The sequence below is a fragment of the Mobula birostris genome, chromosome 23 (genome assembly GCF_030028105.1).
Source record: "Mobula birostris isolate sMobBir1 chromosome 23, sMobBir1.hap1, whole genome shotgun sequence".
NCBI classification, from domain to species: domain Eukaryota; kingdom Metazoa; phylum Chordata; class Chondrichthyes; order Myliobatiformes; family Myliobatidae; genus Mobula; species Mobula birostris.
Window position 1 is genome coordinate 46,544,781 of NC_092392.1, and position 72,089 is coordinate 46,616,869.

The 72,089-nt window shown below is 41.5% G+C and overlaps 1 protein-coding gene across 1 annotated transcript; it reads left to right on the forward strand.

Moving 5' to 3' along the window:
- The first annotated feature begins 16,969 nt into the window (after positions 1 to 16,969).
- On the forward strand, positions 16,970 to 54,266 carry LOC140186694 (neurotrophin-3-like). The gene is made up of 2 exons (XM_072241174.1): positions 16,970 to 17,153; positions 53,454 to 54,266. Exons 1-2 carry the CDS (start codon positions 17,136 to 17,138, stop codon positions 54,246 to 54,248), a joined length of 813 nt encoding a protein of 270 aa, XP_072097275.1. The 5' UTR covers positions 16,970 to 17,135; the 3' UTR covers positions 54,249 to 54,266.
- Positions 54,267 to 72,089: the final 17,823 nt, after the last annotated feature.

Genomic DNA, 72,089 nt, shown 5'->3' on the forward strand with positions numbered 1-72,089 from the left:
CAAAGCTGAGGATTTGGGGCCTTCCCCTCTGGAGATTCCTGATCGCACAGCAGCAGCAGCGAAGCAGGCATTTCAGATGTTCCTCCATGCTTCTCACGTCTGTCTCCATCAAATCAGGATTGTGCACGATACCTACTTAATAAATACCGATATCATTTCAGAGCGGCCGTGCACGCTGCATCGTGCCACCATCTTCTCCTCCCCTCATTTGGGCCACTACTATCACTTAAGTATTTTTGTGAGTTTCCCTATCCACATATTAAATATCTGATAGCACCAAAGCAATGTGCTGCTCACTTTGGGTAGCAGGAGGTCACTGTTCTCTATAAACTTTGGGTTTAGACTGGTGTTGCTGTATCAAGATAGCTAGTTGGATGCTCTAGGAAAATGAGTGGCTCTTGTCTAGTTATGAAGGATGGGGTTAATAGGTTTAGATAAGACTACCACTGTTTGCTGCCGCCCTACTGATTCAACCTTGGTTTTATTGTTCCGCATTTCTTTTTATACAAAGTAACTCTTCTCCTTATTCTGCAGTTAACCCAGAAGGGGATAAAGATGCATCTATACAGATGGCTCTGTGGTATGTGGACTTTTGATGAAATCTACTTCCTCTTTAATGCCATGCCTAGGATGTGTGTGCTTGCACTGAGGAGCGGATTAAAGTGAGATTTGAAGGTATAAATATATATTTATATCTGGACTAGCAATCATTTTGTTCTCCTTTCACTCATGCACTGAAGAATGACCATAAACAATCGTGAGCACAAATCTTAATGTCCATCTCCAAAAGCAGTTACTTACTTACAATGACACAGCAGAGGGAGCTGCTGCCTCATAGCTCCAGGGACTAGAATTCAATCCTGACTTCCAGCACAGTCTGTGTGGAGTTTGCACGTTCTTTCTCTGTGACCAAGTTTCTTCCAGGTTCTCCAGTTTCCTTCCACACCACGAAGACGTGCTGGCTGCCAAGAATATTTGGCAGGAATAAAACTGGGTTGCAGCAAAATAGGCAGGGCAGTGGGATTGATGGAACTGCTTTGAGACTTGATGGGCAGAATGGAATCCTATAAGAAAGGACAAATAACTTATACACTTTAATTAGATCCTGTCCTATCCAGTTCTGTCTTTTCCCCAACTTTGCTCTTCTTTGTTTCTTGCTGCCCTTCTATGTTTGCACCCTCACGTCTCTCTCACTCTAATCTGAAATGAGCCAAGGTTAGTTTGAGAAATCCCCAACAATTTCCAATCACAGCACAAGCAGCTTGGAGATCAAATATTAATTGACTCTAAGTTGTCTTTCTGACTTAGAAAGGTCACAGGGTAATCCGAGGTCAAGCAGTACTTTTGAATATGCTTTTCCCTTTGCATATACTTTTGAGGCTGGAATAATGAACAAAACAAATATATTATTCTTTAAAAAATGTTAAACATAGTGCAAGCAGTATTTTCTAAATGTAAATGACAAAGCTAACTCTACTTATAATTATTCCCAAACTTTTGGGGATTGGAGTTAATTTCAATGAAAAATGTAAAATTCACAAGGACTTCTCAGGGATTGCTCCCTACGTGACTCCCTTGCCCACTCGTCCCTGCCCACTGATTTCTCTCCTGGTACTTATCCTTGTGAGCAGAACAAGTACCACACCTGCTCCTACACCTCCTCCCTCATTACCGTCCAGGGCCCCAAACAATCCTTCTAGGTGAGACGACACTTAACCTGTGAGTCTGTCGGGGTCATATACTGCAACCACAAAGGATCCCGGTGTGGCCTCCTGTATATTGGTGAGAACCAACATAGATTGGGAGACTGCTTCACTGAGCACCTTCGCTCTGTCCGCTATAAGAAGTGGGATTTCCCAGTGGCCACCCATTTCAGTACCATTTCCCATTCCCTTTCTGACATGCCTGTCCGTGGCCTCCTCTACCGTCACGATGAGACCACTCTCAGGTTGGAGAAGTAACACCTTATATTTTGTTTGGATAGCCTCCAACCTGATGGCGTGAACACTGATTTCCTGAACTTCCAGTAATTTCCCCACCTCCTCTCCTTCACCATTCCCCATTCTTGTTCCTCTCTCCCACCTTATCTCCTTCCCTGCCCATCACTCCTTCTGGTGCTCCTCCCACTTCCCTTTCTTTCATGTCTTCTACTCCCTCCTATCAGATTGCCCCTTCTCCAGCCCTTTATCTCTTTCACCAGTTAACTTCCCAGCTCTTTACTTCACCCCTCCCCCTCTCCCGGTTTCACCTATCACCTGCCACCTTGTACTTCTTCCTTCCCTCCCCCCATCTTATTACACTGACTTCTCCTCTTCCTTTCCAGTCCTGAAGTAAGGTCTCAGCCTGAAACCTCAACTGTTTACTCTTTTCCAGAGATGCTGGCTGGCCTGCTGAGGTCCCCAGCATTTTTTATTTGTCTAAAGCTAAGGACCATCTCTTCAGGAGAAAGCGTGGTTCATTTAGGACTGATTTGAGGACTTTTTTACTTAACACTCCAAGGATGCTCAGAACCGGAGCATCATCAAGATTATAATGGATAAGTACCAAAGGAAAGAAAGGATATGGAGATTCAGCTGGAATGTATAGTTGGGGCAGAAATTCAGCCAGGGTCTTAGCCAAGGTTTGAATAGCCTTAATGTCCATAGTTAGCATCTGTTTTTAATTCTTTGGTCCTTAGTGATGGCAAAAGTCCAGTGGTAAGGAAAATGGTTTTAAAATCCTGGATAAACTTTCAAGGGTTCTGCTGCTGTCAATGGAGAACAAAAAATGAAAGGTGGGTTGCAGATCACGATTGAAAAGGTATGAAGTATATTTATGCTGGGAGAAAGTAACAGTCATAGACCATAAGACCACAAGGCAAAGGAACAGAATTAAGCCACTTGACCCATGTTGCACCATTTCATCATGGCTGATTTATTACTGCACTCAATCCCTTTCGTCTGCCTTCGCCCCTGAACCTTTGACATACTTACCAATCAATACCTATCAACCTCCACTTTAAATAAACCTAATAACCTGGCCTCCACAGCTGTCCGTGGCAATGAATTCCACATATTCACCACTTCCTGGTTAAAGAAATTCCTCCTCATCTCTGTTCAAAAGGAATATCCTTCTATTCTGAGGCTGTGAGCTCTGATCCTAAACTTTCCAACTATTGGAAACATCCTCTCCATATCCGCTCTGCCTGTACCTTTCAATATTCAATAGGTTTCATTAAGATTCTCCCTCATTCTTATAAACTCTAGTGAATACCGGCCTAGAGCCATCGAATGCTCCTCATTTCATCCCTGGAATCATTCTCGTGAACCTCTGGTGGCCCTCTCCAATTCCAGTGCACCCTTTGTTAGATATGAGCCCAAACCTGTTCACAAGACTCCAAATTCAGTCTGACTAATGCCTTATAATGCCTCAACATTACATCCTTGCTTTTCTATTCTAGTCTTCGCACAATGAGTGCTAACATTGCTTTCCTTACCACTGGCTCAACCTGCAAGTTAACGTTTAGGAGATCCTGCACCCAAGTTCCCTTGCACCTTTGATTTCTGAATTTGCTCTCTGTTTAGAAAATAGTCTATGTCTTTTTTTCCTTCTACTAAAATGCATGACTGTGCACTTCCCTACACTGTATTCCCTCTGTCACTTCTTTGCCCATTCTCCTAATTTGTCTAAGTCCTTCTGTAGGCTCCCTGCTTCCTCAACACTGCGCGCCCCTCCACCCACCTTTGTATCATCAGCAAACTTGGCCACAATGCCATCAATTCCATCGTCCAGATCACTGACATTGAACTTGAAAAGAAGTGGTTCCAACACCAACCCCTGCGAAGTGAGAAGTGAAAAGGTGACATTTGAGACGATGTTTTGGCACGAATTGGGTGATAATGATACAATGAATTTTAGGAAAAGCAAGATCATTACTGCTAATTCAAAAGAAGCAGATAATTTTTAGGAAGATCATGGAACTGAAAGCTGTGGGGAGCTGATACAGAAGAAAAGAACTGTGGGGAATTGGAACAGGTAAATTGGATAACAGGACAGGTTTGAGGGGTTGAGTAGCATACCACTGTTTCTATTTTCTAGTATTTACATGAATCCCATGGCTGCTGATGGTAAATAGTAGATTTGTTTATTATTGTTTACATGCTCTGAGATACAGTGAAAAGATTGTCTTGCATATTGTTCTTGCAGATCAATTCATTACACCAGTACATTGGTAAAACAATAGCAGAATGCAGAATATAGTGTTAGTAACAGAGAAAGTATGGTGCAGATTAACACTAAGATGCAAGGTCATAACGAATTTAGTTTGTGAGGCCAAGAGTTCATCTTATCATACTAGGGGATTGTTCAATAGTCTTAAAACAGTCCTACAAAGGATAAACAGAAAGTAAGAATGTTGTCGATGATGAAATGATTCACTGAAATAGTGGCAGGGATGAGGGCTAGACTGGAGCCCTCAGTACACCAGGTTAGACTGGAAATGTAGGGCTTGGACTTTTTGGAACAAGGAAGGTTGAAAGGAAATTTGACAGAGATGTATGAAATAATATCAGATCATGAGGCTAAGCAGAAGCTGTTCCAGTTACTGGATGGTTGAAGAACCAAGGGAGGGAGGGTTAAAATGATGGTAAAACATACAGGAATGAAGGGAAAATCCGTGCAGAGAATGGTTATGCTCTGGAACTCAGTCCACTAGAGTCAGGGCTTTCAAAAGGAACTGGTCAGAATTTTAAAGAAAGAATCATTTACTGAGCTGTGTGGAAAGAGCAGGGAAGTGCACTGAGTGCAGTGTTGAACATATAAGAGCATTTCCTATAGACATAGACATAGATTTATACAGCGTGGAAACAGACCCTTCAGCTAACTCATCCACGTTGATCAAGGTGCCAACGTGAACTAGTTCCATTTGCCTGCATTGCCTTATATCCATCTAAACCTTTCCTACACACGTACCTGTCCAAGTATTTTTTAAACATTGCTGTTATATCCACGTCTACACTACTTCTGACAGTTCCACATGCCAACTGTGTGAAAATCTTGGCCCTCAAGTCCTCTTTAAATCCGATTTCACTTTAAACCTAAAATGTAGTCGGAAGTCCTAATAACACACGTGGTCTTCCTGCACCACTAGATACATAGCAAATGGCACCTTCATCTCCAGATAGTCAGGGGAAACCACAGCTTCCAATTCCCTTGCAATAATTCCTAGATCCCTATAACATCTTCATAATGTCACACACACCGAAGGTTCCCTTGTGCTCAGGTAGAGTGTGGTTTACTGAACAGAAGCTGCTGAAGATTCTGATTCAGCAGATTAGGATGGAACCTGGGTTTCTGGTGATGGAAGGTGACACTGATGCCACCATCACCAGCTATGCCACCCTGCTGCCCACTCTCCTCCTTGTCTAATTCCCTGACCATGATTTGACCTTAACTTGTAACCATGGGATTACAAGGTTTGTCATGGCATCTGGAAGATGAGAGTGAAGGGGTAAAAGAGCAGAGTGAAAGCAATCTAGTATATTGATGTTTAAAAAGAAATATTCATTAGCAGAAACAGGAGTGTAACCCAGACTGATGTGAACCTAATTGTTAATTTAGACCAGCTGGGGGCACCTGTGAGCTCTCAATAACAATAGCTTGAATCCCTGAACAACTTTTCTCAGATCCTTCGAACCCCACCTTACTATTTTATGTGTTTTAATTTCACCAAAATAACCAAATGTACCCAATAAATTATTAAAATATTAAAATAAACACCATACAAAACAACTGCACAGTGGGGTAGATGCACAAACTCAGCACTAGTTTTCCATCTAGACTAAAATGAAAAAATACAGACGAAAGACAAAAAAGGATCCAGAATGTCCTTTTACTACGTTGAATGGCGTTGCCAGTTTAGATTTGATACCATTTTAGATATAAGGACTAATTTTGGGTGATAGGTTTGTGTCCACTAGGAATATAGGTGGAAACTAGCCAGAGATGTGTTATTTCTCAATCTTACAACAGTAGAGGACATGAAACTGGGTCTAAACCCAGGTCTCACCTGTTATTCTGTGTGTACTCCAAAAGAACCAGTAGATGGCTACCTAATAGTTTAATCCAGCGGTGGTGACTTACTTCCGCTTTTGTATTATTCAGCATATTTAGAAAAAAGATTTAAATGAGCATTTCAATGAAACAATAAATTTTATTCATAATAAAAATATTTACAAGAATAAATCACTCAATGCCTTTTCTTACTTACATTCATAGTCGATGCTTTCAGTACTGTTCTATTATATTCCTACATACCGACAGCACAGCTGCCTCTCATGTGATCTCTCCCTGGGGTTGTACGACAATAATTGAAGGGATTCCTCACCCAATCCAGCTCCTCTCACTCCAGTAGTGGAAGAACCCAATATTGTGGTCCTCACCATCCTACTTTGAAATTGGAAATGTTTGAAGCCTGCTCTAGCTGCGCAACTATTCAGTACAGTTTCATAAGGTTCTTACTGATACTTTCACAGAGGAAAGATCTGATAGATTTTCCCCTACTGTAAGGACAGAGTTCTGTAAAATGGATCTCTTCATATAGAATAATAATGGATCCATGTGTTTAATGTATAATATCAATTCTATTCTTCTTTACTTGAAAATCACTGGAGTTATATCAAACCATATGGATCACAGACAAAGATGTTCAGTCTTGGTGTTTTCTTTTTAAGTGGTGTTGTTTGATTATATGAGCCAGAACTTTGGACTCCATTTTCCCATAAACCACATAATACAGGTCAGTGTATTTAATTCTGCTCTCAGAGCACAAATCAAACCAACCAGAACTGGCACTCTCTCTCTACTTGGTTGCTACACTTGCACGCAAAGTGCATGCCCTCTGTAAATGTTTTGTTGTACAGTCACCACAAAATTGCTGTCTATCTTCCTAGAGAATTGTGGATTTCCAGAAATAATGTCTCAGGGACAGTTTTGCGCAGATTGTGCATCTTTCTAGCTACAAAACCGTTTATCTCATAACTGTGTTGTGAGACAGGATGCAGACCCTGCAGTGTCTGAGCCAACTATTATCTCTCCCTGATATGATCTTCGTCCGAGCATATTGACTGTCGAATTTTGCTATGTCCAAACTATCCGCTGGATTTCCCTACCTATTGGCAGCAATTGCTAAAATTTCCACTGAAAATAAAGTGCTCTGGAACATTCTGAGGTAATTCAAATACAAGTTTGTTTGTTTTCTTTGCTGCACTGGTATTGTGCACAAGTGTAATGTTGAGAAAACTGAGACAATTGCTATGAATAGAGTGGGGGGGGGGTCACAGAAGCAACCTGGGAGGCCTCTTCTTTTTGATGGAACTGGTTATCTTTTCCTGTTGGGGATTACTATAACAGACTCCTTTCAAAGTCATCTGATATTAATTTTCCCTGTCTTATAGGAACTATATGGAAACACTGAACAGTAAAAATGTTTAATATTTCCATCCTTTCAAGAATTGAACTGCTCAAAATAAATGCTGTGCTAAGGTTACAATCTCATTTAAAAACACCTCACTGGGGCCCAAACTTAATCTACAAAAACAAAGCAGAATATACAGCATATACTAAGTGAGTCCAGACAATAGGGAGTATAAATCTTCCTGTCATGAAACTGGTTTAAAAACCACTTTGAAATCATAAATATTCAAATATTAAAGATAAATTTCAATAATTGATCATTGGTTTGTTACTGTCACTTGTACTGAGATACTGTGAAAAGCCTTCATTTGCTTGCCATCGAGACAGATCATTCCATACATAAGTATATTGAGTTAGTACAAAAGGAAAACAAAATAGAATGCAGAGTATAATGATAGTTACAAAGAAAGGATCCGGGAGCACCTTTATTCACCATATACATTTACAAGTATTCGGAATTTGCTGTGGTGTGTTGGTCAGGGTGCAATGCAAGTGCAGCACGGGACGAATAACGTGAAAGAGCCATGACGATATAAATGGAGAGATCAAAAGTTCATCTTCATCATATAAAGTGGTCCCTCAATAGTCTTATAAAAGAGGGATAAAGCTTGTCTTTGATGTTGGTGGTACATATTCTCAAGCATTTTTATCTTCTGTCCAGTGAAAGTGGGGAGGAGACAGCCTGCCCAGGGTGGGAGGGATCTATGGTTACATTGGCTACTTTCCAAGGCAGTGAGAAGTGTAGACAGAGTACATGAAGGGATAGGTGTTTTCTGTTTTGTGAATGACCCTCTGCAATTTCTTGTGGTACTGGCCAGACCGAGCTGTGATGTATCCAGATAGGTTCGGAAATATCAGATACAACTGGTGAGGGTCAATGGGGGCAGGCTGAATTTCCTTTGCATTTGACGAAGCAGAGGCATTGATGTCCTTTCTTGGCCATTGCATCTATGCGGCTGGCCAGCATAAGCTATCAATGATGTTTACATCTAGGAACTTGAAAGTCTTAATCATTTCCACTTCAGCAAAATTGAAATAGGGTTGTGTACTCCACTGCACTTGAAGTTAATGACTAACTCTTTGGTTCTGCTGACATTAAAGAAGAGGTTATTGTCTTGACACCATTTTACTAGGCTTTCTCCTTCCAGTACCCCATCTCGTCATTGTCTGAGATCTGACCCTCTGTATCATCTGCAAACTGGAATTAGAGCAGAATCTGGCTAGGCAGTCATGAGTGTATCGGGAACAACATGGTGGTCTGAGGATGAATCCTAGCAGGGCTCCAATGTTGAGGATAACCATGGCACCACTGTGGCTGCCTACATTTACTGAATGAGATCTGTTGGTTAGGGAGCTGGGAATCCAGTTACAAAGTGAAGTGTCAAGTTCAAGGTCTAGGAGGTTAGAGGTGAGTTGGGAATTATGGCATTGGAAGCAGACCTACAGTCATGTTCTATGGCACCGGAGTCTGACATAGGTGTGTTTGCTATCCAGACATTCCAGAGATGACTGTAGGGCCGGGAAGATGGCATCTGCAATGGACCTGTTTAGCAATGGGCAATTTGCAATGGGTCCTGGAGTTGATACAAAGCATAACCAGTCTCTCATAGCAATTGATGATAAATTTCAGAGCCACAGGGCAGTAGTCATTAAGGCACATTATTTTTCTTTGACAGCTGAGGTTCCCACTATCTTTTTAAAGCAAGTTGGAGTAGGAGAGGTTACAGATGTCTGTGAATACTCCTTCCAGCTGATCTGAGCAGGTTTCTAAAGACACAGCCGGGGACTTCATTCCAGCTAGTCATTTTCCACATGTTTATGCTCAGGAAGACTGGCCTGACATCTGGGACCAGCGACAATAAACAGAACTAATGATCATTAAGGGAAAGCATTGATTAACTACAAGTAATCAAAACTGAAACATTATTAGACTGTTTCATAGTTTTCATGCTGAACATAGCTCCACCCCAGCTTCATGGTTGTGACAGCCAGCTGTGCTACACCATCTCACACCTAGCTGCTTTTCAAACTGGACCACTCTTTGAACTCAAAAATGTAAGGGTTCAAATATAATTCTCACAAACCATCAATCAGAAAGGAAGATTATGACACCATTCAAAAGGTGACAAATGGAAATTTTGTACTTCTTTGTCATTCGTTTATCTAAAACAAAAAAGCCAGGAAGAGCTGCATGCAAATGCTGCATGCAGAGGATTGATGGCCAGCTGTTAACATCTGGGACAGCCAACTGAACTACTTCCACTTCTCTGTGATGTTAAACTTGAAGGCAGGTACTCACTAATGTGACTCATTAGTTGTACATGGAAATTAAAGCTACTAATTTCCAAGAAACAGCAAAGGAATTGAAAATTATAAATTAAATTTGGGTTACACTTTGGGAGGACAAACTAGCATTGGAGAGAGTTCAAAGGAGGCTCATGAAAATTATTCCAGAATTGAATGGCTTGTCATAGGAAGAACATTTGATAGCTCTGGGGCCTGTATTCACTAGAATTCAGAAGAATGAGCAGTAACCTAATTGAAACCTATCGAATGGTGAAAGATCTTGATAGAGTGGATGTGGAGAGGATGTTTCCTATGCTGGGAGAGTCTAGGACCGGAAGACACAGCCTCAGAATAGAGGGGTGTTCTTTTAGAATGGAGATGAGGAGGAATTTCTTTACTGAGAGAGTGATGAATCTGTGGAATTCTTTGTCACAGTCATTTGTGCAGGCCAGGTCTTTATGAATATTTAAGGCAGAGGTTGATAGATTCTTGATTGGTCAAGACATGCAGGGATGTGGGGAGAAGGAGGAGATTGGGGCTGAGAGGAATAATAGATTAGCCAAGATGAAGTGGCACAGTAGACTCGATGGGCCAAATGTCCCAATTCTACTCCCATATCTTATGGTCTTATGGACTAACACAGTGAATGGTAGAGCACTGTGGAGCACGGTAGAATGGCGGGATCCGAGGATATGGATGCATATTCCTTGGAAGTGGCGCCACAGAGAAACAGGGTCATAAAGAGAACTTTTGACACATTGGCCTTCATAAATGGAAGCATTGAGTACGGAAGCTGGGCTGTTAATACTAAGGTTGTGTAAGATGTTGGTGAGATCTAATTTGCAGTATTGTGTGCTGTTCTGGTCAACTACCTACAGGAAAGGTATTAATAAGTTTGGAAAGAGTGCAGAGGAAATTTACACAGATGTTGCCAGGACTGGAGGACTTCAGTTACAGAGAAAGATTAAATAGTTTAGAACTTTATTTCCTAGACCATGGGAGAATGAGGGGAGATTTGTCAGTATTAGACAAAATTATGTGTGGCATAAATAGAGAAAATGCAAGCAGGCTCTTTCCACTGAGGTCCACTTGGGTTAAGGGTGAAAGGTGAAATATTTAAGGGGAATATGAGGAGGATCCTTTTCACTCAGAGGGAGGTGAGAATGCGGAATGAGCTTCTAGCAGAACTGGTAAATGTGGGTTCAATTCACATTGAACTGAGGGACATTTGGGTAAGTACATAGATGAGAGAGGTTTGGATGGCCATGGTCCAGATGTATGTAAATGAGACAGTTTAACATGGACTAGATAGGAAGAAGGGCTTTTTTCTGTGCTGTACTGCTCTATGACTCTAAAATCCTCAGCAATATGTGAATATCTACCAATGGAACAACTTAGCAAATGAATGAAACCAAATATAATCTTCTGTGTATCATCCTAATTTTTCAATAACTGAAGGATTTCATGCCTAATATACTGTTTGTAATAATGTTTATAACACAGTAAATGTTATATAATAATTCAAAATTATTGTTGAATTAATACCTTAAAGGTAGGCTTTAACTCATTTATACTTAGGTCAGAGATGGATCAATTGTCTCCATTCAGAAGCCCAGCCTTGTCGCAAAATAGCTTGAGGTTCATTCCCTCCTCTAAGCCACCAGCAGAAAGAGCAAAATCAAACAGCAAGCTGACAGAAGGTCCTGTGCAATTGTGTGTCTTTTACTCTAAGTATAACCTTTGTTACTGCTACACAATTCATCCTAACAGGCTGCTGCGCTCTTAATGAGATCGTTTCATTCAGTACAAGCTGTGCTTTAATTAAGTGTTTGTCCTTAATTAATTTGAATCCAAGAATTATGGCTTCGAAACTCAATTCAGAAACCTGAGCATAAGAATGCTAACTGAGATTGGAGCGGGGTACTGAGGGAGTGTGGCACAGTTGGAATTGCTCTCTTTTTGAGTAAAGTATTCAATAAAGACCATTTTGACCCTCTCAGGTAGATGTAAATGACGTAGATGGCATTACTTTGATTAAAGAGAAATTTATTATGTACCCAAGTCAATTATGTTTGCTCAATCAACATCACCAAATCAAACTATTTGGGTATTATCCCGCCGCTATGGATGGTCCTGATGGAGGGTCTCGGCACAAGGCATTGACTAAAATGTTTTAGTACTAGAAAAGTACAAAAAAGTGGCCACTGAATGTATGTCTGTGGTTTTCCGCTACTGTAGCCAATCCACTTCAAGGTTTGATGTGTTTTACATTCAGAGACACTCTTCTGCATACCACTATTGCAACATGTAGTTATTTGAGTTCCTCTCTTAAGTTCGAAGTTCAGAAGTTCAAGGTAAGTTTATCATCAAAATATGTATGTATCACCATATACAACCCTAGGATTATTTCTTTCATTATTTTATTTATTTACTGAGATACAGCAGGGAATAGGATCTTCCAGCCCTTTGAGCCTCACCATCCAGCAACCCCCAGTTTAACGCTAGCCTAATCACGAACAATTTACAATCACCAATTAACCTACCTAGCTGTACATATTTAGACTGTGGGACAAAACTGGAGCACCTGAAGGAAACACACTGTCACAATGGTGGGGCATTGGGAGCAAGGGTGGACCCAAATGCAAGACACATCTTATGAGGTTAATTCAATTTAGTTTCTTGTTTGATACCAGGAGAGCAAGGCAGGAGCAGGAATAGCGAACAGGACAAGGACTCAGGACTATGACTAGGCTGGGACTAAGGGTCTGGGCTAGGACTTGGAATCGGATCCCCAGAACTAGAGTAGACATGAAGAGGCTAGGGTATGGACTCCGAGCCCGAGACTAGGCAAGGACCCAGTACCTGGGTCTTGCCTCGGGCTCAGACCCCAGAATCAGGCAAGGACATGACATGTGCAAGGGAGAGGAGGAACATGGGAACACAGAGCCTCGGTCTCGGGGAGCAGGTACATGGAACCATGGACACATACACAGAACACAGAGTCAGGACCCCTCCTTGGGTACAGGACATAGGGCTGGGACTCACACACAGAACAGAGAGCCGGGACCCCTCCTTGGGTACAGGACATAGGGCTGGGACTCATGACCCCCCGCAGGGCAACGGCAAGATGGCGTGAGTTACCCCACGGAGGCAAGGACAAGACAAGACAAAACATGACCCCCGCGGGGCAACGGCAAGATGGCCTGACTTACCCCATGGAGGCGAGGACGAGACAAGACAAGGCATGACCCCTCGCGGGGCAACGGCATGATGGCCAGACTTACCCCACAGAGGCGAGGACAAGACAAGACCAACACGAAAGAACACCAGACCGTACCTATCTAGCTCTGGCGATAGAACTAGACCGAAGTGCAGGCGAGGGCTGCAGACGAGGGCTAGAGGCGAGAGGGGCAGAGAAGGGATTCAGACGGGTGGGGTGGGACAGGAATCACAGACCGGCAGGGCCAGGACTTGACTCGGAACTGGGAAGCCGCCAGGGACAAGACTTGACTTGGTACTTGAATGCTGCCAGAACCAGGACTTGACTTGGTACTTGAATGCTGCCAGGGACAGGACTTGACTTGGTACTTGGATGCTGCCAGAGCCAGGACGTGGTACTTGGAACCTCCGGGTATTGATGAGTTCTAGACTCAGCCCAGGAACAGTGGACAGCGGCTCCTGATCTTTCTGGCGGGTTAACTGATGGACCTCATTTCCTCATTAACTTGATGAGGAAACTTTGCAGGCTCGCTTCGGTGAGGTAACTGGACAGGGTTGCTCTGGTGAGGAAGGGCAAATTACCGGCACTCGCTTCAGCAAAGACTAGGCTTGCTCCGGCCAGATGACATCGGCACACCGTACCTTTGATGAATTTGCAGATGCTCCCGCGCCGAACGGCTGAAAGCCGGAGACTATAAGCTACCGGTTCAGCTGAGCGTTAATTGCCTCTAATCACCAAAGCCGAGCGACACGGGAAAACAGGGAATCAACGGTCCTGATCGTAACATAAACAAGGTAAATTTAAAGGGACCCAGATCCGGACCATGACACACACGTGGTCACAGGGAGAACATAAAAACTCTTTATAGTGACAGGACTTGAACACATTTGTCTGTACTGTAATGCATTGTGCTAACCACTGCACTGCTATGCCACCACATTCACAATAAAACAAAGGAATATACACAGTGACCACTTTATCAGGCACCTCCTGTACCAATAAAGTGGCCACTGAGTGTACATTTGTGGTCTTCTGCTGCTGTAGCCCATCTACTTCAAGGTTTGATGTGTTTTGCATTCAGAAACACTCTTCTGCAAGCCTCTATTGTAGTTAAACATAGAACATAGAATAGTACAGCACAGTACAGGCCCTTTGGCCCACAAAGCTGTGCCGACCTTAAACCCTGCCTCCCTATTACCTCCACTTTAAATTCCTCCACCTTAAATTAATAGATTTGTTTAAAAATGCTGTCTGACATGTAACTTGCAGTTATTTGAGTTACTGCCACCAGCCTGCTTGAATCACTCTGGCTATTCTCCTCTGCCCTCTCTCATTAACAAGCTATTTCTGCCGCTCACTTGGGTGCTTTTTTTGTTTTGTTTTGTTTCCCACACCATTCTCTGTAAACTGCAGAGTGAAAATCCCAACAGATTAGCCATTTCTGAGATACTCAAACCGCCCCACCTGGCACCAACAATCTTTCTCTGATCGAAGCCACTTAGATCACATTTGTTCCCCATCCTGCTGTTTGGTCTGAACAACAACTGAACTTCTTGAAAACGTCTGCCTGCTTTTCTGCATTGAGTTGCTGCCACATGATTAGCGGATTAAACATTTACATTAACCAGCTAATTACAGATGTACCTAATTAAGTGGCCACTGAGTCTACAATAGAATCGAAACTACACACGAAGACTGACAATCCACCAATGTGCAAAAGAGGACAATTTGTGCAAATTTTTAAAAAGTAAATAATAAATCAATAAATACTATTGCTAATAATAAATTGTACTCCATAGATGCTGCCTGACCTGCTGAGTTCCTCCAGAATTTTGTTTGTATTGCCCATAGATGAGATTTTGCTTTTTAGAAATTGGCTCCCCTTTCTCACCACCTTTCAAAAGTGGATAATAGGCTAAAGAGGGGTTAGGTAGTTAATAGGTAAAAGAGAGTGTAAATCTTCTCTAGCACAATACTGACTAGGTAGGAAATGGTTACAAAGTATAACTGATATTTTGTTTACAGCTAGTTCAAGTCTAATTTTGTAAGCGCATTAGGAAAAAATCTTCAATTTTTAAAAAAAATAAGCTGCTAATTTACAAAACAATCCGTAACTTGCTGTATAAAACCATCTTCCCATTTTGTTGCAGCCGGATATGTGTTTAAGCGGGGTCCAGTAACAGACCGTGAGGTCGCGAAGCAACGGCAGTCGGCTTTTCTCAAGTGTCTAATATCATGTATCCCGCGCTATTAAATGGGCATCTCTGGTAATCCAATGGTCTTATAATGTCATGGTATTCCTCTCTGTGAACCAAAAATTGCGTTTTTGAAATTGCCTTGTTTAGCGTGGACCTGTTGAAAAAAAGATCCCAGGCGAAGTTTGATTACTTCCAGGAGATAAGTGAACACTTCTGGGCTCCAGGGCAGTTAGGAATTAAATTACCGATACGCCTGCCAAATCACACTGCTACTGTTATATTGATGTACGTCCAAAGTGGCTTTGCACCAACGAAGCGGTGATTTAATGACATGCTGACTATGTGTGCAGACAAAAACTGGCTCAAGTTACCCAGAGTTGAAATATCTAATTCCAGGTGAAAGTGGGGACAGGTCATTTCTAATTATCGCAGGATATGCCCGCATAAACTCCTCGGGCCAAACGCGTTTCTTCTTCCTGTCCTGTAATGAAATAAAGGAGTATAAGGGTGATTCTTTCGGCAGTGACCTCTGCATGCAGAATAAAGTGCACTGCATGGTAGAGACAGCCGAGGGTGCGTGTAAGTTAAGCGGTTTCCAATGCAAACTGTAGCTGAAAACCCATTTCTTCATGTGCATCTGAGGACGAGTGAGAGGGTGGTATAGGCCGACAGGCAGAAGGAAAGAGAGCAACTGTCAGTGATTTGGGAAGTGGCGGATATGGGCGGGGTGGGAGAGGGGGATGCTGGAGCCAAAATGAACCGAGATGAAGCACGAAAATAGAAGAGAGCAGAATTGAGTCAGAGAAGTTGAGGATTGAGACAGCTTTTTAAAAAAAAACCTAACTGGGAAGGAGGAAGTCACAGGCTGGGAGCAGCTGGAGGCTGCGGAAGAAGGAGAAAGAAGGGCGAGACCGCGAGGGAAAGAGAACCAGGAAGGGGAAAAACCAGATGGAACAGGAAGAGGAAGGAGGGACACAGAAAGTGGGGCGGTAGAGAAAGAGGGGGAGGTACAAAGTGAGAGGGGACATAGAGAGAGGGGCAGAGGGAGAGAGGAGGAGCAGGGAAAGAGTTGCAGAGGAGAAAGAAAGTGAAGGGGGATAGAGACAGAGGGGCAGAAGCAGAGTGTAGAGAGAGAGAGAGAGAGAGAGAGAGAGAGAGAGAGAGAGAGAGAGAGAGAGAGAGAGAGAGAGAGAGAATGCAAAAAAGCAAGTAGATAGTAGTGTTAAATGTTTGGCTCAAACCCTGTTGCCCGCAGCGCTGAAGTATAAAGTTAATGACGCAAGGCTTCGTCTGTTCTCACACGGCGGCCAGTAGAGAGGAGTTTGCTGGCTTCTTTCGAGCTAAATGAGTTTGCTAAAAAATGAAAATTTCTAAAGCCTTCAAAAGGAACGCCGCTTAACTCTGCACCTCCCCGCCTCCAGAAACCCGCGGCCCTGGCGGACTGACGGTTCCTAGCCTCGGAAGAATCGCGTCCGAGTTCCTACTGAGCCGGATCTGGGATGACTAAATGTTTCTCCTTAAGGAAGTGGCCGTTCGCGTTTGAAGAGGACAGTGCGACGGATCAGTACCCAGGACAGCGGTTGGCGGCAGCCTGCCACTGGCCCTTGCGGCGGAGTCAAAGTTAAAGGTCACGGCAGTTCGTGTGTTAATATCGGAACAGAACCATTTGACTGGTTGCTGGTGAGCGGCGCATTTCCGCGATCTCTCTCTCTCTTTCTCTCTCCCTCTCTCTCCCCCCTCTCTCTCTCTCTCTCTCCCCCCTCTCTCTCTCTCTCTCTCCCCTCTCCCTCTGTCTCTCTTTTTCTCTCTCTCCCTCTCTCTTTCTCTCCCTCCTCTCACACACACTCACTCACTCTCACAACTCATCCACAAGATGAGCTGTCACCAGCTGCGGTCGGACACTAGCTCAGAGAACTGAAGCCAACGCTTTCATAAGACACCTTCATGTCCACGCACATCCACGGATATATACGGATGCCATGGTCAGTTCTGTTACGGTAAGGAGTTTACTGTTCGTAGTATTATGTATGCTTTAACGTTGCAAAGTTGGAAGGGGAGAAAAGGGTTTAAATTGCGCTGCATGAGCAAATGTTACTTATTGTGTAGAGGAATTTGGTTTATTCGATGTATACTCCAAATACTTGGGAGACGTCTGGTATGCATGCAGTGCGGGCAAGGCAGTCCGTGCAGGATACATACGGTTTGGATTAAGGGCGCAGTTTCTTTTAAGGTTGCCGGGCCTGTGGCAGGGGAGGGGAGGGGGGTTGGGGGGTGGCTGCAAAACCGATTCCCCCACCTCCACACGTGAAAAAGTCCTTCAGTACATGGCTAGGGCGAGGGCGGCCTGGGCTAGAGAGAGGGGTGTGAGTGTGTCCGTGAGGTTGTGCGCACCGTGCATTAAGTTAGAAAGGTGGAACTAGGGCTGGAGTGAACCAGACTGCAGGCGGGTATCCATCGCTGCAGGTCTGGTGGGCTGACGAACCGACTTTATATCGCACTAAGTCCATCAGCCAACTCTCTGGTTTCGATGGCGCCGATGAAATGCAAATATAAAATATCTACTTGACACGTTTGGCAGAGCGAAGGGGTATAGATGGAATGAGAGGCAAACCTCCGGTGGGGAAGGTCCTGTTAAAAGAGACGAACCCGTTTTCGCTTCCCAGTAGAGTTTTAAATAAGTTTCGCTTGAAAATAAAACAACCTTCACCATAACGTGCCGAAAAGCAGCGGAGGAGTCCAAGAGAACAAAGTAAGAGTTCAATTCGCTCCACGACCTAGTTTTGTTTTAGAGTAGTGTTTAGTTTATAATTGGACAGCAGATCAGCACGCTCTATAGACCTCCTCTCTCTAGCGACCACCCCCGCCCTTTTCATGTTGGCGTAAAGTAATTTTAGCATTGGATTAGAACTCCGGAAGCGACCGGCAAAGGCAGCAGCCGGGCAGGGACGCCGAGCTCCAGAGCTGGGCGTGCAGTAACAAGGTCCGTGTGTCCCGCGGACGCGGTAGAAGGACTAATCAATTCTCGGAACTCGGCATCGAAGAACCTGCAACCATTGTCAACAACCCATTTTTCTTCCACCTTTAACAGATGAGCCATACATGTTTATTTTATTCTTAGGTGACATTACGCCTTGCTAGGAACATTTATATAGATACACGTTCTATGTGCATAGTGCTCGTTCAGAGAACGAAACCGGCTAAAAAGTCAGGTGAAGAGCCTTCCGCGCTTTTAACTAAGTTTATTTTAAAAACGCTGGTGTTTGAAAATATCCTCGATTGCAACGAGATCAGAACACATTTGGTAGTCGAATCGTACACTTTTACTTTCAGGGTAATTCCATACCCTGGTTCTGGTACTGTAATCAATCCCCCATTAGACATGCTTGGCCAGGCTTGAACATGACATCTCTTTGAGCATAGTTTAAAATTTAACATACCGTAACGATCCTAATTTTCAGTTTGGGTTTAAAACAGCGAACTGTTCATTACTGTATGGTATGAAACGAGTTCAGTCCTCGGCAGTCAAGGGTGAGATCAATTTTTAGAACCTCTTCCTTCAACTTTAAGACACAGCTGCCCAGCGGCGGTTTAAAAAGAGACTGGAGCTCAGGGAGGTTACGATTACGCTTTCTGGGTTGTGTCGTTGACGCCGAATCTGGGCAAGTCCCCGAGTAACACCATGGACCTTTCCTCATCGCTGGTTGTCCAGTCAGTGAGAGTGTTTGGGTCGGTGCACGTAACGTCAGTCTCCCAAAGCTCTAATTAGCTCTAATTCTGCAGATGCTGTAAATTTAGAGTAACACACGCGAAATGCTGCAGGAATTCAACAGGTACTGCCGAAGGATCTTACCCCTTATTCCGTTCCATGGATGCTGCCTGACCTGCTGAGTTCCTGCAGCATTTGGTACTCCAAACGTTCTAATCGTGAACATACCACAGGGGAGTACATCACTTTTCCCACCTCATTGAAAGTAAATCCATCACAAATACGCCCTGTCACCTAGACCAGCCCCTGAGTGAAGTCCAGGTCCGTTAATGATGATGCGGCGCAGCACATATCAGGTTAGGACTCACTCCTCCTGCGGCACACATAGACTAATACTTGTCGAGTGCATTGGAACACACAGCCCGGGGTGACCAGAGCAGGAACAACCAACCCCACCTGCATCTTGGACAAGTAGGGAGAGGTCTGCTACCTACTTGATGGCTCTTTCAACCACCCAGCCTTCCCAGGGGAAAGGACTATTCCCCACCCGCACCACTATGTTGTTGGCAAAGAACCCAATGTTTAAGTATACACCAGAAAATCAGCATGACATTTCCGTGTAAGTATCATCCAAGCAAAAGAAACCTTCTGAGAAATCCTCCAACATACTTGAAAGATTACCTTAATTAAGGTTTCAGCACTAGGAATCACCAAGACAAAGGGAGACATAATCCAAATGTCGATAAATGTACCCAGTAGATTAACGAGGATGCTGCCTGGATTGGGGGGCATACTTTATGAGAATAGGTTGAGTGAACTCGGCCTTTTTTCCTTGGAGCGACGGAGGATGAGAGGTGACCTGATAAAGGTGTATAAGATGATAAGAGGCTTTGATCGTGTGGATAGTCAGAGCCTTTTTTCCAGGGCCGAGGTGGCTAGCACGAGAGGGCGCAGGTTTAAGGTGCTTGGAAGTAGGTACAGAGCAGATGTCGGCGGTAAGTTTTTTACGCTGAGAGTGGTGAGTGTGTGGAGTGGGCTGCCGGCGACGGTGGTGGAGGCGGATACGATAGGGTCTTTTAAGAGACTCCTGGACAGGTACATGGAGCTCAGAAAAATAAAGGGCTATGGGTAACCCTAGGCAATTTCTCAGGTAAGGACATGTTCGGCACAGCTTTGTGGGCCGAAGGGCCTGTACTGTGCTGTAGGTTTTCTAAGTTTCTATGCTTCGTCTGTCGAGGGCATGGACATGGTGAGCCGAAGGAAGACACGAGAGACTGTAGATGAACACAAAATATTCCACGGTGCGAGAAATCTTGAGCAACACACACAAAGTGCTGGAGGAACTCAGCAAATCAGGCAGCATCTATGGAGGGGAATAAACAGTCATTGTTTCGGGCTATGAGCCTTCATAGGATTAGAAAGGAAGGGAGAAGAAATCAGAATAGGATGGGGGGGGGGGGGGTGGGGGAATGAATTGATACGGCTGATGCTGGAATCTGGAACAACAAAACTTCCTAGAGGAACTCAACCGGTCGAGCAGCATCTGAGAGGTGAAAAAAAATTCCATGAACCAGGGTTCCGACCAGAAACGCCCGCAGTTACTTCCCTATGAACAGATGCTGCTCGACCCACTGTGTTCCTCCAGCAAATTGTTAGCAGAGCCTGCTTTCGCGATGGAAACGCTGAAGCTCAGTTTATACTTCGGGAAGTCCGAATCCCGGGAAGTACAGCGGAATGGGGCAGGATTTTCCTGACTGAGTGAACTGACTTACGTGTCACCGCTCTAGTATTTGGAACCCCCCCCCCCCCCATTCCTAGCTCTGTACATTGGGGTGTTTTACCTTTGGGGGAGGGTGAAGGTCAGAAAACATATGCATGGAGTACCGAGAACACTAACTTTTATAGCCGTCTCCCCTGGGAATCTCTGCAGTGGGAGAGAAGTGTCCAGTACTGTAAATTGTGCGGAAAACCACACCTGATGTATAACCATAATCATTCCCCGTCGATACTCAGTTAAATATAACTGAGTTTCTGTTGTTTAACGCCCCCTACCCCCACTTCTCGCACGCACACATCCCTTTAAATCTGCCAAGAGGCATTAAAAGCATCAGAGGCAGCTCATTGCCTGGAATATTTGCTTTGTCTCCGTCTGCCACACGGACAGAACAAGCAGTCTGAGAAATTACTTAAAGGGAGAGCAAAAGGTCAAAGCGAATAAAAACAGGTATTAAGCCCCACAGGCCAAAACAACACACGCACGTGTTTTTTTTTGTTATGAGTGAACCTATGAAAATTTTCCCCTCTTCTCCAGTTCACATCATACAGAATGACTGGGATAAACATTAAACAAAGGAAAACCATATATCATATTCATGTTCTGTGAAAGTGCAACGTCAGAGGTTTCAGCATGCAGCCGTGGGTGAAACGCGGATCAGCTCATCGGGGTCACCGAGTTCAGCGAACATAATTCACAGTGGCCAAAACGCCGTAAAACTTCACACAAAATACTTTAATCCCATTGGCAAATCCAAAGATCGCCAGGTTGCTAACCGGACGCTAGTGTGCAGTGATATGGCTATCTAGAAGAATTACGTTTCAAATTCTGTCCGACAGTAAACTCAATGTGATCTTCGCCCGGTTTTTGGTTGATTTCAAAGATTTAGTTAGCGAACTAGGAATCCATTACTATCAATCTCCATGCCAAGTGTGAATCGTTGTAATTATAATCTTCATAACATTATGCATCATATTTTTAACTGAAAATGTTAATGAACGAGTGAGGGAGACCATTGGGAATTCGAGGATTTCAAGATTTGGGTTGCTGGTTAGTTTCTCTGAATGCGAGTCAGATAAATATTTTCGAACTATATCTGTTTCTATTTTAAGTTTGAGTGGTGCTGTAAAATTGTTTCAGGTCGGTCAGGATAGCCTACAGGGAGCTGAGCACCACCGCCATTCGGCCTGGTTTCCCTTTAGCAGACACGTTTGTGTAAAGGTGATTGAGGAAAGTGACTGCTGAGACTACAACCGACCCACCTCCTCGGATGAGAATGTCTTTTAGTGGTTCTTCATCGCGACTTGCAGAACGCAGTTTGCATGGGTGAGAAGGCGAGTCTGGAGGATGAGAGGACGGTGGGGTTTCCATCTCAGAGAGAGTTCTCTTGGGAAAAGGAAAAATTATTTCAGTGGGAAAGAGCGACACCTTTCGACGAATCAGCCGAAGTCTAGCGCCTCAGATCAGATGCTAAACCGGCCAAAATAATTTTACATCTGCTAAGTAGTTACATATGTTTAATTTCTTAGAAACAGAAAAATAGCGCTGCTTCCCTTTAAGTGTGACGTAATTCCAGTCTAATTATGTACATACAGCCTTGCCGATGTTATATACATGCGCTCCGAACCAACTGCGTTAAAGTTGCCGCCCCACCTATCCTTTCGTCTTTGCCGCTTTTCTTGATAATTTAATCCGTCTCCTAAAACATTAGCATCATAAAAGTGCAGATAACACACACAAGTCACCACACAGAGAGGGAAAATGTGGGGGAATTTTTTTTCTAATTTTCAAGATGAACAATTAAGCTCAGCTCTTGGGATGTCGATTAAAGTTCTGTTTACAAAGAGGGTGGATGCCAAGATTAATATTGTGCCCAAGCTTCTGATTCATAAATTTGTAGAATCATATCACTAAATTATTATTGTATACATATTTTTTGTGTGAGATCAGAGCATAATTGGTGCTATGTTTGATAAGGTTAATCGTCGTTCTTAAGAATCTCCACCGTCAGTGCGTGGTGAATATTAATTATACTGTGTGTAAAAATGCCTATATACCTTATTCTACACATTTTTACGCGCAGTATAAGTTAGCTGTTGTGCAGAAAAATGAAGGGGGCGCATAGAAGATTGACTTCAACTTCACAGAATGCAAAAAGACATAGAAGATTTCTGTCTTGAGGTGTTCAAGGACATCGTCAATTATCACTGTTGCGGTACAAAGTCAAAAGGGCATCAAGCATACCAGTATACAAAAAGAGCAAAGTAAGCTGTCTTAATGACTATTACTCAGTAGCACTCACATCTACTGTGCTGAAATACTTTTGAGAAGTTGGTCACGTCTAAAATTAACTCCTGCTTGAGTGAAGACCTGAACCCACTGCAATTTGCTTACCACCACAGCAGGTTTGCAGTTAACACAATCTCATCGGCTGTCTGCACTGCTTTGGAGAACCTAGACAACAGCAAACCATATGTCAGGCTGCTGTTTACTGATCGCAGCTCAGCATTCAACACCATTATCCCAGTACAAATCAATGTAGGACTCTGTAACTGAATCCTCGACTTCCTCATAGTTAGCGCAGATTAGTGATAGCATCTCCTCCTCACTGGCAATCAAAACAGGTGAACCTTAAGGATGTGTGCTTAGCCACTGCTCTACTCTCTCTCAACACTTATGACTGTGAGGCTGGGCACAGCTCAGACACCATCTATAAATTTGTCAATGTCATCACTGTTATTAGCAGAATCTCTGACAGCAACAAGGAGGCATAGAGGAATGAGGCAGATTGCCTGGGTTGAGTAGTGTTTCACTAATACTTTGCACTAAACAACAGTAAGACCAAGGAATTGATTGTGGACTTCAGAAAGGGAAGGTTGGGAGAACACACAACAGTCCTCATTGAGGGGATCAATGTGGGAGGGTAAAGCACCTTAAAGTTCCTGTGTGTCAACATCTCAGGGGATCTATCCTGGTCCCAACTGTCACAATGTGTGGTAGCAACATTGGAACACAAGTGCAGGGGAAAGACAGACTCCAATGTAGAGACAACAACCAGAGCTTATTCATAAGAATTCCAACAGAACATTGGTGGTTCAGCCAAGCAACACTGCAAGATGCAACATTCTCAAAAGGAAGACCCCACAATTAGTGCTAATCCAGTAGCCACTTAAGTAATACAAGTAACATGAACTCCTCAAGTTTACCAAAATAAACTTAACAAGCTTAAACAGGAAGCACCAGGAGTCACTTGAGGAAATCTAAATGATTAATGACCCTTATTAAACAACAATTAACCAATTTAGGTGCTCTAAAACCCTCGGAGCCCAACACTCTCCAGCTCCCCACACAGGCCGGAAGAGCTCATTATACCAACACATTAATGCAATCACACGGAAGGCACACTAGCAGGTATGCTTCATTAGAAGTTAGAGGAGATATGTTATGTCACCAAGGTCTCCTGCAAATTTCTACAGATATATGGTAGCGAGCTTTCTGATTAGTTGCATCACAGCATGGTATGGGGCCTCCAATGCACACAATCACAGAGGGTCGTAGACTCAGCTAGCCCCATCATGGGCAGAATGCTCTCCACCAACAAAGGCATCCTCAGAAACAATGCCTGAAGAAGAAGGCATCCTTAATCGAAGATCCTCACAATCCTAGACATGCTCTCTTCTTGTTACTACCTTCATGAACTACGCTCAACGTATCCATAACAGCTTCTTCCCCTCCGCCATCCTATCTTTGAATAATTCATGAACCCATGAACACCACTTTGCTTCTCATATTTTTTGTAACTTGCCGTGATTTTTATGTCTTGCTCTGTGCTGTACCACAAAGCAATACATTTCATGATAGATAATAAATCCAAGTTTGATTCTGCAGAGAGTTTGGAGGAATTGGGATTGTAATCCAAAAAGCAATTTAAAAGCAAAGTGAAGTTTCCAATTTTGATGACTCGAATTGATAGAAACTCATAGGAAGATTGACATGTGAGGAAATTGATAAAACATCTCATTGAGAATAAAGAGAAGCAAACAAACTTTTCACAGTAAGTTGTACTAACACTGTATTTGAGATGAAAAGTCATTCTCCAGGCCATGAAAAAAGACCAGCGATAGGCATTAGTTGGATTGTTTGTTCGTTATGTGCTGTGGGTGGCAGGTAGGAGATATGTCTCTACCAAAGGAGGTGTAAGGTGCTCCTTCCCTCAGCTAGCCTGCTGTCACACCTGGGCAAGGTGTAGCACCTGTTTAGCACCCCACCCTTCCCCCACAATGGTCGTACAAGCAGCTGGTGCATACCACAAGTCCTGGTTTTGTGACCACTGACAGACCAGGCAGACAATCTCTGAAGAGTATTGATAAGGGTTGGGGTCACCTGTCTTGTAAAGACACTGCCAGAGGGCATGGTTTAAGAATAAGGGGTAGGTCATTTAGGACAGAGTTGAGGAGGAACTTCTTCTCCCAGAGAGTTGTGGAGGTGTAGAATGCACTGCCTCAGAAGGCAGTGGAGGCCAATTCTCTGGATGCTTTCAAGAAGGAGCTAGATAGGTATCTTATGGATAGGGGAATCAAGGGTTATAGGGACAAGGCAGGAACCGGGTATTGATAATAGATGATCAGCCATGATCTCAGAATGGCGGTGCAGGCTCGAAGGGCTGAATGGTCTACTTCTGCACCTATTGTCCATTGTCTATTGTCAATGGCAAACTACTTCCGAAGAAAAATTTGCTAAGGGCATCCATGGTCAGGGAAAGACCATGATCAACCAGGTCATTAGTTGGACATCACTTTCAAAAAGCCAGGTAAGGCAAAATTGAACTTCCCTGGGTGCTAAGTTATTCTGCAGACGTAAGGAGTTAACATGATTGGCATAAATCCGAAATTACAGATTGTGCACTCATACTTCCTCGATTAGCGTTAGTGGTCTATCATAAGCTTAAATAAAACCTACTGAATTCTGACATAAAACAGTAGTTGCATCACATTATCATAGTTGCTACATTTCATAGACAGGAAATCAATCCTGAACAGCAGTATGTAAAATAAGATCAGAGTGAACAAGAACTACTCAGTGGGTCAGACAGCATCTAAAGAGAAAGCAATTGCAGTCATCAGTTATTTAGTTAATTGCCTAGAAACAAAAAAAAACTCAGATTTTTTCTCAAATTCTATTAAAACTATTTACTTCATTTAATTGTCATGCAATTCAGTTTTTGTTTCAGGTCAATGACTTTCAATAGAAAGGGCAGATGGAGAGATCTAGATCTGGAATTGAATGCCTGAAATGTTCAGATCATTAAGTCCACGGATGGAATGCAATGGCCGCGGGATAAAGAAGGGACATTTTGAATCATTTAATTAATAAAGAGTAGTGCGATTTCCATCAGTCCTGGCCAATATTTGTCTCCTGGCCTTCAACACTGAAATAGATTAGCTGATTGTTTATGAGATCTTTCTATTTATAGATTACCTATCACAGTTACCTCTAAAATAATAGTGAATACACATCCAGAGCAACAGAGAATGAACGCAGGAACTCTGAAATAAAACTAGAAAATATTGGAAGCAGCTTTGTCAATAATCGTGCAAAATAAATGGTATGAATACTTCATGTCAATAACCTCTCAAAAGAAATGTTCCAAAGAAATTGACAGACCTGAAACGTTGACTCTGTTTTGACTGCCAGTGCTGATGCCTGACCCGCTGAGCATTTCTGGGTATTTTTTTCTTCTTCAGCATGCTGCAATGTGTTGACAATGATGGCACTGTGCTCACAATGGTCGTTTGTTTTCCAGCCTCATTGAAAGAACAAAACAAACCGGACTTTGAGGCAAAACTAGTGTGAAGACGAAGCCAGATTAAGCTGCTTGTTCTACAGAGTTCAAAGTAAATTTATTAGCAAAGCACATATATGTCACCATATACAACCCTGAGATGGATCAGGTGAGACATGGTGACATTTTGCAAGCACCAACAAAAACTACAAACTATTCTATTAATTATGCTTCTTCTGGACTACAGTCACTGCAATCTGCAGCCTGTAGTTTCCCTTTGAGAGTTGTGCCTTTGAACCATCTGTACAATCTGGTGTTTTTGTGGTATCCTGAAGGAATCAGTGAACTGGACTCTCGAGAATGCAGGTACCACTGTGGCGGCCATTGCTGGAGTGGACCAGGGGCTGGATGGAAAACTTGGACCTGACTGATGCAGTGGGATCTGGGCCCAAGTGTGGAAAATGAACCAATGCTGAGCTGATTTAAGCGCTGAGCCAGATTTATAAAGATTGAGGCATTGAGGCTGAGGGAAAAGAATGAACTAGTGTTCAGCTCCGACTGCAAGAGGTTTTACTTACTTCAGTACTGGACTGGTTCTGTGGCAGTGACCTGTAGCCATGAGGTCCCTGGGCAGCTGCAGCACAGAACTGGTTCTGTGGCTGTGGAGTCACTTTTGGGGACTCTGTGGTTCATGTTCTGTTGTTATTTGTTTACTATTTTTATTGTTTGCTCAACTTGTTCTTTTTTTTTTGCACATCGGATGTTTCATGGTCTTCATTGTTTTTTTTAATGGATTCTATTTTGTTTCTTTGTTTTGTGGCTACCTGCAAGAAGATGTATCTCAAGATTGTACATGGTATACATACTTTGATAATAAATACTTTGATTCGTTATCTTGCGGGCATTCACAGTAAATACAAGGAAACACAATAGGACCAAGATGGACAAACACCAATGTGCAAAAAATAACAAACTGAGCAAATATAAAAATATTTAAAAATAAATATGGAGAACAAGAGACAAAGAGTACTTGAAAGCGAGTCCCTGGTTTGTGGGAACAGTTCAGTGATGGTGTGAGTGTAGTTGAGCGAAGTTAGCCCCTCTGGTTCAGGATCCTGATGGTTGAGAGGTAATAACTCTTCCTGGACCTGCTGGTATGGTTCTTGAGGATTCCTGTTCCTCTTTCCCGATGGCAGCTGCAAGAAGAGAGCAAGGCCTGGATGGTTGGGGTCCTTGATGATGGATGCTGCTCTTCTGTGACAGCGCTACGTGTAGATATGCTCAATTATTCCGACGGCTTTACCCATGATGGACTGGGCTATATCCACTACTTATTGTGGGCTTTTCCTTTCAAGAGTGTTGGTGCTTCCGTACCAGATTGTAATGCAACCAGTAGTATACTCTCCACTGCATATCTATGGAAGTTTGTCAAAGTTTTAGATGACACGCCAAATCTTTGCCAACTTCTGAGAAAGCAGAAGATCTGCTGTGCTTTCCTTGCAATGGCGCTTACATGAAAGATCCTGGACAGATCCTCTGAAATGATAACACCAAGGAATTTAAAGCTTTTGACCCTCTCCTCCTCCAGTCCCTCGATGAGTACTGGTTCATGGTCCTCTGATTTCCTCCTCCTGTAGTCAATAATTAGCTCCTTGGTCTTGCAGACATTGAGTGAAAGGTTGTTGCTGGAGCACCATTCTCTCTCCTATATGCTGATTCATCGCCACCTTTGATTCACCCAATGACAGCGGTGTCATCAGCTAACTTAAATATGGCATTGGAGCCATACTAAGCCTCACAATCATAAGTATAAAGCATGTAGAGCAGGGCACTAAGCACAGTAACTTGTGCATCTGTACTGATGGAGATGTGGAGGACATGCTGTCGCAAAAAATCTGAACTGATTGGAATCTGTAAAGAAATTGAGAATCCAGTTGCACAAGAGATATTGAGGCCGAGGTCTTGAAGCTTATTGATTAGTTTTGAGGGGATGATAGCACTGAATGCCAAGTTGTAGTCAATGAAGATGCATACATCAATGAAGAGTATCCTGATGTATGCATCTTCACTGTCCAGATGTTCCAGGGTTGAGTGAAGAGCCAATGAAATAGCATCTGCTGTTGACCTGTTGTGATGCTAGGCAAAATGGAGTGAATCCAAGTTGTTACTCAGGCAGGAGTTAATATGTTTCATCACCAAACTCGCAAAACACTTCATCAGTGGAGTAGGTGCTGTTGATCAGTAGTTATTGAGGCAAGTTTCTGTGTTTATCTTACGCACTGGTATAATTGAAGCCTACCTGAAGCAGGTGGATGCCTCAGACTGCTGAAGTGAGAAGTTAAAGACATTTGTGAACACTCCAGCCAGTTGATCAGCATAGGTCTTTAGTACTCTGCCAGTTACCCATTCTGGGCCAATTGATTCACCCTCCTAAAGGATGCTCTCATGTCAGCCTCAAAGACTGAAATCACAGGGTCATCGAGGCTGTGGGAGTTTGTGAACTTGCCTCCTTGTTTCAGTGGTCAAAGCAACTATAGTGAAGCATCATCTGTGTGTTCGCTCTGAAGTAGGTTAGAAAGCCAAGAGACTTTACACAGCTATTAGTAATTGCCCCATGTTTTCCTTGTTCAGTTGCCTTAGGATAATTTTGATATGCTTGTTAACTGAGCAATATCCGAGAATTTGCATCTCTTACATGATACAATCATTCTGTTCCTGCAGTAAGTTTACAATCCAGAATTTGGAAGTCAAATTTACTGGTGATATCACGAAGATTAGACATGCATTGTGTACCAGGATATGAAAAACCATGCCTGTATTTAGAGCACCTGATGTGGGATATTTATATTACACTCCTTTTATTGTTTTCTTTCTGTGCTAGTATAAAGTGATTACAATTTAGTACGTGAAATGATGAAATATTTCACCATTACTTTTCTGTGGAACTCATGATTGGTCTTATCAGTTCCTCCTATCTGTAGTGGATCAATCAGTCAGTCATTGTACCAAAAATGACATCAACTCTTCCTGTTTTGGTGTTTGGATTAAAATCATAGAAAACCAATTTTTGGTCACAGAATGAGGCCCACCACGGGGCGGCACAGTAGCGAAGTGGTTCGCACAATGCATTACAGTACCAACAGCCCAGGTTCAATTCCCACTGCTGCCTGTAAGGAGTTTGTATGGTCTCCCTGTGATCATGTAGGTTTCCTCTGGGTGCTCCAGTTTCCGCCCACAGTGCTGGGTCAGTTACAAAGGTTTTGGGTGACACTCAACTGTGGTATAAGCTGACATGAGGAACATTCAGATCCCTCCAACTCCTTGCCATCTTACTTTTATACCACAACTGTATCCTATTTGCGGAAATGGCAGAACATAGTCAGTTGGGCCGAAGGGCCTGTTTTCAGGCTGAATGTCTACAATTCTATGTCTCTGCAACCCTGAGGCTGTAAATAATACCACTGCATTGACAAAGGCAGAGTGTGGGCCCAGTTAGGGGAAATCGTAAATACATATTTGTATCTAACTTGAGCATTCATTTTAAATGCATTCATATTCATCAACGCTGATGCACTCTCGATTTCAGCACGGAGCCGTAAAGCCAGGAAGCAGGCGTCACAGCCCGACTCATCCACGCTGACCGTGCTTCCAGTGAGCTCGTCACACTTGCCTGTGTTTGGCCCAAAGCCCACTAAACCTCTGCTATCCACGTACTTCCGGTATGTAGATGGCTTTTAAATGTTACTAACGTACCCATATCAACCATAACTTCTGGCAGCTCAATCCCAGTATGCACTACACTCTGCGTGAAGAAGCTGCCCCTAATGACCCTTTTAACTCCCTCATCTCTGATCTTAAACCTTTGTTCTCATGTTTTTAGCAAACCCCTCTCTGAGAAAAAAAGACTACGCACTTTCACCCTATCTATGCCCCTCTTGTGATCTTATATACCTCCATCAGGTCACTCCCCCCACCCCCGAATCTCTTATGTTCCAGGGAATGGAGTCCTAGTCTACGCAGCCTGCCCTTGTGACTTGGACGTCCAAGTCTTGGCAGCATCTAAATAAACCTTTTCTGTACTCTTTCTAGTTGAATAACATCTTTCCTACAACAGGGTGTCTAAAACTGTACACAATACCTCAAGTACCTCGAGTGGATAACTTCACTCACCGCAGTGCTGAACTGACTGCACAACCTATAAACTCACTTTCAAGGACTCTACAATTTATGTTCTCAGTATTATCATTTACTTTTTAAATTATTTATACAATTTTGCCTTCTTTTGCACATTGGTTTTTCATCAGTCTTTATTTATCTATAGCCTTTCTATTGTATCTCTTAATTTTCCTCTACATGCTTACAAGAAAAAAATGAACCTCAAGGCAGTATATGATGATATATAAAATATTTTGCTTTGACTTTGATTTAATGTAACTGCAATATAACTTACCAACTCCTCTTCTCAATACCACATTCAGTTTCTGAAGGCTGTGAACAATCTCCCAGCTAAGATCTCAAATCTGACCTAATCATTGAATATACAATGCTTCACATAAAACATGTTGCATTCAGGATCATATTAAGTGTAGTTTTATTCTATATAGACCCTATACATTGAAGGAGCCATTATGAAGATAATAAGGGGGCCAGTACTGGAGTTTATGTTTTTACAGGTAGAGGAGATTGGAATGTGCTGTGTTCTGCCAGGTGAAATTCAGAAAAAGCTAGTGAATGGCTACAGGCAATCAGCATTTTTCCAGCTGCTTCTTCTCTTGTCTGTATTTTGTACTCTGCTGTAATCCTTGTCAAATGTCCTCATTACCTGGCTGATGTGCAGCATGCAGATCAGGTATGAGAAATCAATCTTTTCAAAACCCTTGATGTCCTGCTGAATGGGTGAGGTGCAAAGCACAAAAATAATTTAAATATCCTTCATATTTTAGGATTGAGAAATCAATTTGAAAGTAGTATATTTATTGTGAAGTAAAAGAAAATTGCCTTTTAAACTCACGAGAGAGCATAGGCCATCAACTTTTTGCTGTTGATGTTTCTGTAGCAGGCGATTTCTTTTTCACGAAGTCAAAGTTGCTAGCTCAACGCTCAACCCAGCACAGATGGAAAGCATGCCTGAGGAGCCGGCTGGGTTCAAACTCGGGAACCTTCGCTCCGAAGTCCGGCGCTGATGCCACTATGCCACCAACCGGCTATATTTATTGTGAAGGTCACCATAAAAATATAGGGGCTGGGGGGGCACGGGAATTGAAGATCTGCTTTAATATGGCAATGTTATACCTCTCCCCAGGTGCCTTGCACTTACTGTGGAAGCATAATGACTCCTGAAAGCACAGCAGCCAATATGTGACATTGTCCAAATGATCACATGTTAACCCCCACTGGCTGCCGTTATCAGTTACAGTCTGCTGGTGTGAAACTGATAAGAGAATTTGGGGGTAACACACACTAAATGCTGGAGGAACTCGGCAGGTCAAGCAGCTTCTATAGTAGGAGTTCCCAAACTTTATTATGCCATGGGCCCCTACCATTAACTGAGGGGTCTGTGGACCCCAGGCTGGGAACCCTTGGTTTATGGAAATTAATAAATAGTTGATGTTTTGGGCCAAGAGCCTTCATCAGGTAGGAGTCCCTGATGAAAAGTCTTGGCCTGAAGCCTCGACTGCTTGCTCTTCTCCATAGATGCTGCCTGACCTGCTGAGTTTCTCCAGCATTTTGTGCGTGTTCCGCTAGATTCAATCTTAATCTACATGAACACCAGATTAAATGTTTTGGGCCGAGACCTTTCATCAGGACTAGGGGATTAGGGAACTGGACTGATAACTCCTCTCCCTCCTCCAGCCTTGTATCTCTTTTGCCACTCAACTTTCCAGCTCTTGGCTCCATCCCTCCCCCTCCTGTCTTCTCCTATTATTTCAGATCTCCCCCTCCCCCTCCCACTTTCAAATCTCTTACTATCTCTTCTTTCAGTTAGTCCTGACGAAGGGTCTCGGCCCGAAACGTTGACTGTACCTCTTCCTAGAGATGCTGCCTAACCTGCTGTGTCCACCAGCATTTTGTGTGTGTTGCATGAAATTTCCAGCATCTGCAGAATTCCTCGTGTTTGCGTTGATAACTTCCCTATACTGCTTTGAAATATTGCCATGTGATCTGTAGCATGCATTGAGAAGGGAGATAGTGAGTTGATTTATTGACTCATCCCAGCAGACATCACTCTCTCCCAAATTTAAAGGAGGGTTAGGCTCAACATTGCAAACTGCAAGCTGAAGAAGACGGCCCATCCTGGGGTTAGAGGACTTTGTGTGTGGGTGGAAGGAAGGGATGACTGAGTTTTGTTTTGCTGTTGTCGCTTTGTTGCTTGGCTGTTCTGTTGTGATTTTTGTTCTTCTGCTGAACATTGTGGGCATACTATGTTGGCACCTGAATAGAAACATAGGAAACCCACAGCACAATACAGACACTTTGGACCACAAAGCTATGCCAAACATATGCTTACCTGAGAAATTAGGTAGGCTTACCCATAGCCCTCTATTTTTCTGAGCTCCATATACCTGTCCAGCAGTCTCTAACCAGACTCTATCATATCTGCCGCCACCACCGTCACCGGCAGCCCATTCCACGCACTCACCAATTTCTGCGTAAAAAACTTACCCCTCACATCCCTGTACCTACTTCTAAGCACCATAAAACTGTGCTTTCTCGTGCTAGCCATTTCAGCCCTGGGAAAAAGCCTCTGCCTATCCACACAATCAATGCCTCTCATCACCTTGTACACCTCTATCAGGTCACCTCTCATCCTTTGTCGCTCCAAGGCAAAAAGGCCGAGTTCACTCAACCTATTCTCATAGAGCATGCTCCCCAATCCAGGCAACATCCTTGTACATCTCCTCTGCACCCTTTCTGTGGTTTCCACATCCTTCCTATAGTGAGGTGATCAGAACTGAGCACAGTACTCCAAGTGGGGTCTGACCAGGGTCCTATATAGCTGCAACATTACCTCTCGGCTCTTAAACTCAATCCCACGATTGATGAAGGCCAATGCACCATATGCCTTCTTAACCACAGAGTCAACCTGCACAGTAGCTTTGAGTGTCCTGTGGATTCGGACCCCAAGATCCCTCTGATCCTTCACACTGCCAAGAGTCTTAACAATAATACTATATTCTGCCATCATATTTGACCTACCAAAATGAACCACCTCACACTTACCTGGGTTGAACTCCATCTGCCTCTTTTCAGCCCAGTTTTGCATCCTATCAATGTCCCGCTGCAACCTCTGACAGCCCTCCACACTACCCACAACACCCCCAGCCTTTGTGTCATTAGCAAATTTACTAACCCATCCCTCCACTTCCACATCCAGGTCACTTATAAAAATCATGAAGAGTAGGGGTCCCAGAACAGATCCCTGAGGCACACCACTGGTGACCGATCTCCATGCAGAATATGATCCTTCTGCAGCCACTCTTTGCCTTCTGTGGGCAAGCCAGTTCTGGATACACAAAGCAGTGTCCCCTTGGATCCCATGCCTCTTTACTTTCTCAATAAGCCTTGCATTGGGGACCTTATCAAATGCCTTACTGAAATCCATATACACTACATCTACTGCTCTACCTTCATCAATGTGTTTAGTCACATCTTCAAAAAATTCAATCAGGCTCGTAAAATACAACCTGCCCTTGACAAAGCCATGCTGACTATTCCTAATCATATTATGCCTCTCCAGATGTTCATAAATCCTGCCTCTCAGGATCTTCTCCATCAACTTACCAACCACTGAAGTAAGACTCACTGGTCTATAATTTCCTGGGCTATCTCTACTCCCTTTCTTGAATAATGAAACAACATCCACAACCCTCCAATTCTCCAGAACCTGTCCTGTCCCCATTGATGATGTAAAGATCATTGCCAGAGGCTCAGCAATCTCCTCCCTTGCCTCGCACAGTAGCCTGGGGTACATCTCGTCTGGTCCCGGTGACTTATCCAACTTGATGCTTTCCAAAAGCTGCTGCATATCCTCTTTCTTATTATCTGCATACTCAAGCTTTTCAGTCCACTGTAAGTCATCCCTACAATCGCCAAGATCCTTTTCTGTAGTGAATACTGAAGCAAAGTACTCATTAAGTATCTCTACTATCTCCTCCGGTTCCATACATACTTTTCCACTGTCACACTTGATTGGTTCTATTCTCTCATGTCTTATCCTCTTGCTCTTCACATACTTGTAGAGTGCCTTGGGGTTTTTCTTAACCTTGTCCACCAATGCCTTCTCATGGTCCCTTCTGGCTCTCCTAATTTCTTTCTTAAGCTCCTTCCTGCTAGCCTTATAATCATCTAGATCTCTATCATTACCTAGCTTTTTGAACCTTTCATAAGCTCTTCTTTTGCACTGTTACATGTGTTGGCTGCTAACTCAAACTACTGCATTTCACTGTATGTTTTGACATACATATGATAAATTAATCTCAATCCGATCAGTGGAGTGGGACTTGTGTTCTGAGCCTTCCGAATCCGAGACAAAAGTGCTAACAACTGAAGCTAACAAGTAACCCCAAAGAGAAGGTGGTTCGTGGGAATCGTGGGAATTTGAGTATCAGGAACTTGTCATTTGTGCGAGAGAAAACCTGAGGGATGGGGGGGAATGTTAACCACAATTAGTCCTGATCTGGTTTGGAGTTAATGGAAAGAGAGGCACATAATGTTAAGTAAAATGCAGAGAAAAATAATAGCTTTTGATTGACCTATTCAAAAAGGGCTTGTCAGCAGTGATGCTCTGCTGCTAAGCTCACCAAAGGTTATTATGGAGTCCTTGGCTGTCAGAATTGTGTGCAAATTGAATAATCATGATTGGCATTTATAATCCCTACAGTCAAATCCCCCATAGAGAACATAAAAGACAAAAATACACTTTAAAGAAATTAAATTGTTCTTAAATACTGAAACATAAAAAGTGCACTTAAAGATACAACTGAATATTCAAATTAAGTGAATTAAATGAAATAAATCAGACTTTCTACCATTCTGCTGGCAACTGTTTCCCCCGATTCATTTCAATGGAGCCTTTGTCCTTGGGCAGGCTGAACTTGGTGCTGCTCAGAGAGTCCATCGGCCCAGTGTCAGGTGGAGGGAGAGACTGTTAGCTGGAGTAGCAAACTGCTCTTCAGCCTGGAGCTCCGATTCCTCATCTTCCTTAATGTCTGATTAAGTTGCTTAATTTGAATGCATTCAATTATCTTTTTCAGTGTGCGTCAGTATTCATTGCTATTTGATTTAAAATATAGTGTTAAAAGTTCACAGATCCGAGAAGATCTGCTGGATTGTAAGTGGAGCATTATTTTATTGTAGCTAGATAGCCATTGTCCTAACAACTCTCACTCAGTTATGATTATCCTCAGTTATGCCCTTTAGTGGTCTTTGAACTAATATTTCCTCATGTTTTAAAATCAAAAATGCAATCTAGTTTTAAACTAAGATATTTGATACTTGTGGAAAGAATTTCAGTTTTCTAATCTACCATCTATAGTCAACAAGGCTTAGTGCATGGAAGGCGGGTAGGAGGTGTCTAACCAATTTTATAGAGTTTTTCTAGGAGGTTATCAGGAAAATGGATGAAGGAAAGGCTGTGGATATTGTCTACATGGACTTTAGCAAGGCCTTTGACAAACGCTGGTCCAGAAGTTTCATTTACTTGGCATTTGGGATGAAGTACTAGTAAATGGATTTAACATTGGCTCAGCATGAGAAGCGAGAGAGTGTAATTGGTTGCTTCTCTGACTGGAGGCCTGTGACTTGTGGGGTACAGGGTCCACTGTTGTTTGTCATCAATATTAATGATTTGGATGGTAATATGGTAAACTGGATCGGCAAATTTGCAGCCAACACCAACCACTGTGGGCCTAGGGCCTAGTGGACAGCAAGGAAGGCCATCAAACTGTGCTGCGGGATCTCGACCAGCTGGAAAAAATGGGCTGGTAAAATGACAGATAGAATTCAATTCAGGCAAGTTTGAGTTTTTACACTTTGGAAAGAGAGACCAGGGCAGGACTCATACAGTGAACAGTAGGACGCTAAAGATGGTGGTAGAACCAAGGGATCTAGGAATACAGATCCATAAATTCTTGAATATTGCCTCACAGGGTTGTAAAGAGAGCTTTTGGGCACATTGATCTTCATAATTCGGAGTACTGGGTATAGAAATTGGGACGTTATGTGGAAGTTGTGTAAGCTGGTGGTGTGGCCAAATTTGGAGAGTTGTGTGCAGTTCTAGTTACCTACTTACAGGAAAGATATCAATAAGATTGAAAGAGTACAGAGAAAATTTACAAAGATGTTGCCAGGACTTGAAGACCTGAGTTGTAGGGAAAAGTTGAATAGTTTAGGGCTTTAGGAATATCAGGAGAAAAATGAAAGGATTTTTGTTAGAGATATACAAATTATGAGGGATATACTTCGGATAAATACAAACAGGCCTTGAGTTGATATTAAAGTAGTAATGAAATTCATATAAACACAAGAGATTCTGCAGATGCTGGAAATACAGTGCAAAACACAAAATGTTGGAGGAACTCATAGAGAGGAATAAACAGTCAGTCCTGATGGGGGCCTCAATCTGAAATGTTGACTGAAATTACTACTGCTTGTTGTAATTTATGTGCAAATGGAAATGTAACTTTAGATGTCAGTGAACCCAAAATCTAAGTGTGCATTATGTCAACATTAGTTACATAAACATGTCATGTCATAGTTTCATCCTCATTAAAATTGGTCTGAAGTTGCTACATCCATGCATTTGATTTAAATTAAATTTACTTCAGTGACCCCTCAGCCTTTGTATAGTTAGCACTGTGATATATGTACATTCTCTTTTTGTGAAAATTAACTATTATAAAGTAGAGAAATGTTCCTTTATTTTACTTGTTAAAAGTTGCAAAATTATAAAACTTTGGATTTTTAAAGGAAATGTTTTCTGTTCTGTTTTTCATTTTTCCTTCAATTTCAGTATTCCTTTCCCTTTGTTATTTTGTCCTCGAGTACTGAAAAGACATTGAAATTATTCAGTTCTGATCTGATTGGTTAAAGAGATAAGTTTACATATTAGTCATGCCCATTCCAAATTCCCTCTTCCCTCACTGCACCATTGTTACTTTGCTCTTTCAGCAATTGGTGGTGGTGGCATCCGTTAGTCTCGCGAGACCATGGATCTGCGCCTGGAAAGTCTTGCTTCAGTCTGTGTTAGAGCGGCGTCTGTTGTGGCTGTATAGTCCCACACAGGAGTTACAGTCTTGGCTGCATCGACTGCACTTGAAGGCGCTGTCCTCCAGTGTTGTCTTGGTACTTTCAGCACTAGGTGTACAAAAACATTAGCAAGTGAGAAGTGTTCTTGTGTGCCCCCACGGTAAATTGAGAATATGCATCCTAACTCTGACTAAATCACTGATTTTCACTTTTCAACATTGATTTTTTGCTCCCATATCTCACTGCCACTTATGAAACCTGGGCTTTACAAACTCATCTGCCTTAATTCTTATTATCTTTGTTTGTGTGTAGTTTTTCATTATTTCATTGTTCTACTGTGAATGCCTGCAAGCAAATGAATCTCAGGGTTGTATATGGTGGTATATATGTACTTTCATAACAGTTTTACTTTGCACTTTGAACTCAAACACTCCATTCCACTTTCTTGCCCTTATCCCCACCCCCTTCATTTTCCTGTTGATTGTTATTATCTTAAATTTCTGTGCCAAATTTTTTTCTATATAATCTTCTCACCTGACTATAAAATAGATCACTCTCTTCTTCATAAGTAATTTCACTTTATATTCATATTTGTTGTTTTTGTACTCTGTACTTAAGCACAACTATAAAACACCAGGGTCTCAGAATGAAACGTTAACTGTTTATTCCTCTTCATAAATGCTGCCTGACTTGCTAAGTTCCCACAGCATTTTGTCTGTTGTTCTGTACTGTCTTTATTGGCCACCATGTAAGGCATCATTCCTTTCACACATTGTACTTCAGATTTATCACCACTTCCTGTCACCATAAAAGTACTTTTTGTCAAAATCCCTATGAACAATCACTTAAATTCAAACACTAAAGCATGTTTATATTATCAGAGAACTTTTGCACTTGTTGGACATGCCAGGTCCATTGGCAATGCATGCTTGCTATTCTAACTGGAGAATGCCTTTCCAATAGACAACTACAATTATCTTACAATCTCTGGTAGTTTATTACTTTTATTTTGTGGTGTTACTGGCAACACCTGTGTTTATTGCCTCTTCCCATTTTCTCTAAATTGACAGCCACTTAACAGGACTTAAAATTCATGTCTGGAAAGCTTCTCTCTTTAAAGGACATTAGCTAACCAGATGGGTTTTTAATGAAAATCCAGTAAATCCTTGATTATGCTCCTGAGATTGTATTTTCTTAAATTCTAGATTTTTAACTACATGAATTTTATAGTGCTATGGTATGATTCAAACTAATATTGCTAGGCTAAAGGCTTAATGGTGCAGAACGCTGGTTCTCATTTAATAACCTAACCACTAACCCGTTAAGTCCAATATCACTCATCTCCTATTGAAGACAATTTTTCCATTTATGATATTCATTAGCGTTCTTAAAATATTAATGTTAGTTATAGTCATTGCATCTCATCTCTTATTTCTTCTAATCTTCCTTATCTGTCTCATTGAATTCTTCAGTTCATTGTGTTGTGTCTTGTTTTCAGTCATTCTTAACTATCCTTAATTTCTTTCATTCCAATTTTGCTTGTACCTTGTTATTTCTTCATCTAAATTCTTTGGCACAAACTGAAGGAAAATATATTTTTTCAGCATCATAGAAATCACATCACGACCTATAAGTTGTTTCTTTACTATCGTGAATGTACCCCCTTTTTCAATTAATCTTAACACTAAGTGTTTATAAAATTTGTCACCCATTGTGATTATGTTATTTCAGTCATTTTAAATCTTGTAAGTTTATTTGCTCTGGGTTTAGTCATTTTTATATCAATTTTTACGAATAGTATCTCAGCTCCTCAAAGAAGTTCCATATTTTTGCTGCACTGCAGTTTTATCGTGTTACCTGATCATCCATTGGATTGATTCTCATTGTTTGTAATCTGTCTTGTTGCCAAGTTGTTTTAAGTGAATATCTAGCTCATCTTCTTAATTGAACTTAGCCTTCTTTCAGCCACTAAAATAATTCCTTATCAATTTTTGTATCACATCCAGGTATAAAAACCTAATTAATTCCCTTGACCTCATTTTACTGCCTGCTCCAGGACTGTCCCTTCAGTGATGGCAGGTAATGATAATGTAGTGTTGTGCGGCTATGGCCAAAAGGCACAGCTTCGGTCTGTGCGCAGCAATGCACCAAATCAGGGACAGAAGTTTTGCAAGTCCAGGAACTAATCCAGAATTACAGGCTTTGTTTGACATTTGTGGATAACTTCACTCACTGCAACTCTGAACTGATTCCACTTCCAAAGACTTTACAAATCATGTTCTCAGTATTATTTATTTGCTCTTAGGTTGTCTGCCAGTCTTTGTTTATTCATAGTGTTTCATAAATTCTATTGTACTTCTTATACCTTAACATATACATACTTCAATAATAAATTTACTTTGAACGTTGATACACAATCCAAGAAACTGATCCTTCATTGCTACCTTCTGTGCTTCCTTTATTCCCTTATCAAATCCACATTTAATGATTAAAGACGCATCTTGGCTTGCACCAGAACTGCAACTAGCTGTTGATGAAAAAGGGCAAGATATTCAAATGAAAGATCTTTAAATGCTCTTTGAGAGTCAGATTGGGGCTTCCATTGGTCGCTTAAATACAGATTCAATGCATGTTTCAAAATTTTTGTGAGTTTTAAACTGCCACTGACAGACGAACTGCAGCTGTTGGTTCACCCCATCTGAAAGCACCATGAATGTATGTATTTACATTAAAGTGCTTTTGGGAAATGAATAGTGAGCTATATGCTAACCAGGCATCTGTGCTAGAAACCTCCTTCAATAATGGCTACCTAGCCTAACACCTTCGTCAAAATTTAGGAAAAATACCTTCTCTGTCCATGCATGGCAATAAACAGGAATGATCATTGAACTGACTTTTAGCTTTACAACTTAATGATAAAATGACTCAATTATCAGGTATAATGTGCTCATTGCCGTTTGTTCGTTATGTGCTGTATTGTATGACATAGATGATTATGGTCTTTCCACGACCATGATTGTTCTTGGCAAATTTTTTTCAGAAATAGTTTGCCTTTGCCTTCTTCTGTGCAGTGCATTTACAAGACAGGTGACCCCAGCCATTATCAATACTCTACATAGATAGTCTGCCTGGCGTCAGTGGGTGCATAACCAGGCCTTGTGATATGTACTAGCTGCTCATACAACCATTTATCACAGGGGTGGCCAACCTTTTACATTCCATGTGCCAATTTTTTCATGCATGAGTTCAGATGCGCCTTATAACTGTTGTACCCCCGCAATTCTTGTAAAAATATAATATAGAAGTTGTGCGTGAAAAAATTGACGCATGGAACGTAAAAGGTTAGCCACCCCTGATTTATCACCTGCTTCCATGACTTCACCTGACCCTGATCAGTGGGGGGGGGGTGGGCTGCTAAGCAGGTGCTACACCTTGTCCAAGAGTGGCCTGCAAGGCTAGTTGAGGGATGTAGTGCCTCACACCTCCTATGGTAGAAACATATGTCCACCCACCACCCACTCATTGCAGTACTGGCTTTATAACTGCTAAACTCTGGAATCAAAACAGAATTATCTTATTTCCCAGACACTGGGCTGAGGGTTGAGTAGCAGGGGAATGGGGATTGCAAGTAGGTGGTGGTTGGGGATTGGTAGTTAAGGATTTGGGAATGCTGGGTCTTAGTAGATAGTAAGAACTTTGTCATAAAGTTGATCATCCAATATAAACAGAGCTTATCAGAGGTTTTAGGGGAACAGAATGAATGTTACAATTTGTTTTAAGAGACTTAGACACAATTCTTTCATTTCAATGAATTTCCATCGAAATGCTAATCATGATTAAGTTAATAGAATATGTATTGTGTCCACACTTGAATGAATTAAATGAAACTTTTTCATATCTTTATAATTAATCCTAGCTTGGAAAATGTTTTGAAATATATGAGAGAATTTTCATAAAGATGGATTTCTGTAACTCAGGTCATTGGTGCCCTTCTGTATTTAACTAAAGAACACAGTTCAGAAATAAAAATGTTGGGTTCAAGCTCTGGTCATAAACATTTCCAAATAAAATTTCTTTTTTTGTAACTGTAGATGTTGGCTTGAAGCTAAAATTTTTATCTCACCTGGTTGTCTTATGGATATAATATACTGTTTGTACTGAATTGAAAAGCAAAATACTGCTGATGGTAGAAATCCAAAATGAAAGCCATTGAATATTGGACTTACTCAGCAGGTCTGGTCATCAGAATCAGGTTTATTATCACTGAATTTTGACATAAAATATGGCGTTCTGTGGGAGCAGTATGATGCAAAGACATAAACATCTGTAAATCACAAAAATAAGTAAATGCAGTAGTGCAAAAAAAGCGTAACAGGGTAACATTCATGGGTTCATGAAATGCTCAGAAATTTGATGGCAGAGGGGAAGAACCTGTTCCTGAATCATTGAATGAGGGTCTTCAGGCTCTTGTACCTCCTTCCTTGATTGTAGTCGGCATGCCCTGGATGGTGACAGTCCCTCATGATTGATGCCAACTTTTTGAGCCATCAGTTCTCCTCAAACTTCTAAAAGCTGGTGGTGTGCCATCTTCATGATTGTATTAATGTGTTGAGCCCACTATGCATCCTCTGAGATATTGATGGCCAGGAATTTAAATCTGTTCATGCTTACCGCTGCAGACCCCTCAAAGAGGACTGGCACGTGTGCTCCTGACTTCCCCTTCCTAATGTCCATTGTCTTGCTGATGTTGAATACGAGGTTGTTGTGACACCACTCAGCCAGCCAATCTAGCTCACTTCTGTATGCCTCTTCCTCATTATCTGAGATTTTGCCAACAATAGTGGTGTCATCTGCAAATTCATAGATGCCGTTTGTGCTGCATCTAGCCGCACTGTCATGAGTGTAGCCAGAGTAGAGCAGAAACTAAGCACACATCTTCTTATTGAGATGAAACTAATTCTGGTTGAGCTGACTGTGCCATGGGAGGAGGGATGGGAAGAGGCCCACGAGAGAAAGGCCTTGAAGTATCAGCCCTTAGTGCAGGAGTGTAAAGACAAGGGATGGCAAGCATGGTTGTTCCCTGTGGAGATCGGCTGCAGAGGTTTCCCAGCCAAATCAGCATGGCGGTTGTTGTCAGATCTGGGCCTGGACGAAAGGAGCGAAAGGCAAGCAGCTCGTAGGATGGGGGAAGAGGCAGAATGAGCCTTTTGTTGGATTTGGAGTAGGTGAGAGGAGGGGATCTGGAAGTCAGGAGCAGATGGGCAGTGATTTGGCCACCACTGCTGGCCCACCAACTGGAGAGTGTCTTGGTTAAGGGTCGAAACACTCGGTGAAGGTTGGGAACCACCTGATGACATCTGCTCCTGGCTGAAGGCTACGGTTACCTTATAAGGTAACTGGAGAATGCACCCTAACAGGTGTATGTAACAAGGTGTGTCTACGTTGATAGTCAGTAAGGAGGAGTTGTTAATACCAGTCTGCACTGATTGTGGTCTCCCAATAAGTAAGTCAATGATTTAGTTGCAGAGGCAAATGCAGAAGCCCAGGTTTTGAAGTTTGTTTATTATTACTGGGAAGGATGATAGGGTTGAATGTCAAGCAGTATTTGATAAACAACAGCTTAACATATGTCTTATCTAGGTGCTCCACAGCAGAGTGGAGAGCCAGTGGGGTTTCATCTGCTAACGACCTGTTCCAGTGGTAGACAAAATGCAGCATGTCCTCAGGCAAGAGTTAATTCTAGTCATAACCAACCTCCCAAAGATCTTCATCACTGTAGAAGTCAGTGCCACCAGGTGATAACCATTGAGGCAGCTCATCCCGCTCTTCTTGGACATTGGTATAATTGATGCCCTTTTGAAGCAAGTAGGAACCTCAGGCTGCAGTAGGGAGAGATTGAAGATGTCCCTAAAAGTTCCAGTCAACTTGTTGGCACAGGTTTGTCATACCTGGCCAGGTACACTTTCGGGGCCTAACTCATTATGGGGTTTATCCCCTTGAAGAATGTTCTGACATTGGTCTCTGAGACAGAGATTGTAAGATTACTGAATGATATGGGCATTTAAAGTTTATAGGAGTAGGATTAGCCTTGCTTTTAAAGCAAGCATAAAGCACGGCTATTTAGGCTGTTAGGTTTCACCTCAGGACGTACTGGAATGCCAACCCTACCACAGCTACCATGCATTTGATTGTAGCAACTGTGGTAGTAACTCAGGACAGAGAAATATTATTAACATTTTAGATTGAATGACCTTTTGTTAGAACTGAAAAAATTAGGAAAACTGGTATATTTTAAGTTCAAAGTTCAAAGTAAATTTATTGCCAAAGTACATATCAACCTCTAATTGGTCTTCTTACAGGCAGCCACATAAACAAAGAAACCCAATAAAACCTAATTAAAAAGACCGTCAAACATCCAATTTGTTTCCTTTTTATTGTTTGTCTGAAAAAAGAGCAAATTATACGAACAATAAAAAGTAAGCACAATAGTTAGAACTAAAGGTCCACAGCCATGCAGCCAGTTCATTGCTGCTCAGAAGGCAGAGTTGAGGGGTGAACAAAGGGAATGTCTGCAATAAAGACCAGTGTCAACTGAGAGACGGTGGTGAGGGGTTGTGAAGTGCAGCTAATGCATCTGGAAGGGACATCAAAGGTGAGAGAAAAACAAAATAAAAGAATTGCTGGAAATATGAGATAGAGAGCACCATATTTGCTGGAAATCTGTTATAAATGGGAATGCAGGAAATGTCCTGCAGGTCAGGCACATCTGTGGTGAGAAAAATACTCATCTGCCTGCCCACCACATTAGAAGAGTCTAGGCTTCCCACATTTGTTCTCGCTTGTAGGGGAGCTTTCCAGTTTAACACACACCAAATACTAGAGGAATGTTGACTTTATTCCTCTGCGTTGATGCTGCCTGACCTGCTGGGTTCCTCCAACATTTTGTGTGTGTTTTCTAGACTTTTATCATCTGCAGACTCTCTTGTGTTTATGATTCACTATCCACTGTAATTCAATTTTCCATCTCTTGGCTCAAAGTTTTGTACATAATGCTTCCTGCAAAAAACCCTTCAAGTCCAGGGAGGGCTCCTGCCTTTAGCACTGTGTTAAGCAATGTTATTAACCAGTTATAACTGTTTCTTCATATTCCAGATTATTAATTAAATTAAATCCCACAGCTCTTCTGGTGAAATTCAAACTCAGGTCTCCAGAGAGTTCATCCGGGGCAGGGTTCCCAAGCTTTTTTTAATGCCATGGAGTCTTACCATTAACTGAGGGGTCCATGGATGCCAAATTGGGAATCTCTGACCTAGAGGAAGGAAGAGGTGTCATCAAAATAGTTGTGAGAGCCTTTGGTCTTCTAATGGATTTTGGTCACTCAATTGTCTTCTGATATGGAAATTAAAGAAAGAGAATAGCGGAGACTGCAATGGATGAAGTGAAACTGCGAGAAAGGTAGAAACTGGCAGCCAAAGTGATAAAACTGCATGCTCTAAGCAGGAAGCAACACCAAAAAGTCACCAACGTAAAAGCAAAAAGAGAAAGGGAGGAGCCCTGAAGAGAACTGAGACAGTGACTGTACCACACACCCCACAAAAACATAGGCAAAGTATGAGTACTTACATTTGGGTTTAATGTGTGTGCTGTGGTTTCATTTCATCTGAACATTCAAATAAACAAATAATGCAAATCAAAGCAGATAGCAGATACGGAGACCATCGTTTTTGTTTAGAATGCCTGAGTGCAGATTCAGCAAGTTGCTTCATGTGCAAAGGAGTTTTTAAAGTGGCAGAGACATTTTTAATTATTATTTTTCCGTCCCTGTATGAAGTCAACATTAACCTAAATAGATGCATGCAAACAATTTGTAATGCACTAGGCTACGCATTTAGAAAATATTTATGGGAGGGATTATTGTTTTGTACAATGCTTTAGTGGAAAACAGCTAGGGAGCTGTAGTACTGGGTAACTTTCATTGCCATATTGATGGGATCATACCTTTCCGTAGGATACTGGTGTATTACAGTGGAGAGACCGGAGGTATGTTACTACAGTTTTGGACACTGAATGGGTGGATCACCATATCACAAGGGCAACAAGGTTTTATGTGGTGCACTGGTGCATATGTTATCTTGGCAGGGGAGTTGGGGTTGGTTACCTGGATGAATGGTGTCAGTTATTTATATATGATGTTCTAGTGGACCTTTTGCATTGGTATAGGACATTGATGGCTGTGGTAGTTTGTGACAGAAGATGATAGTTATTTTGCCTCTCTATGATACCAATGAACATGCTAGGTTTTTACAAGGTATTGGTGACCCTTCTGCACACCACTGTTATACCAAAAGGTCTCAGCCAGAAACGTTGACTGTACTTTTTTCCATAGATGCTACCTGGCCTGGCCAGTTGAGTTCCTTCAGCATTTTATGTGGGTTGCTCAGATGTCCAGCATCCGCAGGTTTTCTCTTGTTTGTTCGAATCCATGGTTATTTGAGTTCCCGTCACCTCCCTGTCAGGTTGAATCAGTCTGGCCAGTCTCCTTTGACCTCTCACAATAACAAGGCATTATCATGCTCCTCACAAAATGTTTTTTTCAAATTTTGTTTTTGTTTTTTTTGCAGCATTCTCCGTAAACTCTAGAGATTGTTGTGTATGAAAATCTAATGAGATTTTCAGTATCTGAGGTAATCAAACCACTCCATTTGGCACCATCAATGATTCCATGATCAAAGTCACTGATGTAGATCACATTTCTTCCCCATTCTGATGTTTGGTCTGAAAAACAACTGAACCTCTTGACAATGTTTGCATGCTTTTATGCATTGAGTTGCTGCCATATCATTGGATGAGTAGATATTTGAATTAATGAGCAGGTGTATAGGTGTACGTAGTAAAGTAGTCACTGAGTGTATATTACAATGTGATGAAATTCTAGAGTTACAGTTTCATTGAGAGATACAATAAAGAAACAGACCCTTTGTCCCATTGAGTTTGTATCAGTTATTAAGCATCTATTTAATAATCCTGCATGGACCTGTCTTTACACTCCCCACATTCTGCCGCTCATTCACACACAAGGGGCAATATGCAGTGGCCAATTAACCTACCAAGTTACTCGTTTCTGGTGTGAGGAGACCCAGGTGACTGCATGGAGAATGTGGCAAAGCACTGGAGGTCGGGATTGAACACAGTCGCTGGAGTTATGAGGCGACACCTCTCCTTACTACAGCCATGCCTCTGTACCACCCAGACTGATGGGCAACTTCGCCTCAGAGCATCTTAACAGTGCTAGAAATGTTTCCCTACCAATACCATTCTTTTATTAATATCTTTAATGCGATACAGCGCAAAATAGGCCCTACCAGTCCTACAAGCCATGTTGTCAGTGATCTCCTGATTTAGTCCTAGCCTAATCATGGGACAGTTTGCAATGTACCAATGAACCTACTAACCCAGAAGATATCCATATGGGTGGAGAACATAAAAAAGCTCCTTCTAGGCGGTGGCGGGAATTGAACCCCAGTCAGCTGTACTGTAAAGCATTGTGCTAACCACTGTGCTACCATACAGCCTTGCCTATTATAGTGCCTTAATCACAACTAACCTCCCCACCTTAATGCCTTCTAAATGTTAACATCCTAACAAAACTTCTAGGGACGATATAAAGGGAGGTTTCTTTGACGGGCCTCGCATTTACAGATCACTTTTTGTTTTGAAGTCACATGTTCTGTGAGGGAAAGTTGCCCTTCACTTTTAAAGGTTTGGAAGAGGTACTCTGAATAGAATTGTGGCTGAACCAGAATTGCAGCTCTTAATCCATGAGCTGTAAATAAACTAACAAATTACAAGTTTCAGGGAGATAGGAAATATTTAATTAGGGGTTGTACCAAGAACTTCACTTATGCTGCCAAGGGCAGGTACAAAATCTAACAATGGCCCACCTACATAATCCACAAATGTTGCAGAACCATTTGCCCTTTGTAAATGTAGTAAACTTGGTTCTCCTGCCCATGAGCTATGCTGAGCAGATATTTAAATCAGGAAACTGGGTAGTTAGTATCTTTGCTACATGCTCTCACATAATCCTTCTTCCTTATGTAAGGTAATCTCATGGGCCAGAATCTCTGACTGTCACAATCCATTCTAAATCACTGAAATTGCCTCAATGTGCTGATATTATTTATCAGAGATATCACTTTCAAAAGGCTTCCAAAGGGGTTGAGACACAATATTTCCTAGTCTCATAGGATCAATATCCATGAATGGTTACGTGACAGCTCAGTTTCTGTGCTGTTTGACTCTGACAGGAAAATGGAAGGCTATGTGGGGGGAAGAGTTAGATTGATCTCAGAGTAGGTATAAAGATCGGCACAACATCATGTGCCGAAGGACCTCTACTGTGCAGTAGTGTTCTGTGTTCTGTGGTCTTTAATTCTATCATGGGCAAAAATGATCTGGGGCATGTCTTATTGATATATTTCTTAAGAGTTAGCATTAGAGTCATGGAGTCATAGGAAAGTACAGCACAGAAACAGGCCCTTTGACCCATCTAGTCCATGCTGAAACCATTTAAACTGCCTACTCCCATCGACCTGCACTGGGACCATAGCCCTCCATACCCCTACTATCCACATACCAATCCAAACTTCTCTTAAACTTTGAGATCAAGCTCACATGCTTCACTTGTGCTGGCATCTCATTCCACACTCTCAGGACCTTCTGAGTGAAGAAATTTTCCCTCATGTTCTGCATAAACTTCTCACCTTTCACTCTTAACCCAAGACTTCTGGTTATAATTCCCCCGACCTCAGTGGAAAAAGCTTGCTTTCATTTGCCCTATCTATACCCCCCATAATTTTGTATACCTCTATCAAATCTCCTCTCAATCTTCTACGCTCTAAAGAATACAGTCTTAACTTATTCAATCTTTCTTTATAACTCAGGTCCTCCAGACCCGGCAACATCCTTGTAAATTTTCTCTGTACTCTTTCAACATTGTTTACATCTTTTCTTTAGGTAGGTGACCAAAACTTCACACAATACTCCAAATTAGGCCTCACCAACATCTAATACAACTTCAACATAACATAAACACGAGGGAATCTGCAGATGCTGGAAATTCAAGTAACACACACAAAGTGCTGGTGGACCGCAGCATGCCAGGCAGCATTTGACGTTTGCAGAAATTTAAATATGAGTGTTTACGTTGGGCCACATGAAATATCCAAACACAAATACAGTGAGCATGCATTATTGAATGAGTGGCAGGGTGAGTGTGGTGCAGGTACCTGCCTCTGTGCATGTTTCTATTGATTGATCCAGGGAGAAGAAGGCGAATAGATACACTGCTAAAATAATCCCCACAACAATTGTAAAAACCTTTTCAAATAGCACATTATAAGTTTCAGCAGCTGTCATAGAACAAGGTGAAACATTTGAGGTATTATGTATTCTTTAAAAACTGTTCTATATAGGTAGATTTCTATAAAAAAACTACTTCACACTGTTCTCTGCATCTAAAATTTGTGGATCCAAGTCCCATTTCAGAGAAAGCTCTAGGCTGATGTGTCAGTGCTAGGTTGTTTCGGATACGCCATCAAGGATCAACTTTATTTGCCAAGTACAGTACATTTACATGTATTAGGAATTTGCTGTGGTGTGTTGGCCAAGGTGCAACATGCAACTAAAAACATCAACATCCAACAATTATAAAGTTAGGGGTTAAAGGACCAATAAAGAATGAAATGTGCATAAATAAATAAATACCAGCATATAAGAACATAAGAAACAGGAGCAGGAGTAGGCTATCTGGGCCATCGAGCCTGCCCCCATTCAATAAGATCATGGCTGATCTGTCCGTAAACTCAGCTCCATCTACCTGCCTCTTCCTCATAACCCTTAATTCCCTTACTATGTAAAAACCTATCTAACTGTTTCTTAAATGTATTTGGCGAGGAAGCCTCAACTGCTTCCCTGGGCAGAGAATTCCACAGATTCACCACTCTGGGAAAAACAGTTTCTCCTCATCTCCGTCCTAAATCTTCTCCCTTGAATCTTGAGGCAATGTCCCCTAGTTCTAGTCTCACCCACCAATGGAAACAACTTTCCTACTTCTATCTTATCTATCCCTTTCAAAATTTTGTATGTTTCTATAAGATCCCCTCTCATTCTTCTGAACTCCAGAGAGTATAGTCCCAGGCAACTCAATCTCTCCTCGTAGGTTAAGTCCTTCATCCAGTGTATCCTTCCTCAAGTATGGAGACCAGGACTACACACAGTACTCCAAGTGCGGCCTCACCAGCACCCTGTATAGTTGCAGCATAACCTTCCTGCTCTTGTATTCAATCCCTCTAGCAATGAAGGCCAACATTCCGTTTGCCTTCTTAATAACCTGTTGTACCTGGAAGCCAACTTTTTGCGATTCATGAACAAGCACTCCCAAGTCCCTCTGCACAACAGCATGCTGCAATCTTTCACCATTTAAATAATAATAAAAATATTAGTAATAATTTACAATATAAATTGAGGGAAATGTAAAACTTCCATTGGTACTACTTGAAGGAATGGAGCAGAGCTTCCCTAGTTTTACGAATATTATTTGATTATCAGTCAACAGCTCTAAAATTAATCCCTACTTATTATCTCGGCAGTGGTTATGAGAATTTAATTGGTTTGAGAAAGCATTCAAAGTGACATCTTCAGAATCACAGGAAACGTAACTTTGTTATGGACCTTCATACATATTTTCCACAGCATTAGTCAGAAGATCTAGATTCCATTAAGATTTGTTTGTGCTTGATTACATAAAGAAACTGCGCCCTTCCAAGAAACTTACTGCTAACAGCAGGCACCCTGATACGTTGCTTAAAGGTATGATAACTCATACTGAGAAATACTTCTGCAATAGACAGTGGTCCATTGTTTGTTGAAGGAGGAGGAGATACTGCATGTTTTGTGTTTAACCTGGATGTATTATGTAACATGGAGGCACTGTCGATTTCATACAAATTCCAAACAGGTGACATAAGCCAAGTACCTTATCAAAGACACTTGCTCATAAATGGATATTGGTGTATATCTGTCAATGTGCCTAATGAGCAGATATGGTTCATCTGGAGATCCTTTCATGATATGTCTGGTGTCTAGGTCTCGTAAGATTAATGTTAATTCATCAAGATTAATGTCTTCCATCTAGGATGGTCTCTGAAACAAATTTTCTGCAAATAATCTGCAGTAGTTAATTCTGTTGTATGAAATGGTGACATTCCCAGTGAAACTGAAAATCAAGGACCTGCAGATGCTAGAAATCAAAATAAAATCAGAGAATACTGGAATACTTAGGTATGACAATATCTATGGAGAGATGAAAACATAGTTAATGTTTCAGATCGCAAACCCTTTTTCTGTATTTCTGATGAAGGTTCTGATCACGGTTCTTGTCAATGTGAAACAAAAGCACTCTTTTTCCTTGAAAGACATACATATTTCTGGAGGTACTTGGCAGGTCAAGCAGCATCTCTGGTGAAGAATAAACAGTCTGTGTTTTGCACTGAGACCATTTATCAGGACTGGATCTTAGCCTGAAACATCATCTACTTATTCTTCTCCATAGATGTTGCCTGACTTCCGGAATTCCTCCAGCATTTTGTGTGTCTGGATTTCCAGCACTTGCAGAATCTCCTGCGAGTTTTCTTTTTCATTCCTCAGATATTGTCTGACCTGCTAAGTGTTTCCAGCATTTTCTGTTTTAATCAGGCAGCACCTCTAGAAAGTAAAATGGAGTTAACATTTCAGGTTGCTGAATTCTCAATGACACTGAAAAAAGTCAGCAATCAAGCATGAATTATATTGCAGAGAAGGGGAGACATAAGGTGAGCTGAGAGAACTTCTGTGAAAAACAAAGCTCTGTTTTCACTTTTCATTTCCAGCATTCTGTAGAAATTGTTCAGCTTAACTTTGGTAATATTGTTGCATGTGTCACTTTAATGCGGCTTGATAGAACTGGTGCAGCACAAATCGGAGTTGAGCTCTTTTGCACCAGAAATATAAGGTGATGAGACGTTTAACTGGTTCAACATGATGTTTGAAACAGGCAGGTTCCAATTTTGCAGGGGCATGCACATGAACAAAACCTGAACCGCTTTTAGGGAGGAGATGGATATTACACATTCTTACTCTGTTAACTGATTACTTGAGGGGCCGAGGGACCTCGGTGGGTGTGCAGTGGAGATTAATGCCCTGAAAAGCGTTGACATTTCTGAATGTGGTAATGGCAATTTCACCATATGCCTTTTGATCTCCCCATCAAACAATCCTTTCCCCATCCCTGTTAGTTATGAACAGAAACTGTTTAAAGGGCATGGTGATATCTGTACGGTCTGGTGATACAGTGTGATTTTTTTTCTCCCACTTGTTCATGGCATCCTTCATTCCTGGGCATTCCAGTACTATCCCAGAGAGGTGCTAATCCTCCTTGCACAGGTTCTCATAATAGATGCAGGTACGGAGCATAGCACAAGGTAATGGGCTAAGCAATCAGCAAGGGAAAAGATGGGTTGTTCAGTGGATGCTCTTCTCAGTCCCACCCCACTACAAACACCCCTTCCTACTCTGAGAATACTTCACTGATAGCCGCAAGATGACGTTGACCTCTAATTGGATAATTTAGGCAGTGAACCATTTAAGTTTCAAGCTGCTTAAAAATATTTTACAATGTGTCTAAGGGTGAATTCAGTGCCCTAGTGCACACAGAGTGAAATCATACGGGGAGGGAGCGCAGGAAGCACCTGTCAAGTAGACACCATGGCACACCAGGAATCTTTAACCATTGATTAGGTGCATTTCTCTGCCTTCAACCTGCATATAGATTGGGGGCAGTACCTTTGATATGAAAGGCACAAGTTGTAACTCAAAGTCAAAGTAAATTTATTGTCAAAATATGCATATGTCAACAAATACTACCTTGAGATTCATTTTCTTAGATAAAACATAGAGCCATGGAAAAGTGCAACACAGTGCAGCCATCTAGCCAATGCCATTCAACTGCCCTGTCCCTTCCACCTGCACCCTGACCATAGCTGTCCATAATATTTTAGCCATCTTGCATGCATTTACAGTAAAATAAAGAAATACAATAGAACTTATAAAAGCTATACATAAACAAAGACTGACAAACAGCAAATGTGCAAAGGAAGACGCATTGTGCAAATAAAAAAGGAATATGGGTTATATGTAAATAATTAAAAACCAGTGACTGTGTTCCTTGTGTGCATGGCCCATATTAAAGCAAATTCGTAGGGCGTTAGTGTTAAACTTCTATATTCCGCCTGGTTCTGATCATGAGGAAATGTGAGTAGATGTTTAATGGGAATCATATCATGGCGAACAACACAAGCAGAATGAGAAAAATGTGATTAAAAACAAAAAAAATGAAGGGAACAGATCTGTGGATAGGGAATCTGTTAAGGCAGGAAACATCAATACTGTTTGTCTTTCCCCAGATGCCCCTTGACTTGCTGAGTGTTTTAACCCAGCACTTTAGATTTTTGATTATGAACATTAGCATTTTTAAAATGTTTCATTTATTAACAGAAGTATAGCATTGACGGGGACGTTCTGTGGGGCTAACGTTAACACGGTGGGGCTGGGGGTGGGTTGGCGGCCGACATCAGGTGCGAAGGCAAGTGTTCCTGAAGTAGGGGCAAGTAAAAGGCTCAGAGGGACCCTTGTGATGTGCAGGCGTGCCTCCTCCGCGGACGTGGACTGACCGGTGTGTGCTTCCCTTTCAGATATTACAGGTGAACAAAGTAATGTCTGTCCTGTTGTACGGCATGCTTCTCACTTGTCTCGGTGGCATCCAGGCTACTGCCATGGACAAGGAAAGTTCTTCCGAGGACTCGGTGAGCTCTCTCATCATCAAGATCCTCCAGGCGGACATCCTGAAAGGCAGACTCTCCAAGGAGAGCGAGGGGGTGGAGGAGAAGGACCAGGACTCCCGGGCAAAGAGTGACGCTCAGAGGAACGCGGGCTCCTTGGGAAATACAATCTCTGACTTCCAGGCGCTGGGCTCGGTCAGCGCTGAACTGCTAAAGCAGAAGAAACGCTACCACTCGCCCCGAGTGCTTCTCAGCGACCGCCCGCCCTTACAGCCCCCGCCGCTCTATTTAATCGAGGATTTCACGGGCGCCGCGGAGCTGGCCAACCGAACAGCCAGGAGCAAACGGTACTTGGATCACCGGGTTCACCGCGGCGAGTACTCGGTGTGTGACAGCGAGAGCCGCTGGGTGACGGACAAGACGGCGGCGATCGACATTCGGGGCAGGCAAGTGACCGTGCTGGAGGAGATTAAAACCGGCAACTCTGCCATAAAACAATATTTTTACGAGACGCGCTGCAAAGAAGCCAAACCGGGCAAGAACGGCTGCAGGGGCATCGACGAGAAGCACTGGAATTCCCAATGCAAAACCAGTCAGACGTATGTCAGGGCACTGAGCAAAGAGAACAATAAGTATGTGGCGTGGAGGTGGATCAGAATAGACACCTCTTGCCTCTGTGCATTGTCCAGAAAACTGGGCAGATCGTGAGTCCTCCACTCCCTCTCTCACCCTTCCCTCTTACTGTGTAAATATATAAATTATTACTTTAAATTATATGACTCTGCATGCAGCATATGAATGTTTATATTATAGTATAGTTCATAGTTCTTATTTATTAAATAAAACATCCGATGCAGAAAGCTTCTTCCAACTGGCCAAATCAATATTTCTAAGTTGTGCCTTGCTTTGGTATCTGGCCCGAGCCTTGGCCCGCCCTTGTCACTCCCTCCCAACCCATTTTTTAAACAAACAAATCTTTACTTAAGTCCGTATCAGTGATTTGGAAAGGCCGGCGATAGGAGGTAACTCCCAGTCACGAGCCGGCACCGTTCATTCGTGAAAGTGCAGGTAAAAACGCGGGGCATCTTGAGAGCGGCGTTTGCAGCGAAACTGGGAGGAGGAAGCTGAGATCAGAGAGATTGCTGGCGTGGCCATCTGTGTACATCAAGCTGTTCCATATGCTTCACCCAGTCCCGGAGAGTTATGCTGTCGGAACAGCGTATCATCGTTGCAAAACTGGCAAAAAGACTGCTGTGATCCCCAATCCCTCCCCCAACCAATTACTCTGCACACAATCTAATTTCGACATTTTCCTTCACCGATGTACCATTTGCTGTTTTAAACCGATTGGACTTCCCTTGCTACAAATTCTCTTCTTAAGTCCCTCTAAAGTCGGCCCCTCATTCGCAGAGAACTGGACCCCTTAACCTCCCGTTTCCTTCACTTGACACCGAGTTCCAGGTTAGCTCAGCCCTGTGATTCCTCTCCTCAGGAGTTTCAGCCTGTGGAATGGAAACTGCTGTGTGGTGCTATGTATTTGAATGCTTTATATTTCGTACTTTACAACAAGCTGCTCTGTACCGGTGAGGATTGTTGAAGATAATCCCCGTATGCCACAATGCCAACCCGCCGAGGTAAAAGGCTGAATCTTTTCAGTGTTATCCTTGGAATAACATATGGGTTCCAAATTTGAAATTCTGCCAGTCAACCAGTGTAACATTATTCTTTGGTATAGAAGATTCCACTACAGCTGGAAGTTATTTGTAGAAAAATGTTATTACTTTCAAATTTCTCAAACAGAAAAGTAATCACAAGATGAGGCACATACTGTATATTCCTTTCCCCCTTGGTGAAATTGATTTAGGTGATGAGGCCACTTGACTTTGAGTAAAGGAGAGCTGGGTCAAACTCTGTCACAAATTGGGTGAAAAGCTAGCAATGAAAATTATAATGACTCTGCCTTCCCACAAAGGAGCACTTTTCACTTTCGCTGTTTTGCTTGCTGTAACACAAAGAGCATATCCATATTAGTGTAGCACAGCAGTTTTCTTCTTTAGCTCACTTGGCTGTTTATTCTCAAGGTGACACAGAGAAATTAATGTTTATTGTATCACAATTCACCAAAGTGCTCAGTTTTGAGATTCAATATCAGTCCCTAATCCAAAGAAATATAATCATAACAACATGAACCATCCGGCTTCTTTGATGGATTTCTCAGTACTGTATGATGTTTGATTATTCAGGCCAGATTGCTTCCACATTTTTTGCTCTGTATTGAATTAGCTACTCTCCATCAAGGACGGCGAAGGCTCAGGTGAAAAGTGTGAGCTACTATAGGATGGACAGGAACTGAGGGAATGCATCAGAAAAAACCCATCAGATTGTAGGGATGATAAGTTTGAAATAATATTTGTAGTCAAGCATTTTTATGTACTAAATCAGGAATGGAAAACAAATGTCAAGAGTTGGTTCTGGGTCCATATAAACAGATGTCGGATCCTCGCCTCCTTACAAGAATACCCTTTCCAGGCATGAATTAGGATGACATTTGGTGTACAAAGAAGGCATTGCCTTTCATATCTAATATTAAAGCCCATATTAGGAAGATATAAACACTTTAACAAAAAATTGTTGCTTTCTGCCTATGATCGTAACAATAAGCAATATCGCTGGGAAATATATCACCAGTCCTGTGCACCAGCTGTAGGACCTTGCCATGGGTAAACTGGGTGCTGCATTTCCCCATAAAGACCACATTCTCAAGCTGCCATTGGATGTAAAGTGGTTTGAGATATCCTGAACTGGTAAAGGATTTATGCATGGCTTCTGGGACATCTAAGGGGAAATGGGATATTGCTAATTACACTCTTTCAAATTCTAACCACAGTTCAACACTTAGAAAGACTTAATAATTCTTGCAAATCAATTACAATATATTTATAATTCCATGTGACAAATGTTTTGGTAATACTTCAAGCTGGGATATATTACTAATAAGAGCACAGATTGAACACAAAACATTACAGACAGCATCAAAGGGATTCTATGAATTTTTGCCCCCATTGTCTGCTTGTGCAGATTCTGTGACTAACAAAGTGCATTATTTGACACTTTGAAGTGAGACAGGCATTGACATGTTCACCATTATACTAACCATCCATCTGACTGTGTCTGGTGAAATAGAATCATTTTAAATGAACTTTAATAGGTTACAGAAAAACAGCATTTAAACTTAGGACGCAAACAACAGGAATTCTGCAGATGCTGGAAATTCAAGCAACACACATCAAAGTTGCGGAATTAGTCCTTACTCTTAATAATTTCTCCTTTGGCTCCTCCCACTTCCTCCAAACTAAAGGTGTAGCTATGGGCACCCGTATGGGTCCTAGCTATGCCTGCCTTTTTGTTGGGTCTGTGGAACAATCTATGTTCCGTGCCTATTCTGGTATCTGTCCCCCACTTTTCCTTCGCTACATCGACGACTGCATTGGTGCTGCTTCCTGCACGCATGCAGAACTCGTTGACTTTATTAACTTTGCCTCCAACTTTCACCCTGCCCTCAAGTTTACCTGGTCCATTTCTGACACCTCCCTCCCCTTTCTAGATCTTTCTGTCTCTGTCTCTGGAGACAGCTTATCCACTGATGTCTACTATAAACCTACTGACTCTCACAGCTATCTGGACTATTCCTCTTCTCGCCCTGTCTCTTACAAAAATGACATCCCCTTCTCGTACTTCCTCCATCTCTGCCGCATCTGCTGTCAGGATGAGGCTTTTCATTCTAGGACGAGGGAGATGTCTTCCTTTTTTAAAGAAAGGGGCTTCCCTTCCTCCACTATCAACTCACCTCCCCCTCGTACCCCATCTGTTACTTATTTTTATGCACACATTCTTTCTCTCAATCTCCTTTTTCTCCCTCTGTCCCTCTGACTATACCTCTTGCCCATCCTCTGGGACCCCTCCCCCCCGTCTTTCTTCTCAGACCTCCTGTCCCATGATCCTCTCGTATCCCCTTTTGCCAATCACCTGTCCAGCTCTTGGCTCCATCCCTCCCCCTCCTGTCTTCTCCTATCATTTTGGATCTCCCCTTCCCCCTCCAACTTTCAAATCCCTTACTCACTCTTCCTTCAGTTAGTCCTGACGAAGGGTCTTGGCCTGAAACATCGACTGCACCTCTTCCTAGAGATGCTGCCTGGCCTGCTGCATTCACCAGCAACTTTGATGTGTGTTATATAAACTTAGGATCTAGACCATAAGACATAGGAGTAGAATTGGGCCATTCAGCCCATCATGCCATTCTATCATGGCTGATTTACTACACACTCTCAACTCCATTCTTCTGCTTCTCCCCATAACTTTTGACATCCTGATTGATCAAGAACCTATCAACCTCCACCTTAAATATACTCAATGACTTGGACTGCACAGCCATCTGTGACAATGAATTCCACAGGTGCACTACCCCTGGCTAAAGAAATTTATCCTCACCTCTGTTCCAAATGGGTTTCCCTCTATTCTGAGGCTGTGCCCACTAGTCCTAGACTCCCTGACTATAGGAAACATCTTCTCCATATACACTTTATCTAGACCTTTCAATATTGGATAGATTGCAATGAAATCCCCCCTCATTCATTTGAAATCCAATGAGTACAGGCCCAGAGCTATCAAATGCACCTCATATATTAACTCTTTAATTCCTGGGATAATTCTTCTGAATTGCTTCTGGACCCTCTCCAATGCTAGCACATTTTTTCTTAGATAAGGGGCCCAAAACTATTCACAGTACTCCAAGTGTAGTCTGACCAATGTCTTATAAAGCCTTAGCATTACATCGTTGCATTTGTATTCCAGTCCTCTCAAAATGAATGCCAACATTGCATTTCTCTTTCTTTCTACTGACTCAAACTGCAAGTTAATCTTTAGGGAATCCTGTATAAGGACTCACAAGTCCCTCTGCACCTCTGATTTTTGAATTTTCTTCCCATTTAGAAAATAGTCTATGTCTTTATTCCTTGTGCCAAAGTGCATGACTGTGCACTTCCTTACATTATATTCCATCTGCTACCTCTTTGCCCATTCCCCCAATCTGACTAAGTCTTTCTTTAGACACCCTGTTTCCTCAATACTACCTGCCTCTTCACCTACCTTTGTATCATCCGCAAACTTGTCCACAAAGCCATCAATTCCTTCATATAAATCATTGACATAGAATGTGAAAAGAAGCAGTCCTAACACTGAATCCTGTGGCACACTACTAGCCTCCAGCAGCCAACCAGAAAAAGACTCCCTTTATTCTGACTCTTTGCCTCCAGCTCCGGCCAATAAACAATCTTCTATCCATGCTAGTATCTTTCCTGTAACACCATGGGCTGTTATCTTGTTAAACAGCCTCATGTATGGCTTCATGAAAGGCCTTCTGAAAATTCAAATAAATAACATCCACCAACTCTGCCTGTTATTTGTCTATCCTACCTGTTATCTCCTCAAAGAGTTCCAACAGATTTATCAGGTAAGATTTCCCCTTTTTAAAACAATGCTGATGTCTACTTTATCGTGTGCTTTCAGGAACCCCAAAAGTTCATCCATTAATAATATACTCCAACATCTTTTCAACCACTGAAGTCAGGCTAATTGACTTATAATTTCCTTTTTTCTACCTTCTTCCTTTCTTAAAGAGTGGAATGACTTTTGCAACTATCCAGTCCTCAGCAACTATTCCCGAGTCCAGTGATTCTTGAGCGACCATTACTAATGTCTCTACAATCTCTCCAGCTACCTCTTTAAGAACCCTGGGGTGTACTCCATCTGGTCCAGGTGACTTATCTACCTTCATGTATTTCAGCTCTCCAAGCACTTTCTCCATAGTAATAGCAACGACACCCACTTTTGCCCCTTAACACTCTCGAATTTCTAGCATTCTGCACGTCTTTCATAGTGAAGACTGATGCAAAATACTTACTGAGTTCCTACACCGTTACTTTGTCCTGCATCATTATCCAGCATCATTATCCAGCAGTCCAATATCCACTCTTCTCTCTCTTTCACTCTTCATGTGTCTGAAAAAAAATTCTCTTTTATATTATTGGCTAGCTTATCTTCATATTTTATCTTTTCTCACTTTATGGCTTTTTTAGTTGCCTTCTGTTGGCTTTTAACATTTTCCCACTCCTCTACCTTCTTACTCATTTTTGCAATATTATGTGCCCTCACTTTTGTTTTTATGCTGTCTTTGACTTCCCTTGTCAGCCACGGTTGCCTCATCCTCCCTTTAGAATACTTCTTCATCTTTGGGATGAATCTTTCCTGCATCTTTTGAATTTTCTCTGTAAGCACAAGCCATTGCTTTTCTGCTATCATCCCTGCTCGTGTCCTATTCCAATCAGCTTATCTCTCATGCCTCTGTAATTCCCTTTACTCCCTTCAATTTAATCTTCTCCTCAAACTGCAGGGTGAATGCTATCATATTATGATCACTGCCTCCTAAGGGTTCCTTTACTTTAAGCTTATTAATCAAAACTGGATTATTACAAAGCTCCCAATCCAGAATTACTGTTCCCCTAGCAGGCTCAATCACAAGTTGCTCTAAAAAGCCACCCTGTCGGCATTTTACAAATTCCCACTCTGGGAATTCAGTATCAACCGGGTTTTCCCAATATACCTGCATATTGAAACCCCCATGATTATTGTAACATTTCCCCTTTTACATGCCTTTTCTATCTCCTATTGTAATCTGTGCTCACATCCTGTCTACTCTTTGGAGGCCTGTATATAACTCCCTTCAGAGTCTTTTTACCCTTGCTGTTTCTTAACTCTACCCACAAGGATTCTGATCCTATGTCACCTCTTTCCAAGGATTTGATTTCTTTTTTTTTACCAAAAGAGCCACCCCAACCCCTCTTCCTACCTGCCTGACCCTTTGATACAATGTGCATCCTTGGCTACTAAGCTCACAGTTTTGATCTTCTTTCAGCATGGCTGCCAATCTCTGCTCCACAAGATTATCTACCGTATTTTGTATACTGTGTGCATTCAAATATAACACCTTCAATCATGTATTCATCACCCTTTTTGATTTTGACCAACATTACATTTTAATATCCCACTGTCTGCAATTTTGCCCTGTCCTAACTCACAGTCTCATTTCACACTGCATCAAGTTACATACCAGCTGCCCCATTGCTCTCGTTCCTGTCCCCCTGCCAAATTAGTTTAAACCCACCCCCTCAGCTCTATCAAACCTGCCCACAAAGATATTGGTCTGCCTTGGGTTCAGGTCTAACCCATCCATTTTGTACAGGTCATACCTTCTCCAGAAGAGATCCCAATGATCCAGGAATCTGAAACCCTGTCTCCTGCACCAATTCCTCAGCCACACATTCATCTGTAAAATCAGTCTATTCTTACCCTCACTGGCACGTGGCACAAGCAGCAATCCAGAAATTACTATGTTGGAGTTCCTGCTTTTCAGTTTACTGCCTAACTCCCTATATTCTATCTTCAGCACCCCCTCTCTTCAGACTCAGTGCTAGAGACCTGGTCACTCTCCCCCCCCCCCCCCCACCCCACCGTCCCCCAACTCCCCCAACAGTATCCAAAACAGTGTACGTACTATTGAAGAGAATGACCACAGGGGTCATTTGCACTGACTGCCTACTCCCTTTCTCTCTCCTGATAGTTACCCACAGACCAGCCTCCTGTGACTTAGGGGTGACTGTCTCCCTGTAGCTCCTATCTATCACCTCCTCATTCTCTTGTGTGAGTCAAAGGTCATCGAGCTGCAGCTCCATTTCCTTAACACAGCCTCTAAGGGGCAGCGGCTCGGTGCACTTTGTGCAGGTGTAGTTATCAGGGAGACTGGAACTCTCCCAAATCTGTCCCAAGTCCCTGAAAATAAGATGGTAGAAACAGCGTTACTCACTCCATTTGCTTTGTTTTGCTGTATTGGTCCACATGCATAGGTGCCTCTTTTGTTTTCTAATAAATCCATAGCAATAAAGAAACAGATTTGGCCCACTGACTCCATGTTGATCATCAAGCACACATTTACACTAATTCCACACTAGGCATATTTTATAGAACCCCCACCCCCATTCCCATCAATTCTCCACCTCCTCAATTCTATCACCCACCTACATTAGCGGTAATTTACCATAGTTAAATACTGCAATCTAGAAGCCCATAATTCCTGGGAATGTGTGAGGAAACCAGAGTACCCAGAGGAATCACAATGAGAACATGCAAATTCCATACTGATAATTCTGGAGTTCTGAATCGGACCCAGCTGATTACAGCAGTGCAGTTACAGTTCTGCCAACTGTACCACTGTGTTGCCCTGTGCCATTCTATTTCCTGTTAAATAAGGAACTTGCTCTTTCTTATTTGAATGTCTGCATTGAATCCATAAATTTTTGCTGTAAATTTCACTCACCTAAAGTGTAGAATTAAACAATTTATTTAGCCAGAAGAATGTGTAAAAATATCTGTTGAAGCTGAAGCCTATAAGAAAATCTCAGCAGTATTGATCATTTACCTCATTATGAAGTGGTTTAATAAAATCACCTTCTTGATATATTAAGGAGCTTTACTGTAGATTTAGTAAAAGTAATGTTTCCTAGAGGTGGGGTAGGCATCACAGAAATGACTGATAAGATGATAAGAAGATGAAGCACCAGAGTTCAGGTAGGTAAGCTCTGCTGTGTTGATGTGTGGGTAACATTGGCTCATCCTCTAATCCCCGTGCCAAATGGCTTCTGCTTTCAACTCATGAATCCTGAGGAACTACTGAGCAGAGCTGGGAACAAAGCCTTCACTGGGCCATGCCTTTTAAATCACTTCAAAGTTTTATTTGCTGATGATAGAACACAATATCCACAACCTTTCAGGAAGAACAAAAACATACAGTCTCAAAATAAAGCATTCATTATTCCACAGAAAAGTTTGTTTGTGGAGACAGTTCAAAGCCAACCAATACACAAGCCATTTCCATTTTTTAAAGATTTAATATTAATCAACAATAAGTAGGCCACTAGAGAGCAGTATTTCCTTAGCTTTAAGCAATGGATAATCTGATAAATTATTTAATATCTTGAAACACTATTCTACTTTATTATCTTCAATGGTAAACAAACCAGCCATCCAAATGCAACTTCAGTTTTGAATAAATGATTCAGGTTTTTCAGATTTAATGCCAAAGTAAGTGGAACCAATTTTTCAAAGAATACTTTAACTCATCTTGGTCACCAGTGATATCTAATGTGGCATTAAATGTTCATGTAATTTGAACAGTCTCTGAAGTACTTACTCACCATGAATGTAGTTTCCTTTATCAATTAAATTTAAACAACAGTATGTGAACATCTGACCAACGCCAAGGAGTAAATTACATAAGTTTCAGGTGTCATTGTAAATTACAAAGGCAGCTGAGGAGTTAAGAATGGAATCTAAACTTTTGTTAGATTGAGTCACTTTAAAGCTCACTTTGGGATATTGTTGTGTTTTAAAATATATAATCCTTTTCATTTTCTCTCTCATAAGTGCGTTTTGTAATTGGAGCATATTTATCATGGGGTTCCATTTACCTTTTCATTAAGAAGTATTTCAAGTTCGAACACCAGTTTGTAACATATGGAGTCAGAGTATGCATTAAAGACATTGAATTTTCTCTAGAAGCCTTAGCCGAGATTATAAATGAATCAGCTAGCAGAAAGATTGTATCTTACCCAGGCATTCATATTACTGTTAATAAACCATGCGGGCATAAACATTCAACAGACGTACATCATGGAAAAAGCATTGAACAAAATGATTATGAACTTTACCTCAAAGTTACAGGCAAAATATCACAATGTCAATCACTTAAGATCTCAGAGGTACATTAACATCAGTCTTGTAAAAGCCACTATGGCAGAGACACAGCCAATATCAGCCGAGAATTTTGTTACACATTCGCGCTCTACGTTGAAGAAAGAATGGTGTTACAGGCAATATGTCACAATGTCAATCATTTAAGATCACAAAGAAATATGAATATTGGTCCTTTAAAAGTCACTATTGTCTACAAACAATATCGGCAAACTATTTTGTTACACACCTACATACTACATTCAAGGGGAAAAAAAGTTTGGAAACCTAACCCATTTGAATTATTCCCATTTATGTTGCATTGTTAGTCAGCAAAACGAACACAAGATTATTAATGCAACAAGTGTATGCTTATGAGTACATCTGAATAGCAATTTCCCGATTATTCTACTGTATTTTAATCAAAAGTACTCAAATGTGAGAATGGACCATGTATAAATTGAATCCTTGCAGCCACTGGTATGTTTTGAAGGATCTGTGCATTAGCTCCAAATGTACACTTTACTTAAAACAAAACAGAAACCGCCCCCCTTAAATTTCTTCCTTTTTCCCCTAAAAAAGTCAATAAATTATAATCCTCTTGATAAGTGAAGTTACGGGCTGTGTGGAAGGACTTCATCTCTGGTAACCCATCTGAAAAGACAGCCAAGTTGTGTAAGTGCAAAATAATTAAATAAGGTATGTAAATAGCTTTTATTCAAATTGTAATTTATTTTTTCAGTGTCTGAGAAACTGAAATTCTTTATTTTAGTACAGAAGTTGTAAGTTCTCTATTTTGTATGCATTGCCTGCTTGCAGTTGTTTTCCTGATTTGTAAAATGTAATAAAATATCACTTGGAATGTAAGCCCAGAAGAAGCTTGCCATTGATCATGAAACATGATGAAGCCTGAGGCCTAGACACAAATTTCTGTCAGCTTTAAAAAAAAAGCAAATGAGTAAATGGCACCTCTTGTTTATATTCAATGTTCTTCTGTTTAAGAAACTAAGATTTGGTTGTGATGTTTATGGAAAATAATGCACCTTTAGCACGATTGCTGTACAAAAAAAATCAAATGTCAGTACTTCCTGTAACTTCAAAAGATTTATTACTAACAACCTAGTATTGATCAAATGTCTATTCCAAGTGACTGCACTATTTATATCTACCATGCAGAAATAAAACATTCTAAGTGTTCTCCAAGTGAATAGTGTCAAGAAACTCGTATTCCTTCTTGCAGACTTTAGATTAATTCTAGTTTAATTTGAATATATTTGTATCTGAGAGCACGTGGGTCCAGAGACTATGTGACTTTTATGCAAATTATTTAAAGAGTAATTTGTAATGGGGAAATGTATTGCAGTAGGATCAGCTTTTGCAAGTGTCTTTTAATTCTGAGGTGCTTTGGGAAAAAATACACAGGAATATATTCTGTACACTCTTGAAGCACTGTCATACTTTCATTATTTTCACTTTTAACTTATTTTTTATTTTATTTTTGCGATACAGCGCAGAGTAGGCCCTTCTAATCCGTGAAGCTATGCTGCCTCAGCAACCCCGACGAACACAATTAACCCTAACCTAATCACGGGACAATTTACAATGGCCAGTCCACTTACCCCCTAGGCCTTTGGACTGTGGGAGGAAACTGGAGCAGCAAGGAGAGCCCATGCATTCCTGGGGAGGACATATGGAGTCTCCTTACAGAACGGTGTTGAAATTGATCTCCGAACTGCAGAACGCCCTGAGCTGTAATAATGACACACTAATTGCTACGCTACTGTGGCTTTTGATGAAAGTCTGCACCACTCGGCTAATTCTTCATTATCACTGTCACATAAATTTATCCACATCAGTTTGTGTGATTACTTCCACAACTGAAAGAGCAAAAGGTATTTGGAAAACTGGATCAGAATATATATTGCTGTTTAAAACTCCTTGACGGATAGAAAAATTTGAGACCAGGGTTAAGAGAAAAATCAAGGTGTGAAATAGATTTGCCAAGCTGGGTGAAAGACAATACTAAGAGGCTCTTAAGTAATATTGACCATAAAGGGTTTGTTCTCTTAATGACTATCAGGACTACCTATGTGTGGAGCTGCAGGAGATAGCTGAAGTTTTTATTGTCTATTTCACTTTAGTGCTTAGTCGGAAGAATACAATGGATGTCAAAGCAAATTTCCATGTAGCAGGTTGATCTGGAAGACGAGGTCTCGTAAGATTCATGGGAGTGAGGAAAGTAGATTCAGTATTGATTCAACGATAGGAAATAGAAGGTGATAGTTGAAGGTCAGTTCCCTGACTGGAGGCCTGTGTTTAGTGTTATGACCTCTGATATTATTTATTTATGTAAATGATTTGGATAACAATGTGCATGGCAAGCTCAACGAGTTTGCTGGTGATATTATAGTAGGGGTTCTTGTTGACAGTGGAGCAGGTTACAATGAATTGCAAAGATATCTTGATCAGTTAGTGAGATGGGCTGCAGAATGGCAAATGGATTTCAACTTAGCTAAGTATGAGGTGATGCACTTTCAACACAGTCAAACTGGGATAGGAAATGTAAAATGAATGGCAGGATCTGGGAATGCAAGTGCACGATTTTTTGAAAGCAGCCGTGCAAATAGAGAGGGTGGTCAAGAGGATGCTTAGCACGCTGGTCTTCATCAGTCAGGGCATCAAGTTTAGGAGTAGGGACATTATGTAGCAGTTATATAATTCAGCGGTGAAGCTGCACCGAGTATTGTGTACAGTTTTGGTTACCCTGTTACAGGAAAGCTATCTGTTAAGCCGGAGAGGGTGCAGAAGAGATTTATCAGAATGCTACCTGACTAGAGGGCTTGAGTTATATAGTGAGGTTGGCCATGTTGGATCTTTATTCCCTGGAGCGCAGAATGATAGGTGACCTCACAGAAGTTGTTAAAATCATGAGGGATTTCGACAGGATGAATGGTTTTAGTCCTTTCTCCAGGGAGCCTAGAACTAGAGGGCACAGATGCAAGATAAGGCGGAAGAGAATTAAAAGAGAACTGAGCGGTGACTGCTTAACGCAGAAAGTAATGAATACCTGGAATGAGTTGCCCGAGGAGGTGGATGAGGCGGGTACAAATGCAAAATTTACGTGGCATTTGGAGAGGTACATAGAAGCCTTGGAGGGTTATAAACTGAATGCAGGCAACTGGGAGTAACAGGGAGAATGCTGTAGACAGCACGGCCTAGTTGACCTGAAGGACCTGTTCTATGCTGCATTTCTTTACAACTCAATGACATAACACTTTATACACTTGAGAATTCATTCTTATGCACGTCATTTTCTTCTCCTGAAATGATTAGCTTCTGCTGACAACTTTTAGGTTGCCTCTGGACCCATAAGCAATTATTTAAGTAACACTCATTCTGTAAGGGAGTGAAGGCTTTCTACTTCCAGGGTGGTGGCGACTATTATCCTGCCTTCCACTTTCAATGCCAGTAACGTTCCGAAAGTCATAGCGAAGCCTGAATTATTGTGAGTTTTAAATCCCTTCTAGTTCAACAAAAGAGATGTGAAAAGTGTCATAGTACAAGTTCCTCCCTTCAAAACTATACAATGATTTAACAGGGCATTTTTTCTTTAGTTATTGTAATATTCTGTCTGGTTTCATTGAGCAGGTTGTCAACTTGTACTGAGCAGTGGATGTTTCTGACTGTATTTATTTAAATAGTGTTTCCAGGGAAACACATTTGCTAAACAGTATGATGAAATATGTTTCATAATAGTTACCATTGGATTGTACAGTAATTGTTGTAATGACAAAAGTATTTGGTCACCAAGGTCAATCAATTTTTAAACATTTATTTTTTTTAAAGAGATGTCATTCTGCTTTTAAGCAACACACATAAAAGTTGCTGGTGAATGCAGCAGGCCAAGCAGCATCTCTAGGAAGAGGTACAGTCGACGTTTCGGGCCAAGAACCCTTCTGTTTTTGTTGTTTTAGGCTGATCAATCAAGGAAACAATCATCATGTTAACATAGAAAAGAGTCACATTTCTTATCATTTTCAGGTGCCCCTTTTGAAGATAAAAATGTAACAATGATTTTGACTTGGCCCCAGTATGATCTTAGGAAACTAAATCCAGTAGACTCCTCTGTGAGGAGGAACAAATAATACAATATTTTAAGCATTAAATCTTTTTTAAATCAAATAATTATATCATTCTAGGTGAACCAGGACACTCTAGAGTGCACACCAGATCCAGAAGGCAGCAAGCCTTCTGCAGTCACTTCGACTGATTTGCTGCATATTTTCAGAGTTTTGCATATTAATTTTAATTTGTAGTGTTTTAATTTTCCTTCTCTTCATCACAACACTAATTATTAGGTTCTGGTGGCGGCTGATATTAGCTGTTAGGTTTGCTGCCTTTGTATGACCAGATGTTTGACCAGATGTCAGGAAATTCCGAAATGAGGCACTTTTCCAGACACACAAATCAATAAAGGCTGGGCTACACTTGAATGAGCTGGGATTAGAATTTCACAGACCTTGCCAACCAATTTAAACTTAATTGGCAAAGGAACAACACCGACAACTCAATGGAGAATGGAAAGTAGGGGTGAAAATTTGTTTGAATTTAATAAGATATGTTAGTTTACTTTGTAAAAAGTTTTTACTTTTGAATGAAATCTATCAAGTATGATTTATGACGACCATATCTTTCTTGAAAATTAAGCTAGAGTTTTAGGTATTTTTAGCAAAATGCCAATTACTGAAGTAGATTAATGAGATACAGATGTTGACGAGACTTCTGCCATATATTTAGAGTTACAATTAACATATGGGGTGACCAGCTCCCTCTTTGACAACTATGCTTGTCCTTAGGTTTATGCCATTGCCTGTTTCAACAAGTCAAATAATTTTGATGGCATGTCATACCCGGAAAAGAATGGATGCCTTTAGTGTTCACTCTGCTCCTGTCAATCTACATAATCTTGTCGTAGCATGCTTGCTTCCATCTCTACAATAGTTTATGTAGGAAAGCAACTATTTAATTTTCAGACATTTGAACATCTCACAACTGAACTACTTTGCAACAAGAAATGCAACTACGTTTGGCAGTAGTTCAGATGAAAGTAGGTCCTGAAGCCTTCCTTAACATTTTTAAGCATGTGCCTACACCTCAGTCATTATTTTTGATTTAGCACTTCCAGAGATCAGTGTAAATTTCATGTTCCTGTGCTCCCTGGAGAAAATAAACTCATGTAACATGGGTTGCAGAAAAGTCGTCTCATTTAATTTGACTATACTTCTTTGACTCCCAACTCGCTCTGTTTAAGATCTAAGTATTGTAATAATAGCTCGATATGCTAAGTAGCCACTGTATCGGGTACAGGAGTGTGGCCTTCTGCTGTTGTAGCCCATCCATCTTCAAGGATTGATGTGTTGTGCATTCAGAGATGCTTTTCTGCACACCACTGCTGTGATGCATGGTTCTTTGAGTTACTGTTGCCTTCCTGTCAGCTTGAACCAATCTGGCCATTCTCCTCTGACCTCTCTCATTAACAAGGCGTTTTCATCCACAGAACTGCTGCTCATTGGATGTTTTTTTTTCGCTTTTCGCACCACTTTCTGTAAACACAAGAGATTGTTATGTGTGAAAATCCCGGGAGATCAACCATTTCCAAGATTCTCAAACCACCCTGATTACATTCCACAGTAAAAATCACTTCGATCACACTTCCCCTCCATTCTGATGTTTTGTCTGAGTAACAGATGAACCTCTTGGCCACGTCTACATGCTTTTATGCATTGTCTTGCTGCCACATGATTGGCTGTTTAGATAGCAGATGGGATGGTGTACCTAATAAAGTGGACACTGAGTGTATACAAAGATGTGCCAGTAGATTCAGTATTTTATGTATTCAACCTTGAATTAAGGTTCTGTAGTGCTTTTTGACTAATTATATATACGATTTTAAATCGATGAGGGTTGAGGAAGAAAAACTGGCAATAGAAATATTGATGGGAGGAAAATATTGGCCACAAGATCAGAAAGAATGTAAATGATTAGGGTAAGTTACTTGTATTTACGTACAAATAAGATTTAGTGATGTGACAGTAAGTCATAGAAACCCCAATACAAACATGTCACGTAATCATTTTCCCATTTAAATTCTCACAGAATAAACCTCCAGCAAACAGATTAAACAGAATTTATTAAACTGTTCACATGCTTACTGGAGGTTTGTTCTAAAACAGTTTGAATTGGAAAATGGTTAATTCTCATGGGGCTGCTGAGGTCTCCATATCCTGCTGCCATGATCTCTACTTAATAGTTAAATAAAAATAACTTTCCTACGCCAGTGATATTTTGTCTAATTTTTCTACTAATGTTCTTCTCCCCTCAGGAATTTTCTGTTTGCTAAGTACACATGAGCTTTGAAGTAAGGAAAGCAAAGCTAATTGATTAAAGACCCAGAATAATTTTATTCTTATATATGAATTCTGAGTATAGGTATACATAATCCATATATAAAATTAAATGGAAGAAAGTAAAAAGGGAGGTGGGAATGAAGTAGCCATTGTTCCAGAAGGAAACCAAAGGTGATTAGAAACTGGAAATTGTATTTTAAAGTACTGGGTTAGTTGTTGCTAACACCATAAAAATGACAATTAAACTGTCAAATTGATGGAAGCATTGTTTAGAGACGGGAAGCCTCTGTCTCTATCTTCTGTGCCTAAACATGATTCATTCTAACGAATACCCTCTAATATTACACTCACTTATTCAAATAATCTCTTAAAGGGTCATCATTATTGTCATCTTATGTTTTGTCTGAATATTGTCAGCAGAAGCTCTGTCTGTATCCTAAGTACAACAAAAATCAAAAAGGTTGATTTGGGAAATTTAGCAAAGTAATTAGAATATTTTCAACTAGCGTAAGGTATTAGGCTAAATATATTGTTCTGAAATGTGAGCAGCTACATGAATGGTGACTATAGCATTGAATTCAATGGTGAGCAGAGTAATGGCTACCATTAATTACACATTAACTATACCCCACACGAAGCCTTTGTGTCAATGCAATGGGCTTTTCACCGGCTGATGGGTTGATGTAAACCTGTAATATTCAACAAAATTCATCCCAATTTAAACATAATTCCTGTACTTGGTGGTGCTGCATCCTAAAAGAATGTGCGTGTGCAATCACAATGCAGGTATGGATAGTGGCAGGATTGTACTTGTCTCTGTTCTTAACTTCCACTAGTGCCTTTGATGAAACAATTTCTCATTAATGATACTTTATTTTTGTTGGCTTTCCCCAACTCATCACTATCCCTGCCACTCCCATTCTCTGACTACAGCTTGTTTCAAAATAAGACAAGTATAATTACTTATTTCATTAATAGCGGAACAAGATCTCAGTGAAACAAAAAGTGCACTGACATAGAAACTGCACTTCTGCCAAGTAACTTACAATCCAGGTAGATAAACAGGCCTGAGAGACGAGGTAAGTGGTTGTTGCTATTGCACAGTGCTCAAGAGTTTTTCAAAACCTCTTATGTCTATCCAGTATTAATGGTGAGAAACATGCTCCACCTGATCCGAATCCCCTCAGAGTTTGTTCAGTATCCAAAGTACTTATAGTGAACTGTCTCCATAATGGCAGCATCCCCAGTGATGTTCATAGTTGCCTCAACCTTTGCCACACCTTGCTGGACTTGCAGGTTTATACCCGGACATCTCTTCCAATTGAACTTCTATGCACCTACATCTTCAGCAGATGAGACTGAGTGGATGGCTGTCCACCATTTCACACAGACAATATTTCATTATTTTACATTTACTTACTTTGCAGCTCATGTATTTTTGAAAGGCTGGAACAAACCTTGTCCTTGTTTCTTCACTTCATCTCTTTCCATTTTTCCTGGAGCTTCCTGAGGCTTCTTCATTGCAGCATTTTCCCTCAAAACGTTGGCAAGTTTCCACTTGCAGTCCGAAATTATGCCTATAGCTTGTGGAGCAAACATGACTAGTCAAACCATGCAAGGTTGCATGGCAGCAGTAACTTCCATTTATTTAGAATCCTTTAGATCAAAATAAATGCTCTATTACATTTTTAGGGGAGTAAGGAAAAGCTGGATGCAGAAACAAGTATCGGAATGAGTAACGAGGTACTTATAGATGTTTTAAGAAATATTGTTATGGTTTTATCCCTGAGAAGTTAGCGCCCTGCATCACCACCCATGTTGTAATGTTAGTGTGCACCTAATTAAAATATGAATGTAATAGGGTATTTGATTATGATGGGTTCTGTCACCAAGTCTGTCTTATTTTCTTCCAACACCCATATAATTTCTGGGAAAACCACCCAGCGTACACTCATTAGTCCCCTGAAAGGAATCTGTAAAGGTACCTAACAGGATTCATCTGAGACAAAGTCCTGAGTCCTCGAAGCCAACAAAAGAATCCAGCTAGTACTCTGGATGAAATTAGCTAACTTGGCACAAATTAATCAGTCAGATATTAAATTAAATATAAAAGATTTAGACAGTTTCTCAACCCAACAGATGTGTCCTATTACATATTGGGTGCTGGGTAAAACATGTGCATGCCTTGTGGAGCAAGGTTGAGCATCATACACAGATGAACTGTTCAATCTTCCTCACTTTCCATTTCAGTTCAAAGAGTCTGAAAAGCTTTTGTGGAATATAATATTACAATAAATGACTT